The 72,089-nt window shown below is 34.9% G+C and overlaps 2 protein-coding genes and 1 pseudogene across 2 annotated transcripts; 1 reads left to right on the top strand and 2 right to left on the bottom strand.

The window, feature by feature from the left end:
• Positions 1-10,070: 10,070 nt before the first annotated feature.
• On the bottom strand, positions 10,071-12,291 carry LOC107768794 (uncharacterized). The gene is made up of 2 exons (XM_016587944.2): positions 11,366-12,291; positions 10,071-10,424 (listed from the first exon to the last, which is right to left on the bottom strand). Exons 1-2 carry the CDS (start codon positions 12,157-12,159, stop codon positions 10,382-10,384), a joined length of 837 nt encoding a protein of 278 aa, XP_016443430.1. The 5' UTR covers positions 12,160-12,291; the 3' UTR covers positions 10,071-10,381.
• Positions 12,292-24,585: 12,294 nt separating this feature from the next.
• Positions 24,586-34,885, top strand: LOC107769527 (putative LRR receptor-like serine/threonine-protein kinase At1g63430; annotated as a pseudogene).
• Positions 34,886-37,005: 2,120 nt separating this feature from the next.
• Positions 37,006-43,766, bottom strand: LOC142161927 (uncharacterized). The gene is made up of 14 exons (XM_075218096.1): positions 43,605-43,766; positions 43,091-43,183; positions 42,812-43,003; positions 42,046-42,201; positions 41,916-41,969; positions 41,690-41,830; positions 41,315-41,611; positions 38,639-38,731; positions 38,355-38,549; positions 38,181-38,234; positions 37,825-37,980; positions 37,619-37,672; positions 37,394-37,534; positions 37,006-37,272 (listed from the first exon to the last, which is right to left on the bottom strand). Exons 1-14 carry the CDS (start codon positions 43,764-43,766, stop codon positions 37,006-37,008), a joined length of 2,055 nt encoding a protein of 684 aa, XP_075074197.1.
• Between the last annotated feature and the right edge of the window lie 28,323 nt (positions 43,767-72,089).

Here is a 72,089-nt window from a genome sequence, read left to right on the forward strand (position 1 = left end):
ATAACTATAAGAAAAAAAAAAGAATTTGCATAAAAATAATGTGATGAATTAACTTTTAGATAAAAACAAAGTGATAGTAAGAAGTTTGTTAAAATAATATGATCTAATGTGCTCAAACAAGACAGATCGCAACATGATATGTTTAGTATTCTTTGATACTGACAGCAAAACGAAGTGCAAGTACTAAAATCAAGTAGTTAGGTTGCTACAAATAAAAAATAAAATAGGTTGTGCACTCCGAGATTTGAACAATAATTTCATATCTTACTTCATAATTAATATTTAATGTTATATAATTTTTATCTGAGAGGTTTATATTTTAAGGTTATTTGCACATGATTCAAATAACCAACATCACAGTTTAACATGATTTGTGTCCGCGCATCGCGCGGGTACTAATACTAGTTCTATTAGTAATCTGTGTTTAGATTGTCCTTTTGGATTTTACTTCTTTTTGGTCAATCAACATTTATTAGCATAAAATCTTCTTTAGATTCAGTTAATTCTGCTTATTTCAGAAGGTTACATTAATTTAGTATCATGTAAGAAAGCCAGTTTAAAACTCTTCTACCCCTCTATATAAAATCCTTTTCAAACTAGCAAAGGTGATAGGTGCTCAAAAACTTAAGCTTCATACATCTAGTAAATCAAGTAAGTTTATTACTTAGTGCTTTCTTGTTTTGTTAACTAATTTACATTAGCATGTTGTATTAATTAGTGATTTTGTTTGTTTAATAATATTGTATTTACATATATATCCTAACATTCATGCCTATAAAACTAAATTCATGTATTCAGGTAATCTTGATGGATCAATGAATTATTCGACAAACTTTCCTGGTACTATATCTTCTTTTGAGTTATGATGGGGTTCAAGGAAAAATCAAGCAATCCAAAGTAGAGGAGTTAGAGTTGGAAAAACAACTTAAACTTATCAACAAACCGTCGATCAAAATAATTAAGGTATATATTTTGGGCAAAAAGTCATTGTACTCATGCTTTTCTTTCTCTTCTCTTTTGTAATTTTTTTTTATGCACAACTGAAATTATATATTGGATAACAAGCTAGTGCAATCAAGATTACTTATTTCATGAAGTTTTGGTTCTCAGACTAAATATGGAGATACATATAATTGTGTGGAATTTTACAAACAACCAGCATTTGATCATCCAATGTTAAAATATCACGATTTTCATCCGCAGGCATGTTTCTCCTCTCTCTCTACTATCTCTCTCTATCTCTAATTTACTTTCAACTTTTATATTGTTGACATACTATTTAAGTTTTGGACAGAGAGATGAAACCTACTTTAGTTAGGTCAAAGCAGAACTCAAATGCCTCCGCAACTAATTGGTCATCGAGGATATGGTCAAAAGACGGTGGTTGTCCTTTTGGAACAGTTCCTATCAAAAAAATTACTAAAGAAGATCTTGTTAGAGAAATGAATATGCTACCACCAGAAGATGTCACATACGATACTGAGTTGACTACTGTAAGAACATGTTAAACCAATTCACTGCTTTGCCTTAGCTTGAAAAATAGATTCAGGATTTCATTTATTAAATCTAATATGTTATACATCATTAAACGTATAATAATGAAAAAGAGGTCACTTAAATAGATTTATATTTATCCGCCGTTGCAGCAAATCTCATACAAGTTATTACTTTTACACAGACTTTCAACAAAAGTGATTCAAAAAGAGGATACATATCTTCTTCAAAAGGATACAAGTTACATAAATATGAAAAAAAATTATTATTTTTAATTTTATCATTTCATTTTCTAGTTCTATGTTTTCTCTTTATGGCGGTTCAATATCAAGAAAAGGATCATGGTGCAAAAAATTTGTTTATAATTAATTTCTGTTGCTTGAACAAAAAATGCAAAAGGTTATCGTTATACCATGTACTCCAACACATTAAGAAGGCTCTTTTTATGTGTTGCTTATCAAATTGTGCTTCAATGGTCTCGACTTTTGCCTCTTTAAGCTTAGGTTATATTATATAGAATTACAAAATAGTAACCAATAATTAATAAACTTAAAATGATTTCCTCCTCTGTTTTCTAATCACATATGTCTTAAGAGAAAGTTATAGACTTTGCTATACCCTACCTTGAGTTAACAAATATTCCATTATTATATTCAGCTTGCAATAGTTCGAATTCTAAAAAATCCTAATGACAAGTTTGTGGGAGCTGGAATGACGCCTAGTATATGGAAACTTTATGCAGAAGGTCAGCAACATAGTGCATGTTGCTTGAAAATTCAGAAAGGATCAGACATTCTACAAGTTGGTTGGCGAGTAAGTTTAAAAATTTATTTATTTGCTAATTTAATTAGTTTACTTCTGATAGCTCTATATAATTCGTGACGACTCTCAATTAGCTCTCATTCAATTATCAATTATCATGATATTATGATATGTTGAAGTTTGGCAAAATGCCAAAGTCCCACATTGGTGAGTTAAGTTTGGAGGGGATTTTTCCCCTATAAAAGAAGGCCTAATGTTTAGGATTGAGACACACCTCTCATTTGCCTTCTCATCTGTTTAAGGCATTTGTATCTTCTCTCTTTAGTATTATTTCACTTGTATTTTTGGAGTGGAATAAAATATTGGTTGTGTCCGAGGAGTAGGCAAAATTAGCCGAACCTCGTAAATTCTGGTGTTTCCTTTATTGTTGTTTTATTGTCTTATTTATTATTTGGTGGCTGTCATAATTTTTGGTATAGTAGTTGTGACTTATTCACACTATATACATTTGGCTTCCGCAACAATTGGTATCAGAGCCAAGGTACTGTCTAAGTATGCTCTGTGGTTGCAGCATAGTCTGATCTTCCACATCAGAAAAGATTTATCTTGGTAACTGAGTCAAGGTTCTGTCTGAGTATGCTCTGTAGTTGCAGCTTAGTCTGATCTTCTACATCAGAAAGGAAATAATCTTGATTTGTGTCGTCAGCTATTAAATAATATTTGTGTCAAATATGGGAGACAATAAACAAGAAGAATCTACATCAAGTGTCAACAATACGTCATCATTGGCATCTTCGCTTATGACAAGAATTGTGTCAAATGCGAAATTTGCGGTAGAAATTTTTGACGGGTCCGGACATTTTGGGATGTGGCAAGGCGAGGTTCTAGATGTCCTTTTTCAACAAGGGCTAGATCTGGCCATTGAAGAAAAGAAACCAGATGTTATTGGAGAAGAAGATTGGAGAATTATCAACCGTGTTGCTTGCGGTACCATTCGATCCTACCTTGCTAGAGAGCAGAAATATCCATACACAAAGGAAACTTCTGCAAGTAAATTATGGAAAGCACTGGAGGATAAATTTTTGAAGAAAAACAGTCAAAATAAATTGTACATGAAGAAGAGACTGTTTCACTTCACCTATGTTCCTGGTACCACGATGAATGAACATATCACCAGTTTCAATAAGTTGGTCACAAATTTGCAAAATATGGATACAACTTATGATGATGGTGACTTGGCCTTAATGTTGTTGGCGTCACTTCCTGATGAGTACGAGCACCTTGAAACTACTCTACTCCATGGAAATGACGAAATTTCTCTCAGAGAAGTTTGTTCAGCTTTGTACAGCTATGAACAAAGAAAGCGAGAAAAACAGAAGGGCGGAGAAGGAGAAGCACTGTTTGTGAGGGGTCGTCCTCAAAATCAAACGAGGACAAAGAAGGGAAGATCCAAGTCAAGATCCAGACCCAGCAAAGATGAATGTGCCTTTTGTCGAGAAAAAGGGCACTGGAAGAAAGACTGTCCGAAGTTGAAGAATAAGGTCAAACATAACAATGGAAAGGCTATTATGGATTCAAATGTAGCCGATTGTGATGATTCAGACTTCTCATTAGTTACAACAGAGTCATCAACATCATCAGACATATGGTTGATGGACTCGGCTTGTAGCTATCATATGTGTCCCAACAGGGACTGGTTCGTGGAATTTCAAGAAGGAGAATATGGAGTCATCCACACAGCGGATAACAGCCCTCTTACCTCATATGGCATTGGTTCAATACGATTAAGGAACCATGATGGAATGATCAGAACATTGATAGATGTTCGATATGTACCGGATTTGAAGAAGAATCTCATCTCTGTGGGAGCCCTAGAATCAAAAGGATTCAAAATCATTGCAGAAAATGGAGTGATGAGAGTATGCTCCGGTGCACTAGTGGTAATGAAGGCTAATCGGAAGAATAATAATATGTACCGCTATCGTGGCAGTACAGTTATTGGGACAGCGACAGTAACATCCAGTGACGACAAAGAGGCAGAAGCAACCAAGCTATGGCACATGCGCTTGGGACATGCTGGAGGAAAATCCTTGAAAACTCTATCAGATCAAGGATTGTTAAAAGGAGTAAAGGCTTGCAACTTGGAGTTTTGTGAGCATTGTGTTAAAGGGAAACAGACAAGGGTTAAATTTGGTACAGCGATCCATAATACTAAAGGCATTTTGGATTATGTACACTCTGATGTTTGGGGTCCTTCCAAAACACCTTCATTGGGTGGGAAGCACTATTTTGTAACCTTTGTTGATGATTTTTCCCGAAGAGTATGGGTGTATACAATGAAGAGCAAAGATGAAGTGTTGGGAATTTTTCTCAAATGGAAGATGATGGTGGAGAATCAGACAGGCAGGAGAATCAAGTGTATTCGCACAGACAATGGAGGTGAATACAAAAATGATCATTTCAATAAGGTCTGTGAAAATGATGGCATCATCCGACACTTCACTGTTAGACATACACCACAACAGAATGGAGTGGCAGAACGTATGAACCGGACCTTGCTGGAGAAGGTACGGTGTATGTTGTCCAATGCTGGCTTGGGCAAAGAATTTTGGGCTGAGGCAATTACATATGCATGCCACCTCATTAATCGTCTACCATCTGCTGCTATTGATGGCAAAACACCATTTGAAAAATGGTACGGAAAACCTGTTGTAGATTATAACTCTTTGCACGTGTTTGGCTCAACTGCATATTATCATGTGACGGAGTCAAAATTGGATCCAAGGGCAAAGAAGGCTATTTTTATGGGAATTACTTCTGGAGTCAAAGGATATCGCTTATGGTGTCCTATGACAAAGAAAGTAATGTTCAGCAGAGATGTTACCTTTGATGAATTTGCTATGGTAAATAAGGTAACAGAAGATACCAAACAAAATGAAGGTGCTTCTAAGCAGGTGGAGTTTGAGGGAAAATTTATTTTTCCTACACAAGAAGCAGAGGAGGAAACAAATGAAAATTACCCTCTGGAAGGAGAGCCAGTAGAGGAGATTCCAACTCAGGAATCTCAACAACAACTTGAATCAATAGCAACCAGCAGGCCAAAAAGAACAATAACGAAACCTGTTCGTCTCATAGAGACGGTTGCTTGTGCAACCTCAATTGTAGCTGATGATGTTCCTACTACTTACAAAGACGCTGTCCAAAGTTCAGAAGAAGATAAGTGGAGGATTGCCATGAATGATGAAATACAGTCCCTTCATCAGAATCATACATGGAGATTGGCCAATCTCCCGAAGGGAAAGAAAGCAATTGGGTGCAAATGGGTATTTGCAAAGAAAGAAGGATTTCCTAACCAATTAGATGTTCGCTACAAAGCAAGATTGGTGGCCAAAGGATATGCTCAAAAGGAGGGAATTGATTACAATGAAGTGTTTTCTCCAGTTGTAAAACATTCCTCCATTAGAATTATGTTGGCTTTGGTAGCACAATTGGATTTGGAACTAGTTCAGATGGATGTAAAAACTGCGTTTTTACATGGAAACTTGGAGGAGGAAATCTACATGACTCAGCCAGAAGGATTCAAAGTTGCTGGAAAAGAAAATATGGTGTGCAAACTTGAAAAATCGTTGTACGGATTGAAACAATCTTCTAGACAATGGTACAAGCGATTTGACGAGTTTATGTTGCGGCAAGGGTACAAGAGAAGCAAATACGATCATTGTGTGTATTTGCACAAGCTTAAAGATGGTTCCTTTGTATATCTTCTCCTATATGTTGATGATATGTTGATAGCTTCCAAGAATTTGGAAGAAATTGATAAGTTGAAGATTCAACTGAAGAAGGAGTTCGAGATGAAGGATTTGGGTGAGGCAAAGAAAATTCTTGGCATGGAGATAATTAGAGATAGACGTTCAAAGAAACTCTGTTTATCTCAAAAGGAATATTTGAAGAGAGTACTTCAACGTTTTGGCATAGATGACAAGACTAAGCCAGTTAGTACTCCACTTGCTTCCCATTTTAAGCTAAGTACTACTATGTCGCCAATGGATGAAGCTGAACGAGAGTATATGTCAAAGGTACCATACGCAAATGTTGTTGGTAGCTTGATGTATGCAATGGTTTGCACAAGGCCTGACATTTCACAAGCTGTTGGAGTTATTAGCAGATATATGCACAATCCAGGGAAGGAGCATTGGCAAGTTGTGAAGTGGATTCTACGGTATATTCATAATACTGTAGATGTCGGGTTAGTTTTTGAGCAGGAAGACAATCAGTCTGTAGTTGGATATTGTGACTCAGATTTTGCGGGTGATATGGACAAACGAAGATCAACTACTGGTTATGTGTTTACTTTTGCAAAGGCACCAGTTAGTTGGAAGTCTACTTTGCAGTCAACAGTTGCTTTGTCTACAACAGAGGCAGAGTACATGGCTATTACAGATGCTGTGAAAGAGGCAATTTGGCTTCAAGGATTGCTAAAGGAGCTTGGTGTTGAACAAAAAGGTATCACAATTTTTTGTGATAGTCAAAGTGCTATTCAATTAGCGAAGAACCAAGTTTATCATGCAAGGACGAAGCACATTGATGTTCGGTATCATTTCGTACGAGAAATCATAGAAGAAGGTGGAGTCACGGTGAAGAAAATTCATACTACAGAGAATCCTGCTGATATGCTGACAAAGGTGGTGACTGCGGTCAAGTTTCAACATTGTTTGGATTTGATCAACATTGTTGAACACTGAAGATTGAAGATGAAGACACAACCAAAATTTGTTATTGAGAGAGAATTGAAAATGTGGAATTTTGCCAAGGTGGAGATTTGTTGAAGTTTGGCAAAATGCCAAAGTCCCACATTGGTTGGGAGTTAAGTTTGGAGGGATTTTTCCCCTATAAAAGAAGGCCTAATGTTTAGGATTGAGACACACCTCTCATTTGCCTTCTCATCTGTTTAAGACATTTGTATCTTCTCTCTTTAGTATTATTTCACTTGTATTTTTGGAGTGGAATAAAATATTGGTTGTGTCCGAGGAGTAGGCAAAATTAGCCGAACCTCGTAAATTCTGGTGTTTCCTTTATTGTTGTTTTATTGTCTTATTTATTATTTGGTGACTGTCATAATTTTTGGTATAGTAGTTGTGACTTATTCACACTATATACATTTGACTTCCGCAACATGATAAACATATTTCTTGTTTTAGGTAGATCCAACTCTATATGGGGATGGATAATAAGACTAGGTTTTTTGTGCATTTTCAAGTAAGTTATCTTATGTATTCTAATGATTTCATTTTACTTTTATTAGATTAACATTTTCTTCGGCCAGTTATTTACTTCAATTGAAAAGAGTTCATGTATAGTTTACGTTTTCTAGGCTGGTAATACACATTGTTTCAATATGCTATGCCCTGGATTTGTACAAGTAAGCAATGAGATACCTGCTGATATGACTTTCGATACGATTTTACACCGTACCGTGGAGATAAGTATTCATGGGAGTTCGCAATGAACATCCATCGGGTACATTTTATTTCTTTATGTTCTATTATTTTTTCAAGTTTTTGAAAGATACAAAGTATATATATATATATATATATAAGGATCAATCCAATGGAAACTGGTGGGTTTTAGTTGATGAAACTTATGAACAAGTTGGTTTTTGGCCTCAAAAGATTTTCACTAGCTTGGCAAGCTTTGCTGTTAACGTTGAGTGGGGAGGCGTCGCATATAGCTCACCAGGTGTGCGTGAACCTCCAATGGGCTCAAGTTATTTTCCCTTTGGATACTCCAATTATGATGCTTATTGTAGGAGACTTTACGTTTTAAACGATGAAGGCACGGCAATAAATGTAGATAAGACGAACATATGTCTCGATGATTATCGTTTGTATCGAGTTCTGGATTTGCCACATTTAGGACCTGGAGAGTTCAAACATTGTGTATTTTATGGGGGACCGGGAGAGAGTTTTCAAGTCTTAATCCAGTTACTTACTATCATGATAATATTTAGTTTCTACGTCAACAAAATATGAAGAATGTTTTTCCATGTCATATTTGGAAGAATGAACTTTGATTCCGATAAGTCTTTTTCCTTTTAATTGTTTTTGTCGATTTTCCTTGGTTACCAATTATTGACATATGGTCTACCTACAATTTCTAAAGTAGTACAATAATGTTGACAATTTCAAAGTTCAATTTTCTTCTAACAAATACCTATAAATTGAAAAAAAAGGAAAATCAAAAGAAAAAAAAAACAGTTTCACCGGATGAATCGCCGAGTAAATAAATCAGATCCGAACATAGTTTTTGCTCCGTGATGATACAAATTCGATTCGCTCCTTCCAACTCCAAAGTACCATAGCATATGTCACGAATAATGAGAGACGTACTTGTCACGACCCAAATCGATGGACCGCAACGGGTACCCGGTACCTTACTCAAACGAATACCAACATAACATATCTTTCATATCATACTATCATAGATAAATGAGCTGGAGAGGCTACCGTGAGATAAGTAGAATAAAACATGAGGAAATACTCGACATTGGATGACCCAACATGTAATCAAAACTTATACATATGACATACGGGTCAAAACTAAAATGTTTGTAGCCCAACCCATTAATCTCTGGGCGGGTTGGATGAGTTTGTAAACTCAAGGGAAAAATGACACTTTAGTGAACTCTTCCAACTTCCAAAATTAGAATTCTCTTTCTAAATCAACTTCGAACTTCCCGAAATTCAATTCTCACCATGCGTACAAGTCATAATACCTGAAGTAAAGCTACTCAAGGCCTCAAACCACCGAACGACGTGCTAGAGTTCAAAACGACCGGTCGGGTCGTTACACCAACCAACTGGAAAAAGGCTAATGCTAGGGGTGGCAATTTGAGCCCAAACTCATCCAACCCGCCCAGAGATTAATGGGTTGGACTACAAACATTTTAGTTCATGAGTCAATTTGTACTGAGCCCAAGTTAACCCATTATTTTTTATAGCTCATTCTGACCATTAAGCAACCCAAATACAACCCATGAAATCACCCAAAATAAAGGAATCTCAACCCAGCTTATCTAGAAATTTACTTAATTGACCCAATTTTATTTTCTTTTTTTTTTTGTATTTTTAATTTTTTGTTCTTTTGTTTCTCTGCACCACCCACCCCTACCTCCCCCCTCCTCGCGCAAACCCCCTCAAGATTTTTTTTTTGTTTTTCTGCACCACTCAGCCATCCAACCCCCGCGCAAAGCCCCTCAAAAAAAATTTTACTTTTTTTTATATTTTCAATTTTCTATTTTTTTGTTTTTCTGCACCACCCATCCTACCCCTACCCCCCCCCCTCCCACAATCTCCCCTCAAAAAAAGTTTTTTACTTTTTTTTTTGTATTTTCAATTTTCTATTTTTTTTTGTTTTTCTGCATCACTCAACCACTCCCCCCCCCCCCCCTCCCGCGCAAACCCCCTCAAAAAAAATTCTTTTTTTTTGTATTTTTAATTTTTAATTTTCTATTTTTTCGTTTTTCTACATCATCCACCCACCCCACCCGCAAAGTATTTTTCAACTTACACATTTTAAGGTAAAAGGTTTTTTTTATGCAAGATGAGCATGGTTCTAAAACATGGGTCAAGTTGGGCGGGTCGGGTTATGACCCATTGTTTAGCCCATCTTGACCCAACCCATTTTAGCCCAAGTACATTTTGGGCTGGATTGGGCAATGACTTATTTATTGATCTAACCCATCTTGACCCGCCCAAATTTAGCCCAACCCACCTATTTGCAACCCCTAGCTAGTGCTATCGATACTCTGCGAAATCAAAAGCAACTGAACTCAAGGATAACCACTGACGTTGATACATTAGAATTCTTTCAGAAGTAATCTATTGGAATATCCTATTCTTGTAGCAGCCGCGACCCTACTTGTGGGATTATACTGGGTCGTTGTTGTTGTTGTTGTTGTTGTAGCAGCCGCGAGCCAAGAATAATACAATGATACATTGCAAAACTCTTGTGCAGTAAAATAAGCATTATTATCAAAAATCTTTACAGGATTTTTATCTGGAAGTCTGCAAGTATAAATGATTTACAGGCCTCATTAACCAAAGAAGAGAGGCATATGTGGTTGTCTTCATTCTGCTGACCAGCAACTCGATAAAAATCCTTTCTTTTTCCTGCATTATAGGGCAACAACCATGTCATAGGATTAGACCAGCACTAAATTTTTAGCTTAAAACAACAGAATATGCTTAATTTTACATTGAATCAGAACCTAATTAAGTAATCTCTCTAATTTAATTCTTTCTGTAACTGCATTCTACAAACTCTTCTAGGCTTCCAACATTGGTGTTGTGAAATCTAGTTTATAAGTGATAAAAATTGAAATTTGAAGAATCTGATTAAGTAATCTCTTTTATTAAATTCTTTTCTATAGCTGCATTCTGCAAGCTTTTCTAGGATTCCAACTTTGGTCTGATGATATCTTATTCATAAATGAAAACATTACAAATGTTCAATACCTTTCCATTAAAAGCACCACTGATTTTATTGAATCCTAAAAAAGAAAATCTATTCTTTGTTCTGTTCCGTTTGTCCTAATATGCAAACAAAATTTGCCGAAGATCACACTAGTCAAAGTCAAAGTCAAGTTCAAATTTCCTTGCAAGACTACACAAAGTAGAAAACAACAAAGAGAAACAAAAAAATATTTATACATTGATAAATCTTGTTTGGATGGTTGTTACATGTTGTATTGTGTCGTGTTATTACTTTAAATATAATATTTATTTTGATTGTTACTAAAATTTTGTTATATCGTATCATTAAATCCGTCGTTACGTAACGACAATAAGTGCTACTTTATGGAATGATACAGTACAGTACAGTACAATACAAGCTGAATCAATCTTTGCTTTGATCATTCATAGATAGATTCCAAAACAAATCGGTTAAGGTACACCTTAAGTTGCGTTTTCTCAGAAAATTGCAGATTAGTGATCTTATCACATATAATGCCAAGTCATTCAAAATATGAAGAAACCTCAATATTTCTAAACTAAGTGACTAAGATCAAGAATATATTGAGTTGAGAAAGAAATTCAGAATTTGAAGATACCTGTTAGTATTTCTTCTGCTACTAGTATTGTTGTTACCACTGCTGCCACTGCTTTCACTGTTACTGCTGCTTGTTCTGCTACTATCGCTCTCACTTGAACAAGAAAATCTCCTCTTCCACCAATCTTTCTCCACACTTTTTGAAGATTTATCTAAACCTTCTGCTGGCTTAGGTGAAACTTTAGTAGTTGTTTTTGGTGAATACTTGTTCTGCTTCTTCTTTGACTCCAATGAAATTGGAAAAAACATCTTTAGAAAAAGTCTTTGATTTTCAAAGCTTTCATTTCTAATCATCTTCCCCTTCTTATTTTCATTACTATTACTCTCTTGTCTTTGTATGCTCTTCACCCTTTGTTGTACAACTACTTGTTCTGGACTAGTTGTACTAGTGAAATTTTCCTCCACTTTATTTATTAAGCATTCTTCTTGTTCAGATTCTAAGACTGTATTTTGCTCAACAAGATCCTTAAGAGACAACTCATAACAAGATTCAGGCATGTTTTTGACCATTTCCATAAGTTCAAATTGGCCTCTAGTTATAGCTAAAGCTCTAGAGCTATTTGAATGTGACCGATAATTTGTCGAAATTTGATGGCTATTTTTCCATAAGGGTGGTGAAGAAACACCAGATTCATCACCATAATTAACATGGTTTAAACTTTCTTGAACTCTAAATTGGACACGTTCAACATCATTTTTAGGCCAATTCCTAAGGTTATAACTGTAATCGGAGGTTGTAACAGGATCAAGAATTGAGATATGATCATTGGGTTTTTGGTTTCTTGGATTAAACATAGCTATTAGATGAAGGGAATATTTTTTGGGGGAGAGGAAAAGAGGGGAAGAATGAGGAAAAATTGTGGTATGATGTGTGTATGAAGAAGAGGAAGGAGAGACGGCATTGTCATAAATGTATTCAAAATAAATTAATAATAGAAAAGTTCTTTTTTAAGTGTGCCTTGCCTTTTGTATGTTAGGAAAGAAAAAAGACAAACAATAAATACCATATAGGATCTATCCGGATCCAAGTATAGGTGTTACTTTCCTCTATTTTTATTATGTCTGTCTTTTAAAGTACTATGCATTTCGTAAGAAAGATATTAAATTATCTTAATCATAAAAGTATTTGTTCAAACTATAATCTTTTAATATTTTATTTAATTAATATTTTACTAATTATAACAGTAAGAATAAATTGGAAAAAAATTAATAAATTATTTAATTTTTTTCTAAAACATTAATTATTAACAAATTTAGTAAGTCAAAATTACTTATATTTGGGAACAATAAAGCGTTGCGTACCATAAAAAATGGTAAGATAAAAATTAAGTCAAGGGTTTCTAGAAGGGTGAGCGTAGGGGGCGTATCTTTTTTCTATTCTCCTAATTTTTGTCTCACTTTTGGGCATTGATTTTTAGCATTTGGTCGCCTCATTTTTCTATTTAATCAAAGGACTCAGTTGTCCCTTTTCATACGTCGATTGACGATAGTCGATACATTAAATGGTCATTTGCACGGGCGGATCTAAAATTTGAAGGTGACGAATATCATAATTTCTTTTAATTTATATCTTGTAATGATTAATATAAAATTTGTTAGGTACGTTTTTTTTTTGGTTTTTTTAAGTTTATTCAGATCAACCTAATAGGTATTTTTTATTTGCAAATAGAAAATTGCATCGTAAATATCGAAAAATAAATGTAATTAGCATTTTAAATAAGAAATAATACATTTATTATAACAACACAAGTAAAATTAACATTTTTACTAGAAAATTACATCTTTTCCTGTATATTAAAAATAAATTTACACCAGTAAAATAAATCTTCAACAAAGGAATTACATCAATCAGAATAAGAAAATTTTAAAATAAATAACTTCAATAAATAAATTATTCCCCAGAAGTATAAATTTAAATAAATTACAAGTTCCAAAAATCTAAATCATAAGTCTCATATTTTTTAAGCAATGCTTACGAAATTTTTATCATAATTTAATAGTAAAAAATTTTAAATTATATTTAATAACGATATAATAACATAATTTTTTATGATATAATTAATAAAAGATGAAAAAAATTTGATCTCAATCCAAAATTCTCATTAAGAACCAAGTATTTTCGGATTTGAAAAAAAAACTCATAAATTTAAGATTAAGAGGAATGCTTATTTTATATAATTTTAAAGTTTTGAAGTCTCTTTTTTGAGTGTTCTTGCTAGATACCACATATAAAATAATAGAATAGAGAAAAAAATATTTTAAAAAAAATACTTAAACGACAAAAATAAAATTGGAAGGTAGCCGAAAGGGGAAATGACTACAAAAGAAAATAAAAAGCACAAAGAAAAGGGGAAGTCGGATAAGGTTCAAGATAAATCCCGCCTTGAATTTTACACATAAGAAAAACTCTCAAAAAGATCTACCAACCATGGCACCTTTATCTAGTTTACGATATGATCATTCATTTAACCTAGTTTAAGAAAATTTCAACATAGGTATATAAATTTTTTATCATGTTAGTGGGTGTATAAGACAATTATTTATGATATAAGAATCTGTGTGAGTTAATACATTGTTTCGTTATGGTTTAAAATGTAGGATAACTAATTCATATAATATTTTGTACACTAATTGTTATATTATCTTATTCACCACTAACATGGAATAACTAATCCATATATAAATTATACATGTATAAAATACCAAAAGTACAAATTATTTTTTGTCTTTCCCCAAGAAACCTATTAAGACCAAATATCGTAGGGTATATTGGTATAATTATACTTCATTATTTTTGAGTTTAATAAGTAAATAAATAATTTACATGATACATTATACTCCCAATTTTAAAACACCCAACAAGAAATATGTATTACTAATCTCTATATTATTAATTTCTACATTATTAATCTCTATATTACTAAGTTATACATTCACCTTGGTAAAGTTCATCGACTTTGAGTTTGGATTGTTACTCATATGATGCTAATAAGGAACAGAATTCTCTACCACTATGATGCTAATAATTGTTACTCAATTATGCTTGGATTGAGCTTGGTTTTGACATATGATGCTAATATGTCAAAACCTATGACTAAAATGTACATAACTCGATGTCTTAATTCCAATTGACATTTAGTCAAAATAAACCTAGATCACCAACATATTGCATGCATAATTGCTTTGGCTGTACATATAATCATATATCCTTCTTCTTTCTCAAGAAATTGGTTGATGTCATAAATATTCGAATATAGTTCATTTTTATAATCAATTTTGCAAATTTACATCAAAACAGTTACTACTATATAAACGTAAGCATGTTGTTAGTCCAAAATGAAGAAGAGGTCAAAAAAGGTACAAAAAGATTTACGTAAATAATACAATTAAATAAAATAAATAAAACCAATTTCAACTTGTTGATTTTCACTTCGCTAGAAAATTAATTAAGTAACCACCAAGAATTATGACGGGATAGCTAGGATCCTTCTATCTCTAATCAAATTATATGGTTAGAACTCTATGGATGAAAAACTTCTAGTAAAAAGCGCTTATTTGTGGTTTAATTAATCTTACGCAATATGAAATCAGATTAGTCAGTTGCAAAGTAGTACCGGGCCCGTGTGGGAAACAGAATAAAGTGCACGTGTTGGCCATGACTTTTGAAAAAATTGTCTTGGTTTATGTCATCACGAGTGAATATTATATTTCAACGAGAAAAAATGATCAAAAGTTTGTGGTATAGTGGATGGTACTGCTCTTCCCATAACCAGAGGTCTCAAGTTTGAGTCTTGGATATGAAAAAATTCTTGGTAGGGAGCACTTCGCTCGAATGAAAATATTTCAACGAAAAATAAAATACAGCTGCGATGGTGAGGATGGAGAGCAAATTAAATAATGGAATGGAGAGCCGCCTAAAAATTTGTTTTCTTTTTTTTCCGGGAGTGAGTGAGGGTAGCCGCTGATTTGCAACTTAGCCCACTAATAGCCTGTTTGGTCAAGTTTTTTTTTTGGGCTAAAAGTGCTTTTTTTGGCAAGAAGCACTTTTGGCAAAAAATTGAAGTGTTTGACCAAGGTTTTGGAAGGAAAAAAAAAAAGTGTTTTTCAAGAGAAGCAGAAGCAGTTTTGGAGAAGCATAAAAAAGTAGCTTCTCTCCAAAAATATTTTTCTGAGAAGCATTTTTGAGAAAAATACACTTAGAAGCAGTTTTCAAAAGCTTGGTCAAACACTAATTACTGCTCAAAAGTGCTTTTCGAATTAATTAGCCAAACACAAACAACTTCTCACCAAAAGCACTTTTGAGAAAAGCACTTCTCAAAATAAGCTAATTTTAAAAGCTTGGTCAAACGGGCTATAAGTATTGAGGAGTGGCGAATCTAACCTGCTAAAGAAATTATATATTCAGTGAAAGTAGTAGTATAAACCAAACAGCTAGTAGTGTAAAAATTGAAATCATAAGAATGATAAACAAAAATAGGTATCAACAATGTTTTAAAAGGCGTGGGCGTAAGGCGAGACGTTTTACATATGTCTCAACGGGGCGTAAGCCCCATAGGTATTTAGTTTTTAATATTTTATAAAATAATATAATGACAGTAAATATTTATAAACAGGTAAAATTACATAAAAATTGAAGAAAACTATATATATGTGATATATGTGTGTGTGTGTGCGCGCGCGCTTCATCCCCATAAAAAAACTAGTAAACAATCTATTATATGCTACTTAGAAGCACAAGTAACTTGAGTCGAAAAGAATAAAGTTGTCTACATGGAAAAACAAAAAAGATGACTAACCTGCAATTTGAACTGTGAACTTGCTGCTATGAAGGAGAATGTAGTTCTCTTTGTATTTGTAAAACAAAAATTGAATATTCGTTGCTTTTAGGAGATATTAGAGACTAGCGAACAAGATAAAGAATTGGGAAAGACCATGAATTAAGTCTTCAATCAATAAAAAGGGTCTTGACTTTTAAATTTAATACATTTCAATTCCTTTTAAAAAATTTGAGTAATTATCAAGCTGAATTTTGAAAATTTGGGTATTATATGAAGGCTTATTCGACAAATTTTGTTTTAATTTGAAAAAGTCACTGGGCTTACATCTCACTAAAAAAATGTGTCTCAAATGTCCGGGCGTACGCCTCTTGAGACTTTCGCTTCACACCATCGTCTCAGGACGTTTTGGGTGCCCCTCGCCCCAGGGCTTGCCCCGAATTAAAACACCGGGTATAAAACGTCAAAGAAATTCGCATACCAACCTCTATAACATTAACCTGCATTCCTTGGTTAAAGTAGAAAACTTACCATTCATTGGTTATTTACGTGTGTGAAATAAATTATTTGCAAGATTATTTAGTTAAATCAGGTACGCGCAATTTTGTCTGGACATATTAAAAGAGATTATTTAGTCAAATTAGCGATGATCTCTCAATTTTTAGACATTCCATTATTACGATGGTGGTTACCTATTACCTCGACACTTCTTTAGATAAGAGCTAAGCGCAAATATACAAAGAACTAATCAAGCTAGCATTTGGACAAAAATTTAAAAAAATAAAGCCAAATTCTGTGGGCAAAGAAGCTGATGACAACCAAGTACAAGTTCTTCTTTTTCTCTATTTTTTTATATTTCTTTTGCTAGCAGCTATTATTGGGAGGTGGAATGGTGTTGTTCTCGATTAGCAGTATCACTAAAAGAAAGTATTTGAACGGTTTAATATTCATTATTACAAAAAACTTAATTAAAAGAAATACACTAAGGATTGTTTAAGATAACTTCGGGAGAGGGACATTTAGAATCATAATTTGCTTTAAGTTATGAAATTCTCCAAAACTAGATGACCCCAAACATTATAATACTATATAACTTGGGACTGAGAGGGGTAATTTGATATCTCAGGCTGAATATATATACCACTTGTTCAAGAATCTCACCTTAAAATATATGTAATGCATATGTATACTAACATGAAAGTGATGCTTTGTTAGTAACCATAATGAGCAAACTGTTATGAATAGTTTGTACATTGGATATAACATTGGATGCTACATTGGATACTCATGTTGTGAATAACTTAAAGATTAAATCTCTTACTTTATGTCCATCATCCTTACTTTTTATGCATATAAAAGGCTATGTAATTGCAATGGAAAGACACACACAATTGAAGAAGAAATCTCTTCTTTCTCTCTATCTCCATTTCTTGTTCATGTTTTACTAAATTGCTTTTATTTTCTTGTTCCATATTGTTACTTTGAGTTATATTTCATAACACGTTATCAGCACGAAGTCTCTAACCTTAAGGTTGAATTCCACTTCTGGTAAGGTATATCTGGATGATCTATTGTCATAATATAAACTTGAGCATCTTGTTCATGAATATAGTATAGTTAAATTTTAGTGAACTAATAATAGGTGGCATGCGTTAGACTACATAATTTACAAAATTACAATTATACTTTATTATGTATGCTTATGGTTTTATCTTATAATATAATTTAGTATGCCTAGTATAATGATTATACATTAGTTTACTGTCACATATAATTAATATAATAATAATAATAATATTCGTAACTATTTTATTTTGATAAGATAAAATATTAGTATAAGAGGTATGTACTACACCAAATTTTTCATTAATGATAGTTCTTATCAAATTAACGTGTTCAATCATTTTTATATGAAAATATATGTCTTTATTTGCTACATCTCTTATCGGACAACGATAATATTCCAAGTAAGCCGTATTCTATCATTTCTACTCCATCTTGTGGTATGAAAATTCGATACAATTTTTTTTCTTTAACTAACTTTGGAGCTTAGTTCCATTAGAAACTGTGAAATAATTTATACTTTGGTACAATTCTCATGGCCTTTTAGTTTCACGGACAGATATATGTTTGATCGGAATAGTTATTAAACTAATCAATTCTTTCCTTGTTATTGTTTACTGCCTTCATTGAATTGTTCATCTAATTATATGAACTAATGACTTTAAAAGCAAAGTAACATGGTTTTGCTGGTACTTGGCAATAGTGATATCATTATGTTTTATAGCTAGCTAGCCTATTGGAATATGTAAACTGTCTAGCAAAATATTATTACTTTCTTATTAACTTTCTGAAAATTGAATTGTGATATATAATAAAGCAACAATACTAGTTATGTAGCATATCAAATCACTTAACCAAATTATTACTGGAATTGCTTGATAAAGACCTTAGTGCAATAAGGGTATTCATATTAACCAGTGTTGTTCCTACATGTATTTAGTACCTTTTAAGTCATGCGAATTAAGTTATATAATTTAATAATGTATACCATGCACTAACTAGACATACGGTTTAGACATATTTTGGTATTATCTAATTTACGATTTTTGTCAAATTATTATGATATTTTTATATCATATTTATGCACCACTTAATTCATTTTATTCAAATTAGCGGACGTGATATTTGCTTTGGGTTATTGAGATATCGATGTCCAATTTTTAATCAATACCACAACAATTAGTTATTTAGTGTAGAATAAATATTTTTATAGTGTTAGTTCATATGAACTTACAAATATGATATCACTAGAGCACTAATTGGTTTTATGCATGTAATCATTATAAATTGGCATTATTTTTAAAGCTTGGGGTAAGACATGGATTTGAATCCTGATAGAGTTTCAAGTCATTATGGTCAAACATGGCTTTCCCCTGCGTAATACATTGGATTCGAGTCCTAATGCACCATATTGATGATATAATGATGACTAAAGAAAAATAATATATTTTTTATTAAAGGCATGAAGATTGTCCCACTTGATTTGCTTTATTCTTGAAGTGAATATGGTAGCACTACATAATAAGTTTAAATGAAGACATGTGGTTGAACAATGAACGTGGGCGTTCCAAAGATCAAAATAATAATAATCATCACTATGATTTTAAAGGAAAACAATAAGGGTTCTCAAAATAGTCCTTCAAAATGTGAAGGCAATGTTTACCATAAAATTGGTATGAAAATAATAAAGCACGTCGCTGATTATGATCCATTCCTTGAAGAGAATGTGACTTGTGATAAGCATTGAGAATGCAAACTCATTCCTAAAGTTGAATGTGGCAATATGTGATAAAAGCAATGAATAAAGACATACAATTCATGATTATATGAATACCACACAACTCACCTCTAAGGGAGGTTTGAGTGAAATAAAGAGAATAAATATTATTGTGTGGTTACATAAATATGTCATTGGTCGCGTACATGTGATACGCCAAATATTATTTTGTCATGCCTTATAAAAGTTATTAAAGTCAAAATTAAAGCAATAAATGATTTTGCTTATGATGATTTTGACCATGACAATTTATTATAATATAAGTTTCTTCGTGAAGGAGACATTTACCATATGAATGGTTTGATAAAAGATCGTGTAGTACAAAAGTTGTTAAGAGCTCCGGATGAATAAAATTATTCATGACATTGATATTGTAAAGTATTAGAAGAAACTTTTTGAGTTTCAAATATACAAGTCAAAGTGATTATCATATTGAGACAATAAATGAAAGGAAGATTGAATATATTCATATTTCTATAAACATATCGGGTAAATATGAAAGGTTACCCAGTTTTATTCTATTTGTACTACACAAATATAAGCATGATGCTTGAATCATATGCCACAAGTAAACTAGAGGTTTACTAAAACAAATATTAGTTGGCATAACCGGTTGACCATCCCGGTTCAATTATGATGCGAAAAAAATAATAATTGAGAATTACATTGGCATATATTGAAGAATAGAAGATTCTTCAAGAATTCTCTTATGCTGCTTATTCTCATGATATACCAGTTAAGGTAGGGATTGCATCCCTTGATTTCTGGAAGAAATAAAAGGTGATAAATATATGGGCCCGGTCACCTGCCATGTGGACCGTTTACTATTATATGATTTTAATAGATGCATCTATTCTATGGTCACATGTGCATTTGTTATCAACTTGCAGTTTGGCTTTTGCAAGATTTCTTGCTCAAATTATTAGAGCACAATTCCAGAATATAAATTATGATAATTTATCTTAATAATACTGGTTTAAATCCAAGTTGGTTTAGCAGAGATTGTATGACTCCAGTTATAGCTAAATCATTGGTTATGAGAACAAAACTCTCAAAAACGAAATTTTGTATGAGATGTATTATTTAATAGACAGCAACACTTGTACGCATCTAGCCAAGTTATGAAAATTTCTTCCTATCACAATCGGTTCAGGGTCAGGAACCAAATAATTTCTATATAGAAATATGGATGTGTTATATGATTTAATTATTCCACCACAATGCACAAAGATGTGTTCCCAAAGAAGGTTGGGAAATGTGTTGGTGATCCCAACATTAGGGGGAGAAAATGGGCAGCTGAGAAAGTGATACGTGAAATGAATTATTATGAATACATATAGATCCTCGTACAAGAAAATATGAACTTGAAGTTCAAGTGATAATTCATTTACAAATTATTGCCAGACGCATTTGCTGACCCAAAGCTAAATGTCATATTTCAACTGCTAATGCTCCAAATAGAACAAAGTCCATGGGGGACAGAGTCTATGCCACGCATAAAGCGTAACAGACCAATCGGTTCCAAAGATAAAACTCCTTGAAGAAGGAGAGGGGCAAATATTCAAAATGGTCATAAAAAGGAGGCAAATTCTCTAGAATAGCACCACGACATAATATTTCACAAGACCTCATGGGAGAGGCTCAGGTACCTGAAATAATGAGATAAAGAGATCTTAATAAGTTATGTCTTTATTAGGTAATAATTAAACCGATATAAAATGATCGTCGATGATGTTGTTAACATAATGTAGCTCTCAATATTATTAATATTGACGAGGATCTTGATCTCAAATCTGTCATGAAATTTGGACAAATAAATAATTGGCCAAATGAAAAATACGCAATGAAAGTTGACTTCACTTGAAAAATATAAAGTTAGACGGAGTCCCAACACCTGAAAGTATAAATCCAGTAGAGGTAAATGTGTTCTTGTGCGAAAAAGGTCAAGTCGATAGACATAAAGATGACTTGTGTCACAAGAATATTTGTAAATATCCTGGCATTGATTATATAGAGACATGTTCTCTTGTGGTGGATGTAGTCATTTAAGATTTTAATCTGGCAATACATGAAAAACTTGATATGCGTATAATGGAAATCATTGAAGGATTTAAATTGTTCAGAAGCATATAAAAGTTTTCAAAAAACTTGTTCAATAAAGCTTCAGAAATCTTTATACAGATTGAAACAATCAGGTCGTATGTGGTACAATCGCCTGAGTGAATACCTGTTGAAAGAAGGGTACAAGAATGATCCAATTTGTCCTTGTGTCTTTATAAAAAGGTCTAGATCTGAATTTGTTATAATCGTCGTGTATGTTGATGATTTAAATATCATTGGAACTCCTGGGGAGATTTCAAAAATAGTAGACTGTCTGAAGAAAGAATTTGAAATGAAAGATCTTGGAAAGACAAAATTTTGTCTTGGTCTACAAATTGAATATATGAAAGATGGAATATTTGTCCATCAATCAACATATACCGAAAAGTTTTTAAAGCGATTCTATATGGATAAAGCACATCCATTGAGTACCCCGATGGTTGTGAGATCACTTGATATAAAGAAAGATCCATTCTGACCTCATGAAAATGATGAAGAGCTTCTTGGTGCCGAAGTACCATATCTTAGTGCAACTGGGGCATTAATGTATCTTGCCAATAATTCCTGACCAGATATAACTTTCTCAGTAAGCTTATTGGCAAGATTTAGTTCTTCGCCACGCAAAGACACTAGAATGGTATTAAACATATATTCAGATACCTCCAAGGGACCATTGATATGAGTTTATTTTATTCAAATGAATCCAAGCCATCATTTATTGGTTATGCAGATGCAGGATGTTTCTCTGATCCACACAAAGGTCGATCTCAGACAGGCTATTTATTTACAAATGGAGGTACAGCCATATCATGGCGTTCAACAAAACAAACTATAGTTGCTACTTCTTCAAATTATGTAGAGATAATAGCCATTCACGAAGCAAGTCAAGAATGTATTTGGTTGAGATCAATAACTCAACACATTCAGCAAATATGTGGTCTTTCTTCGAAAGAGAATATTCCAACAATATTGCATGAAGACAATGATGCATGCATAGCTCAATTGAAAGGAGGATATATCAAAGGAGATAGAACAAAGCACATTTCACCGAATTTTTTTTCACTCATGATCTTCAGAAGAATGGTGAAATAGATGTACAACAAGTTCGTTCAAGTGATAATTTGACTGATCTGTTCACTAAGGCATTACCAACCTCAATATTTAAAAAGCTGATATATATAAGATTGGAATGCATTGTCTTCGAGACATTAAGTGATTTTTCATCAGGGGGAATAACTACACGCTGAACTCTTTTCCTGAACCAAGGTTTTGTCCCACTGGGTTTTCCTGGTAAGGTTTTTAATGAGGCAGCAAGCAATACATATTATAAATAACTATGTACATCCCAATATTTTTTTGTAAGTTCTTAATGAGGCACATTATCTTACATGGACATCCAAGGGGGGTGTTGTGAATAGTTTGTACATTGGATACTACATTGGATGCTATATTGGATGTCCATGTTGTGAATAACTTAAAGATTAAATCTCTTACTTTATGTCCATCATCGTTACTTTTTATGCCTATAAAAGGCTATGTAATTGCAATGGAAAGACACACACAATTGAAGAAGAAATCTCTTCTTTCTCTCTATCTCCATTTCTTGTTCATGTTTTACTAAATTGCTTTTATTTTCTTGTTCCATATTGTTACTTTGAGTTATATTTCATAACACAAACAATATTCTCACCTATTGTTGTCAACATCTAATCTCTCGTGTTAATTTGTTACCCATCTCCTTTCACAATCCCATATCTTTAGGGGTTGTTTGATATGAGTTATAAGGTGGGATAAGACGTAGGATTAAATTTATACTTTGTTTGGTTGGAGGATAAATTTATACCTCCAATCAAACAGAGTATAAATTTAATCCTCGACTAAATCCAGGATATTCCATCTTATCCCATCAAATGTGGAATTATTTTATTCCATCTCTCATGTGGTATAAATTAATCATGGGATTATAATCCCAGAATGGAAATTTAGTCCGCGTACCAAATGACCCCGAGATTACACTAAATCATGGATATAAATAAAATTGAATTTAGGCAGAATACATCGACAACCCCTTAAAGTTGTCCACACTTTTCACGTAGATTCTCTATCTTAAGTGTGTTTCATTTGACCACTCCAACCATATCTCAAATGTGTCATTTAGACACAATGTGCTGACATGGCAAGGCAAGTTTTTCTCACATTTTTAGATGCTGAAAATCGTCTAAAAAGCAAACTCCACGTACTTCTTACCGAAAAACTAATAGCTTTTGCCGGAAAATTATCGATGAACTTTTCGTTTACTTTTTCAGATCCGTGACCCCCATATCTTCACCTTCTTCCTCAAACTTCTTCAATATTTCCACCATCCAAACGCTGACCAACCCAACCAAACTATCAATTGAAATTGTGGCCAACAAGTTTTGCCAAAACAAATCGACCAATCTAGATTGGAAATTAGCATCAAGATTTTGTTTGCAAGGGAAGGGGAGGTGAGGCGAGACTCGCAGGTCATCCCTAGGAGAGAAAGTTTTAAGTAGTTTGGGTCTATTATTCAGGGGGATGGGGAGATTGATGAAGATGTCACACATCGTATTGGGACGGATGAATGAAATTGAGACTCGCTTCCGGTGTTTTGTGTGACAATAAGGTGCTATCAAAACTTAAAGGTAAGTTCTACAGAGCGATGGTCAGACCAATATTGTTGTGTGGGGCTGAGTGTTGGCCAGTCAAGATCGCTCATGTTCAAAAAATGAAAGAAGTAAAGATGAGAATCTTGATATGGATGTGCAAATACACCAAATTAGATAGGATTAGAAATGAGATTATTCGTGATAAGGTGGGTGTGGCCCCTATTGAGGACAAGATGTGGGAAGCGCGGCTTAGGTGGTTTGCTCATGTAAGGAGGAGGAGCACAGACGTCCTGGTGAGGTGTGAGAGGTTGACATTGGAGGCATACAGAGAGGTAGAGATAGGCCAAAGAAGGGGTAGGGGAAGGTGATTAGGCAAGACATGGCGCAGCTTCAGGTGACCAAGGACATGAACCTTGATAGGAAGGTATAGAGGTCGAGGATTAGGATAGTAGAGTCGGTAATCTAGAGTTTTCATAACAGTAGTATTGGCACGCAATCTCGTTTTTTGTTGGTAGTAGATTTTTATGACTAACCGTTATTTTCTTTCATTGTTGATCACCTTACTATTTTGTTGTTTTTATTCTACTTTTATATGGCTTTTTGGTGATGTCCCTTCTTGTCTCTATTTTTATTAACGTGGTGCTTATGCTTTCCTAAGCCGAGGGTCTATTGGAAATAACTTTCTATCCTCACAAGGTAAGGTCTGCATATACACTATCTTTTCCAGACTCCACGGTGTGAGATAATACTGGGTATATTATTGTTCTTGTTGTATTTTGCTCGTAATTTGAAGGGGAAAAATGATTTAGGATAAATGGATGTGGATTTTCATTCAACCTTTGCAAAAGGTGATATTGAGAAGCCTTTCAGTAACTTTCCTACCTACGATATTATTATCGATGGCAAAACATGGACTTAATTCTTAGAATTCATAGGTGGGCACAAATTAAAATTCCTCAAATTTCTCATCTTCCCTCCACCTCTACGAACACTCTGTTCCTCACCATGTATCCTACTCACAAGCCCCCATTTTACGTTTATTGAATCCAATCAGAATAGGGGCGAACCTGAAAAAACAAACTCAACCCAAAAATATACTTTGAAAGAATAAATGGGAAAACAGAAGAAAAAAGTGTGCTAACTTATGTCCGAAATTGATTCTCTGTTTCTCTCCATGAATGATCATGATTAATTCTTTCAAGTTTTTTGCAACATAGGGTAACAATCATAAAAGTTTCTTTGTTGCCTACAGAATAGTGGCATCACGACAATATCTAAATAATTAATATAGCAAAAATAGTTCGGCAAGGGGGAAGAAACATATGCCTGGGAAGAAGAGAGAAATCATTTAGAAGAGGGGAGGGGAAGGGAGAGGGTTTTCTGTTTTTTTTTCTTTTCTTTTCTAATTACATTTGTCAATTTTTAAGAAAATTACACATGTCAGCCATTTAATTGTTCATTTGACACGTCATAAAAGCGTGTGAATTATATTCATCTTTGTATTTTGTCTGCCCATCAATTTTGTGTCTAAATAATACATTTAAGATGCGGTTGAAGTGTTTAAATAGAACAGACATATTCTAAGTGAAAAGTGTGGACAAATTTAAAGGTCTATCGATGTATTCTGCCTTGAATTAAAAGTCACGATTCAGAGCCACATAATTACATTCAATTGAAAGTCATGAGTCAGAGCCATAAGTAAATTTAGTTAAAGACAACAATTTGAGCAGTGATTCCTCACCGGAAAGTTGATCCTCGGCCATGTATCAGAGCTACAAATGATTCCTCTACATTGGCTCTAGAAAATCACTCCTCTTCCACCTCTAGCCAAACAACCTTGAACCAATTCTCTTTTTCTCATACGCCCTTCCTCAAGTGATAGTACGTGTCCCATCTGTCAATATGAGTTTGAACAAACGGAACATGTGCAGATGATTCTGTGCAGTCACGTGTTTTACCATGATCGCATTTCTATTTGGATGACTTGGGCGATAATCAAATGTTCGGCTTGTTACAAAGATATTGTCACATCGTGGATCATAATTTAGTTTTTGCTAAAGTTTAGTCTTGTAATGTTACATAGTTGAATACTCAAATATGTACTTGAATTTTATGTATTATATAAAAAAAGCTGTAGGAACCTGTTATTGAGAGTCATAGAACCAATATTACTTGTATGAGACCCTTTGAAAATGTGACAAGTGGAATAATGGGGTCCCACTTAAATTAGTTTTCGTGGAGAGCTAATATGGGCGGGATCCATCATTCCACTTGTCACATTTTTAGAGGACAAGTATTTGAATTTTCTCTGTGTTGTGTTTCTGCTGTGGCTACACAAATCTGTAGTAATGTGAATCTCTAATTCTACTTTAAGAGTGTAAGGAATTAAAATAATTCAGTCTATTTGTGTTGATTGCCAAAATTTGTCCCACATTGGTGGAGGACACAATAGTGTGAGAATTTTTCCCTATAAAAGGAGGCCTAATGTTTAGGATTTAAATACACCTCTCATTTGCCTTCTTATCTTCTTAAGGAATTTGTATTTTCTCTTTTTAGTATTATTTCACTTGTATTTTTGGAATGGAATAAGATATTGGTTGTGTCCGAGGAAGTAGGCAAAATTGGCCGAACCTCGTAAATTCTGGTGTTCATTTTATTGTTGCTTTATTGTCTTAATTAATATTTGGTGGCTGTCATAATTTTTGGTATAGTAGTTGTGACTCATTCACACTATATACATTTGGCTTTCGCGACAATTGGTATCAGAGCCAAGGTATTGTCTAAGTATGCTCTGTGGTTGCAGCATTGTCTGATCTTCCACATTAGAAAAAATTTATCTTGGTAACTGAGTCAAGGTTCTGTCTGAGTATGCTCTGTGGTTGCAGCTTAGTTTGATCTTCCACACCAGAAAGGAAATAATCTTGATTTGTGTCGTCAGATATTAAATAATATTTGTGTCAAAGATGGGAGACAGTAAACAAGAAGAATCTACATCAAGTGTCAACAATACGTCATCATTGGCATCTTCGCTTATGACAAGAACTGTGTCAAATGCGAATTTGCGGTAGAAATTTTTGACGGGTCAGGACATTTTGGGATATGGCAAGACGAGGTTCTAGATGTCCCTTTTCAACAAGGGCTAAATCTTGCCATTTAAGAAAAAAGACCATATGTTATTGGAGAAGAAGATTGGAGAATTATCAACCGTGTTGCTTGCGGTACCATTCGATCCTACCTTACTAGAGAGCAGAAATATCCATACACAAAAGAAACTTCTGCAAGTAAATTATAGAAAGCACTGGAGGATAAATTTTTGAAGAAAAACAGTCAAAATAAATTGTACATGAAGAAAAGACTGTTTCGCTTCACCTATGTTCCTGGTGCCACGATGAATGAACATATCACCAGTTTCAATAAGTTGGTCACAGATTTGCAAAATATAGATGCAACTTTTGATGATGGTGACTTGACCTTGATGTTGTTAGGGTCACTTCTTGATGAGTATGAGCACCTTGAAACTAATCTACTCCATGGAAATGACGAAATTTCTCTCAGAGAAGTTTGTTCGGCTTTGTACAGCTATGAACAAAGAAAGGGAGAAAAACAGAAGGGCAGAGAAGGAGAAGCACTGGTTGTGAGGGGTCGTCCTCAAAATCAAACGAGGACAAGGAGGGAAGATCCAAGTCAAGATCTAGACCCAGCAAAGATGAATGTGCCTTTTGTCGAGAAAAAGGGCACTGGAAGAAAGACTGTCCGAAGTTGAAGAATAAGGCCAAACATAATAATGAAAAGGCCATTATAGATTCAAATGTAGCTGATTGTGATGATTCATACTTCTCATTAGTTACAACAGAGTCATCAACATCATCAGACATATGGTTGATGGACTCGGCTTGTAGCTATCATATGTGTCCCAACAGTGACTATTTCGTGGATTTTCAAGAAAGAGAATATGGAGTCATCCACACAGCGAACAACAGCCCTCTTACCTCATATGGAATTGGTTCAATACGATTAAGCAACCATGATGGAATGATCAGAACATTAACAGATGTTTGATATGTATCAGATTTGAAGAAGAATCTCATCTCTGTGGGAGCCCTAAAATCAAAAGGTTTCAAAATCATTGCAGAAAATGGAGTGATGAGAGTATGATCTGGTGCACTAGTGGTAATGAAGTCTAATCGAAAGAAAATAATATGTACTGCTATCGTGGCAGTACAGTTATTGGGACAGCGATAGTGATATCTAGTGACAACAAAGAGGCAGAAGCAACCAAGCTACGACACATGCGCTTGGGACATGCTGGAGGAAAATCTTTGAAAACTCTATCAGATCAAGGATTTTTAAAGGGAGTAAAGGCTTGCAACTTGGAGTTTTGCGAGCATTGTGTCAAAGGGAAACAGACAAGGGTTAAATTTTGTACATCGATCAATAATACTAAAGGTATTTTGGATTATGTACACTCTGATGTTTGGGGTCCTTCCAAAACACCTTCATTGGGTGGGAAGCACTATTTTGTAACCTTTGTTGATGATTTTTCCCGAAGAGTGTGAGTGTATACAATGAAGAGCAAAGATGAAGTGTTGGGAATTTTTCTCAAATGGAAGACGATGGTGGAGAATCAAACAAGCAGGAGGATCAAGTGTATTCGCACAGACAATGGAGGTGAATACAAAAATAATCATTTCAATAAGGTCTGTGAAAATGATGGTATCGTCCGACACTTCACTGTCAGACATACACCACAACAGAATGGAGTGGCAGAACGTATGAACCGGACCTTGCTGGAGAAGGTACGGTGTATGTTGTCCAATGCTGGATTGGACAAAGAATTTTTGGCGGAGGCAATTACATATGCATGCCACCTCATTAATCGCTTACCATCTGCTGCTATTGATGGAAAGACACCATTTGAAAAATGGTATGGAAAGTCTGCTGTAGATTATGACTCTTTGCACGTGTTTGGCTCAACTGCATATTATCATGTGACAAAGTCAAAATTGGATCCAAGGGCAAAGAAGGCTATTTTTATGGGGATTACTTCTGGAGTCAAAGGATATCGCTTATAGTGTCCTATGACAAAGAAAGTAATATTCAGCAAGGATGTTACCTTTGATGAATCTGCTATGGTAAATAAGGTAACAGAAGATACCAAACAAAATGAGGGTGCTTCTAAGCAGGTGGAGTTTGAGGGAAAATTTATTTTTCCTACACAAGAAGCAAAGGAGGAAACAAATGAAGATTATCCTCTGGAAGAAGATCCAGTAGAAAGGGATATTCTAACTCAGAAACCTCAACAACAACTTGAATCAATTGCAACCAGCAGGCCAAAAAGGACAATAACAAAACCTGCTCATCTTATAGAGATAATTTCTAGTGCCGCCTCAATTGTAGCTGATGATGTTCCTACCACTTATAAAGACGCAGTCCAAAGTTCAGAAGAAGATAAGTGGAGGATTGCCATGAATGATGAAATACAGTCCCTTCATCAGAATCATGCATGGATATTGGCCAATCTCCCGAAGGGAAAGAAAGTAATTGGGTGCAAATGGGTATTTTCAAAGAAAGAAGGATTTCCTAACCAAGAAGATGTTCGCTACAAAGTAAGATTGGTGGCCAAAGGATATGCTCAAAAGGAGGGAATTGATTACAATGAAGTATTTTCTCCAGTTGTAAAACATTCCTCCATTAGAATTATGTTGGCTTTGGTAGCACAATTGGATTTGGAACTAGTTTAGATGGATGTAAAAACTGCATTTTTACATGGGAACTTGGAGGAGAAATCTACATGACTCAGCCAGAAGGATTCAAAGTTGATGGAAAAGAAAATATGGTATGCAAACTTGAAAAATCATTGTATGGATTGAAACAATCTTCTAGACAATGGTACACGCGATTTGACAAGTTTATGTTGTGGCAAGGGTACAAGAGAAGCAAATACGATCATTGTGTGTATTTGCGCAAGCTTGAAGATGGTTCCTTTGTATATCTTCTTCTATATGTTGATAGCTTCCAAGAACTCGGAATAAATTGATAAGTTGAAGATTCAACTAAAGAAGGAGTTCGAGATAAAGGATTTGGGTGAGGCAAAGAAAATTCTTGGCATGGAGATAATAAGAGATAGACGTTCAAAGAAACTCTGTTTATCTCAAAAGGAATATTTGAAGAGAGTACTACAACGTTTTGGCATATATGAGAAGACTAAGCCAGTTAGTACTCCACTTGCTCCCCATTTTAAGCTAAATACTACTATGTCCCCAAAAGATGAAGCTGAACATGAGTATATGTCAAGGGTACCATACACAAATGTTGTTGGTAGCTTGATGTATGCAATGGTCTGTACGAGACCTGACATTTCACAAGCTGTTGGAGTTATTAGTAGATATATGCATAATCCAGGAAAGGAGCATTGGCAAGCTGTGAAGTGGATTCTACGGTATATTCATAATATTGTAGATGTTGGGTTAGTTTTTGAGTAGGAAGACAATCAGTCTGTATTTGGATTTGTGACTCAGATTTTGCGGGTGATCTGGACAAACGAAGATCAACTACTGGTTATGTGTTTACTTTTGCAAATGCACCAGTTAGTTGGAAGTCTACTTTGCAGTCAACAGTTGCTTTGTCTACAACAGAGGCAGAGTACATGGCTATTACAGAGGCTGCAAAAGAGGCAATTTGGCTTCAGGGGTTGCTAAACGAGCTTAGTATTGGACACAAAAGTATCACAATTTTTTGTGATAATCAAAGTGCTATTCAATTAGCGAAGAACCAAGTTTATCATGCAAGGACGAAGCAAATTGATGTTCGATATTATTTCATACGAGAAATCATAGAAGAAGGTGGAGTCACGGTGAAGAAAATTCATACTAAAGAGAATCTTGCTGATATGCTAACAAAAGTTGTGACTGCGGTCAAGTTTCAACATTGTTTGGATTTTATCAACATTGTTGAACACTGAAGATTGAAGATAAAGACACAACCAAAATTTGTTATTAAGAGAAAATTGAAGATATGGAATTTTGCCAAGGTGGAGATTTGTTGATTGCCAAAATTTGTCCTACATCGGTGGAGGACACAATAGGGTGAGAATTTTTCCCTATAAAAGGAGGCCTAATGTTTACGATTTAAATACATCTCTCATTTGTCTTCTTATCTTCTTAAGGCATTTGTATCTTCTCTCTTTAGTATTATTTCACTTGTATTTTTGGAGTGGAATAAAATATTAGTTCTGTCCGAGGAAGTAGGCAAAATTGGCCGAACCTCGTAAATTCTGGTGTTCCTTTTATTGTTGCTTTATTGTCTTATTTATTATTTGGTGGCTGTCATAATTTTTGGTATAGTAGTTGTGACTCATTCACACTATATACATTTGGCTTTCACGACAATTTGTAGTTCTCTGTATTTTATGCCTTTTTCTTTTGGCTTCTTCAGTTCAGCGTATGATTTTAGATTCATTGAGCATACCTGATACCTAGAGGGTGTTTGACTAAGCTTATAAGCTGGTTAAACTGGCTTATAAGCACTTTTTGGTTTATCTACACGTTTGGTAAAATTAAAAGTGCTTATAAGTTAAGTGCTTATAAGCCAAAAATAAGCCAAAAGCCATAAGTTGGTCTTCCCCAACTTATCAAATTTCAGCTTATAAGCACTTTAGGTTTGACCAAAATATTTACTATTTTATCCCTAAAATATTTTTTTAAAACAAAACTCTTCGTATACCTAATTTTTCAGCTGCTTATTATTAATTTCAGCACTTTTATCCAAACACGTAACTACTTATTTTTTAAATCAGCTTCAACACTTGAAAGTATTTTTCAGCGCCTAATGCTTATTAGCTACTTAAATCAGCTAAGCCAAACGGGCTCCTAATTTAATCTTTTTGGCTTCATGTTAATCATGGGTCGTGTACATGGATGTATTTTATTTTTTTCAAACGCTTACGTGAAAACTCCACTACACACGCTGATATAGTCAATCTGTTTGACGAAATGCCTAAAACAACTGAGCAATATTTATTTGTTTTCTTAGTTTTTTTTGTTCCCATAGATGTTCTTTCTTCATGTCCATGTCTTTGAAAAAGCTTCTTCCATGTCTCGCCTCCAAACTCTCTTTTTCAAACAACAATGGAGGGTAAAAGCAATGTATTTGTATGAAGCTCTGTGTCTCTACTGTTGTCAGACACAAATCGACGGTGGGCGTCCGTTGGCTGAAGCTCGGTACTGCCACCTCTACTCTGTATTTTCTCTCTTTATCTTTTGTGTTGCTATATGTTACTTGCATGTTTGAGTAATAGCAATGTGATTTTCCCAATATCAGGCTAAGAATTACTATGAATTTCACAGGAAGACGTCCTTTAATTGAGACTCCACCTTTCTTGCCTTCTCTGGTGAGTGACAATTGTCTTTCTTCTTTTGCTTTACTGTCGTTGATTGGTCGTTGCATGTCTCTCATATTGTGCTTGATCTTTAATTTGATATGTTTTATATCTATTTGTGAAGTCATACATAAGTTTTTTGTTTTACATAATATTTGGCCACAAAATGAGCTACAAAGTGTCAATACTGATCAACAAAAGAAAACTTTAGAGTAAGTAGGAGAGCACCTGCAAAAGGGCATAACACTCCATAAGATTGGATGTTTATTACCTTAATTCTTAACTTATATATTGCATAACTGATCTAAATGAGTAAATTTTTTATGTTGCCTTGTATTCATCGCATGTATCTTTATTTAGCGCTGATTTCTTTTATTCTTTTTCTCCTGTTGCTTCTTTTTAGGCATGCTTCTGGTGCCAGCCCTACAGGATTTTGTCGTTCATCCCAACTTAAAGTTGCTGATTTCTCATTCAATTTTCTCATTGGAAGCATACCAAAGTGCTTTGGTTACCTTCCAAAGTCAGTTCTTAATTCTTCTCTTATGTTCTCGGTTTCTGAATGCTTGTTATTTTCAATGCTCTAGATCTAGATTCAATGAAATTGTCCCTAGAGCAAATATCTGAAGCATCGCTCTGATGCTCTATAAATGTTATTTTCTATTGCCTTTTATAATTTCTGAGTGCATGTTATATTGTGTTGAGATAGACCTAGCTTTCATGGAAATTGCCTTCAGCACAAAGATCCAAAGCAGCGCTCTGCTTCTCTATGTGGTAAGTAATGCTGCTCGAGCATTTCTCCCTTAAGCCAGTAAACAATCTCTGGGTACTATTTTCCACAGAATTAATTGTTTGTGCAGCATGTTTACTTTTCTTTTTTCCTTTACAGTTACAGTCAAGTAGATTTATTATTATAATAAGACTGAACAAGTTGTTTTAATATCGCTTTATAGGTGGAACTCCATCTCTAGCCATGCATCAACAGTCAATAATAAGCACCGGTCTGTTGAAGGACTGATACATCAGGCTTCTTCTTCCAAGCCCACTTGGCTTTTGGCTTTAGAAGTGGTAACATGAGTTATGGTTGGTTCTCTTCATAGTGGCTGTTGTGACTGACCTTCACAAGTGTAAGAGCAAATCCTCAATCATATCTTGGAAAAAATCAGGAAGCAGGAACGATCATATGACAATTTACGTAGGTCAGTTCCATGCACTTGAACTTGGCTACTTCGTAAAAAGTATCTTTCTCATATGGGACTCTTTACTGTTCATGATTTCTATTTATGGCTCATGTTCATTTGTAGATACTGGTTTGCTGAAAGATGCCGTAAGAAACACTAGACAAGAACTTAAGATAGCTTGTGAAGATTTCAGCAACATCATTGGATCCTCAGCACTCACCATACAGCTTAGCTTACAAAGGAACAATGAAAGGTGGACCTGAGATAGCTGTAATATCGCTTTGTGTCAAAGAAGAGCGTTGGGCAGCCTATCTAGAGCTTTATTTTCAGAAAGAGGCGACACTCATTCTTTCTTCATGATATGTAGCTACTGTTTGCATTGTAAGGTGGACCCGAGATAGCTGTAATTGGAACAACTCGTTGATTTTGAAAGTTGGAAATTGATAATTTCCAGATCAGAAAAAAACTCGGGTGCTATCAGTAGTGAAGGAGCAATATGTGTCCTTCCAAATACTCTAGAGAACCGTCATCTCGACGTCCAGGGTAACACTTATGCATTTGGAGTACTGCTACAGGAAATAATCAGTGGGAGACCTCCATATTGAAAAGACAAAGGGTGCTTAGTAGATTGGGTAATCATTTCTTTTCGCACCAAAGATTTTTATATGCGATAGACTTTTCAGGCAGGGGACCTGAATTCGACTTTTTATGTGGCAGGCTAAGGAATTTCTTGAAGTTCCTAAGGTATTATCCTATGTTGTGGATCCCAAGTTGAAACATTTTAAATAAGAAGACCTCAGAGTGATTTGTGATGTGATTAACCTTTGCATCCACCTGAGTTCGAGCAGGAGGACTTCCATGAAGGACTTGTGTGCTATGTTGGAGAGCAACATTGATACTTCCATCACTGCAGAGCTCAAGGCATCTTCTTTGGCGTGGGCCGAGCTTGCGCTTTCATCCTAACTGATAGAAGGCTAACAGTATATGTACATCGGAAAATTGTAATTGCATGTCTACCACTTTCTCCTTTCCTTTTTCTTAACTGTTTCTTTTTGATCTCTCGATCTCGTTCCCAATGTTCTGGAGTCATGGTTGAGTTCATATAAATTTTGAGTCTAGTAGAGTTGAAGAGATGCTATTTTTGATTCTTTGTAAACAACTGGTTTTTTAGTCTTTACTAAAAGGTAGAATAGTCTCTTGGAAATTTATACTTGTTTTGGTTTGTCATACCAGTCTATATACTCTACAAAGTTTCATCCAGACACTTTAACTTGATCAAAGTTTATATTTTAAATCCCTCTGACCGTTGACCAAGCACATGTGACAAAATAATGGTTGAGCTGGACAAAGTGAGTGTAATTCACGCGGATAATGAGCATAAATATGAATATTTAGAACCAGAAATAATTAAAATAAGAAGAAAAAAATCATTAAAATAAGAATAAAAAATAAAATAAGTAAAAAAAGAAAGAAAAACTATGCATCCCCTAACCTCAGTAAATTAGAATAAACGAAACTCTTCATTGCTAATGGCGGCTATTCCTCTGTTCCCATTTGGGTGTCTCCCATGTTGTTCAATTTCCAACCTTGAAACCAAAATTTCCCCTTTCCCCAAACACCCCCTCTTTTCGTTCCCATGTACGCTTTTCTTCTTCTTCTTCCCCCCTCCCCCAACAACACTCCCTCCCTTTTTTGTTCCCACCCCTCCTGTATGCCTTCTTCTTCTCCCCCCTCCCCCCTAACCCCACAACAACATCCCCCTCCCTTTTCGTTCCCCCCTGTACGCTTCTTCTTCTTCTTCTTCTTCTTCTTCTCTTCTTCTCCTCCACAACCCAAAAAAAAAAAGAAATAAAAACAACTCAATCCCTAAAAATCCCTTACTAAAAGTGGCTATTTCTGCTATCAAATACTAATTTTCTTCTGTTTTCATTTAAATTTGGCCTTTCCTAGTCGTGGAACCCCCACGCCTAAGTCTAACGCTGCAAGCGGACAATATCCGACTCCGGCAACGCCTTGATTGTCATTGCTAAGAACAATGTGGCGTTAATCTGCCTAATTGAAAATACCTAAATGACTATTCATCTACGGAATAGTGAGACAGAGAAGGGAGATGAGAATGGAGAAGGGATATGAGATGGACAAGGAAGAAAGAAATATGTGAATTTGAGGGAAGAGAGATGAGATTGAGGCTTGATTTTCTTTTTCTTTTTCTTTAAGGAAATAGAATATAATAAGTTTAGTATATAAAATATAAAAAATGGCATGGAATATGATATGTCATTCACGTCAAACAAGTGAGATACACACATGATTATAGGGGTTTAAAATATAAATTTTTCACAAGTTAAAGTGTCTGGATGAAAAAGAGTGAAGTAGGAGACCAGCATAACAAAGTAGCACTAGTATAGGTGTCATTTAGGTCATTCTGCCTGACTAAAATGATGAGTGTTGATAGTGAATGAAAGGCATGTTGGCTAGATTTTACTTATCTACTTTAAAGCTAAGTTGCCCCGACATGGCAGTTTAGGTGCCGCACTCGTGTCGACACGACACTGATATGGACGTGGGTAAGGGATTCATATCGGATTTGGTGAAATAATTTTGGGTACTTTGAGCACGACGGACGAAAAAATTCGAGACAAGATATAATTTGATTTACCAAATTAGAGCCAAAACTAGAGTAAATTTGAAGAAAATAGCGTACCTTATCTAGGAAATCAATCATTTACTTATCTACAACTTGAGAACAAAAAGAAATATACATTTTACAAGCTATACGTAAGTATGCCATAAAATTTCTCATAATTTTGAGATATTTGTATACTTCTATTTATTTTTGAATTATTTTTAACCGGATCCTCGTACCCGTATCCATATTAGAATCCGTATCCTCAAATCTTAGAATTTACATCTCAAAAAATCCGACCTCTAAATCCGCACCCGTGTCGGACACCTACACCCGTATCCGAACAACTTAGCTTCAAAGTGTTGCTTCTTCAGCTTTCTATATTATTGAGCAATAAGTTCATTGTAATATATAAAACACCATAACTTTGATCTAGATATTTGATAAAGTTCATAATGTAGAACAAGACATCATATTTTCTTGAAAATGGAAAGTAAATATCGTCATAGTATTAATTAACATGATGTGTCGACCTCACCATGTCCTCCATACAATACAAAATGCTCCTTTCCACTTCTAAAATATGGTATATCCAAAACATCATACAAATTAGAATCACTAAGTTGGACATTCATTGGGTATCGTCTTACCTTTATCGTTTAAAACATTAGGTCTCCGACAATAAGCATCATACCTAGGATCTACAGCAAGCGAACAACCGGCGCCCATTGGAGGTTCAGGCACACCTGGTGGACTATATGCAACTCCTCCCATCTCAACGTTAGTAGCAAAGCTTGCCAAGTCAGTGAAAATCGCTTGAGGCCAAAAACCAACTTGTTCGTGGTTTTCACCAATCAAAAGCCACCAGTTTCCATTAGCGAGATCCTACAGAAGAAAATATTTGTATTATTATTTTGTACCTTTTTAAGTTCTAATCCATGCAATTGTATTATTGGAAAACCAACTCAAGAACTTGATTTTTTTTTAAAGATAGAAAAAAATGTACCCGGTCGATAAACATTGTGATCTCTGCCATTTGTTGATCTCCACGGTGTGAAATCTCATCAAAGACCATATCAACAGGTAATCCAGTATTTACTAGGACAAATCCAGGACATAGTGCATTGAAGCAATGTGTATTACCAGCCTAATAAACATGAAATTTGTTGTAATCTTTCCAATTGAGGTAAATAGCTAACTATAATATATACAAAATCATTGAATTACATACCTGAAAATGTACAAAAAGCCTAGTCTTATTGTCCTTGTATAATGTTGGATCCACCTACAACATGAAATTGGGTTATCTTAAATTTCCTCTTCCTTTCTCTCTCCCCTACCTTACCTCATAAAAATAATTAAAAAGCAAAAAAGCTGCCACGAAATAAATTAAAAAAATAATTCGAGTACCGAAGTAGAACGAGCTATTAAACTTACTCTCCAACCAACTTGTAAAATATCTGATCCTTTTTGAATTTTTAGTCGGCATGCACTGTTTTGTTGACCTTCAACATGAGGATTCCATAAACTAGATGTCATTCCGGCTCCCGAAAACTTATTATTTGGATTATTCTGAACTTGGGCTGATGCAAGCTGAATATAGTAAATAAATATTTTTGTTAACCAATGACAAGGTATACCAAAATTAGCATATATTAAAAAGATCATCCGAAGCACATTTTGGATTCAACACTCTAAAATTACAAAGATTACTTTGCTTGGTTATTAGATTGCCATAAAGGAAAATACAAAATTGCAAAATGAAAAGACGATAAATATTCATATTTATGTACCTTGTATCCCTGCGAGGATATGTAACTTCTTTTTGGGTCACTATTGTTGTTAATCTGTGCAATAACAACAAAATACATGAAATTTGTCCCAAAGCGAATACCACACATCGAGTGAAAAAAAAAACAAAAAAGAAAAAATTGTTCTTATCAATGATTTGGATAACATTATCTCACATTAATAAATTGAACTTCAGATGATATAGCTTCTGGTGACGGAATACGTCTGTGTCTAATAAGGTCATCTTTAGTAACTCTTTTAATAGGAACTGTTCCGAAAGTACAACCTCTTTCCTTTAACCATATGCTAGATGACCAATTAGTTGCTGAGGTATTTGAATTTTGCCGCGTCCTAGCTAAAGTAGGTTTCATCTGTCCATTAGAAACAAAAATTATTCATGCTAACAATCACAAAATCATTATTACAAAATAGAAAGTAAAACGAAAAAACGGAGACATACCTTGGGATGAAAATTTTGATTTTTTAATAACGGATGATCGAACGCAGGTTGTTTATAGAAATCAACACAATCGTATATATCCCCATATTTCGTCTGTGACACAAAATGTTGCAATCGTATTATAAATAATGTTGGTGACACTAATTGAATGTCTTGTTATCACTATGATGTGACTTTTGAATACGTAAAAATTTCACCATATATAAAATGAAGTTAGAAACTAGAAAGTACTAGGAAATACAAAAATCATAATTTTCAATTACAATATCACTTTATAAAAAATCGAATATAGAATAATATTAATTTTAAACCGTTAGTATGGCTGTTTCGAAATCTTCAAGTACAAATATGGAATGGAATTATATTGTTCTTTTTTTCGTATAAAAGTGCTATTAACACAACAATCACTTGAGAAACTTATGAACACAATAATTTTCTGCTCCGGATATATACCTTAATTATTTTGATCGCTGGCTTGTTCAAAAGTTTAAATTGCTTCTTCAACTCTAAATCCTCTACTTTGGATAATTTTATTTCTCCTTGAACTCCCTCATAACTCAGAAGAACATATAGCACAATCAAAATTTGTAGAACAACCTTTCGCCGCATCAACATGGTCTGAATCTATTAAAATTATTTTAACGACCTGAATGCGAAACATTTATATACACCATAAAAAAATATTTAAAGAAAAAATTAATTAACAAAATATTGAAACACTAAACAGTGAACTTACTTGATTTACTAGCATGAGGTTGAAGTTCTTGAGCACCTACAATTTTTTCTTTTATGAGGAAGAAGTAATATATGGGGATATAAGAGATTTAAAATGGCTATTATAGGAAAAGGTTATATATAGGGATACAAGAGATTTAAATGGCAGATATTTAAAATGGCTATTATTAGTTATATATTTTCCAAATCATGAGTAGTAGAATCCAGGGAAGATTGTCTGGTGAGGAATGTCAATTATTCTCTTCTATGTATATTCCAAGAAGATAATCTGACCATAGATTACTCGAAACATTAAAATTATGGGGTACAAAGAAAACTGATAAATCGTACCAAACTAATAATACGAACCAAACTGAGAAAAAAATTCAACTATTGGTTTGATGTTGGAAAAAAAAATTCGACTATAATTGTTTTAGTTTCGTTTTAACTAAAAAAAAAATCAAACCGAATCAAACTGAGAAAAAAACCCAACTATTGGTTTGATGTTGGAAAAAAATCCGACTATAATTGCTTTGGTTTTGTTTTAACTAAAAAAAATCAAACCGAAACCAAACCAACCCGACATTACATATAAAAATATTTATTATAGTGCAGTTTATAAATATTTCTTAAACATTTTTATAATTTTATCTTTTAACGTATTATTTTAAGTTTGGAATTATAATTCTTGAATGCTACAATAAGTTTTATAGTCACTATTAACACTAATAAAAGACATTCAATTAAAATTGTACTTGGAATAACAATAGTGTTGAATATCTATTTTTTTAGTTTTTTCATGGTTTAAATAATATGTACAACTTTTTTTTTAATAGTGCTTAGTCATGTAAAAATAGTACTACTTGTTAGTCGTACTTATTTTAGCAACTTAATAATTTTAGATAATGTTTTTTTTTATTATGACTTATTAATAATATTTATTTTATGCGATTTTATTATCTTTATTGCATAGCTCATCTCATATTTTATATTGATCTTGAAAAGACCTTATATAGTTATGTCGTACTAGGATCAAAGAAATTTTGGAGCACAAATTCTATATTTTGTGCTATGAAGACTTTATATAAAAAAACGAAATAACCCGAAAATTCAAAAAACCTGAGAAAACCCGAGATTAAAAAATTTGACTTTTATTGGTTTGGTTTTGTCATTAGATTTAATAATCTGACACGATTGGTTTGGTTTGGTAATTAAAAAACCAGAATCAACCCGACTTATGTACACCTCTAATTAAAATAATCTACAGGTTTCCTATTAATCTATTATACGTGATAGGAATGTTCAAAGAAAACCGACAAATTGCACCGTCCGACAGATTGAGTCAACCCGAAAAAGCTAATTAATGGTTTAGTATTTAAGAAAAGTCGGGCCATAATTAGTTTGGTTTGATTTGATATAAAAGTCAAACAAAAGCTAAATCGAACCGACTTTGTATGTATATAATTCTTTAAAATATTTTACACTTAACAACATTTATTATTTTGTAATATGTAAATATTTCTTAAAATTTTATTTTAGTTTTCGTTTCTCAACATATTATTTTAGGTTTGAACATATAATTTTAAATAGTACAATAAGTCTGTTGTAAGATTATAGCTCATAGATGTTTAATAACCCATCCAAATCAAATTATGTTCATCATTTCATGATCTCTTATCAACAGTACTTGTCGTCTTGGTTTTCAAATTAAGTTTTATAGGCTAGATGTCATATACTTTTTTCTGGTGAGAATAAGAGAGTTTTGTGAGAAGAACTATTTAAGTCGAGCAACTTGCGAAATTTATGACAAAAAGCAAAGAAAGAAAAATCATATTTATTTGAAACATAGGAAAGTAAACATGGTCATATCAGTAATTAACACCATGTGTCGATATCACCGCGTCCTCCATAAAATATAAAATGCTGAAACTTTCCATGTCCCCAATGTGGTACATCCCTAACCTCATATAAATTAGGATCCTCAGCTTGTGCAATCGTTGTGTCTACAGGTACCGTCTCATTATTGTTATCGATTAAAACGTGAAGTCTCCTGCAATAAGCATCATACAATGGATCTGCAATAGGAAAACAACTAGAGCCCATCGGAGGTTTAGGCCCACCTGGTGGAATATATACGACTCCTCCAAACTCAACATGAGTAGCCAAGCTTGCCAAGTCAGTAAAAATTCTTTGAGGCCAAAAACCAACCTCGTCGTAGTTTTCACCAATCAAAAGCCACCAGAGTCCATTGGCTGGATCCTTTTTCATAGGAAAATATATGTATTACAATTTTGTACATTTCAATTCTAATCCTTGCAATTGTATTATAAAACGTACCCGTTGGATGAACATTGTGATCTCCACTACGACTTTAGCTCCACGATGTGAAATCTCATCAAATACCATATCAACAGGTAACTCAGTATTTACGAGGACAAATCCAGAACATAGTGTATTGAAGCAATGCATATTACCAACCTAGTAAACATAAATTATATATGCATCATATCTTTCCATTTGAGGTAAATAGCTAAGACGATTTAAATTAGATAAGACGATTTACCTGCGTATGTATATAAAGTCTAGTATTAGTATCGTTATATAGTGTTGGATCCACCTGAAATGTGAAATAGGATTATCATGATTATTAAATGGGAGCAACCAACTATTCATGAATAACAGGTTAAACTTACTCTCCATCCAACTTGTAAAACGTCATATCCTTTGAAGATTTTCAATCGAACTGCACTGTGTTGTTGACCTTCAACATGGGGATTATATATGTTAGCTGTCATTCCAGCTCCGGCAAACTTATTATTTGGATTATTTGGAATTTGAGCTATTGCACGCTGAACATAGAAAACGAATATTTTTGTTAACAAATGACTTGGTATATCAAATTTAGCTTATTTATATTCGCCTAAAATCCTAATTTAGTTGTGCAACATTCTCACTCTAATTTATGACTTAACTATAATAAATTAGTATAATTTATGTATATCCCGATCGAGCGTAAATCTTTACTCAATATGATATTGTAAAAAGTGCCTTATTGTGTCAGACTATAAATCTTAATGCATTTTTTTTTGTTATTAGAAAAGATAACCATGTTAAAAGCTAGTCCTTTGATTTGTCATTAGAATGTCATAAAGGAAAATACAAAATTGCAAAACTAAGAGATGATAAATATTCATATTTATATACGTACCTTGTATCCGTGCGAGGATATGTAACTTCTTTTAGGCTCACTATTATTGTTAATCTGTTGAAAAATAATATATGAGTTGCCGCAATGATGGAAGCCAAACATTATTTTTAATTTTTTAATGTACTTTTTTTTCTTGTTATAATTCTATTATTAATGCTTAAACTATTAGATTCTAAGAATGAAGCCAATACTTCTTTTTTTTAAAATAAATTATTCAAGATAAGCAATGATTAAGGATAACATTATCTTACATTAGTCAATTGAGCTTCAATGATATTTTCTGGCGGCGGAATATGTTTGTGTCTAATAAGGTCGTTTTTGGTAACTCTTCTGATGGGAACTGTTCCAAAAGGGCAGCCTTTTTTCTTTAACCATATGCTCGATAACTTATTAGCTGCTGAGATATCTGAATTGTGCAGTGTCCGAGTTAAAGTAGGTTTCATCTGTTCATCAAAAATCAAATTCTGCATGTTAACAATTCTAAATTATTATTAAAAAGTTGAAGGTAAATAAAAGGAGTAGATACATGCCTGTGGATGGAAATTGTGATTCTTTAACAACGGATGATCAAATGCAGATTGTTTGTAAAAATCCACACAATCATAAGTATCTCCATATTTAGTCTGTCATCCAAAAACATTACGTAATCTTGGTTACACTAATTGAATGTTTAATTTCACTATTCCATCTTTGGATTAATTAATCAATGTTGAGTTTCAAGGGTTAAAATATGCTTATATCAAAGCCATTTTCATTCCTTTCGTAATTTTCAAGATAAAAACAAAAATCATAATTTTCCAATAAAATATCAGTTTATAAGAAAAGAATATAGGATAAAATCAATTTAAAACAATTTAGTGTTATTTCGAAATCTTCAGGTATAAAAGTTATACAATTGAAGTGTATTTTATTTTTTCTATAAAAGTAGTATTAGCACGATTATAAAATAATCACTCCAGACACTTACTAGTCCCTTCGGGGACATCCAATAAAAAAAACTCGAGAGACTTATGAATATGATTTTTTTTTTCTCAGAATATATACCTTAATTGTTTTGGTCGCTGGCTTGTTCAACAATTTAAGTTGTTTCTCCAACTCTAAATCCTCTAATTCGGATAGCTTTATTTCTCCTTGAACTCCGTCATAGCTCAGAAGAAAAAATAACACTAATAAAGTTTGTCGAACAATTTGCTGACGAATCGGCATAATCTGAATCCATTAAATTATCTTTACAGCTATATATATATATATATATATATATATATATATATATATATATATATATATATATATATATATATATATATATATATATATATATATATATATAAACTTTAAAGCAATTTAACAAAATATTGAATTACTAAACAGTGAACTTACTTGATTTACTAGATGTATGAGAGTTGAATTTTTGAGCACCTATTTTTTTTCCTACTATGGGGAAGATGTTATATAGAGGAGCAAGGGAAAATGGCTATTATACATATATATTAAATAAGTGTAATTTATTAAAGCATGATTAACATAATCCAGGGAAGATTTTCTGGTAATGAATGCTGATTGTTCTCTTCTATGTATAATCCAAAAAGATAATCTGATCATAGATTATCAGTAAAATTAGTAGAATCGACAGGTGTCGAAGTTTATTAAGCATTTAAGCTTGATAGTTGATTGTTCACCTCTAAGTGATTTAAAAAGACAAATCTGACCACAGATTGTCAACCTGTTTTTAAAAATTTGGGTAAATTCACTTTGCCCCTTAAACTTCGCCCAATTAACTGCATTTCCCTCCTAACTATTTTTGGGATCAATAATACTTACCCCCGACATTATATAATTGATGCAAAAATACCCCTCTTGGGCACTCCACTGTGACAACAATATCCACATGGTATGATATTTTGCTGAGATGGACGCCACGTATAATATCACCTCATCACCGCCTCCAATTCAATTTTACCCCATTGTTATTTCAACCCACTATCTAAGATAAATCTGACGAATTTGATTTTTAAAATATCTTTATCAGAATCATATCCAACCTTCAATGATTTAAACCGTAAAATCGTTAACGGTAACCGCATCAAATCATGAGAAGTCAAGTAAATTTTTGACATAAAGTTATCAAGTTTCACTGAGGCATATTCACAAACACCTTGACTGTGTCCTCGCTAATTGAATTACGGTTGAATGAATTGTGACGTTGGGGCTCCAACAACCCATCTTACACTTCTAGGAGAAGCCCGTAAGCATCAATAAAAGAAGGAGCGGGGGAGAGGTAGAATAAAATTTGAAGTGGTGATGAGGTGGCATGCCACGTGGTGCTCATCTCAGCAAAATATCAGGTCGTGTGGATGTTGTTGACCACAGGGGAGTGCTCTAATGGAGGAAAGGTGTTTTGCACCAATTTTGTAATTCGAAAGTAATAATGGACCGAAATTATAACAGATGGCATAAATGATCTTTTCGCATAAACTTTTTCCAATTTTATTTTCAGGTGACTTTCTCTAGATAAGAAATAAGATGAACATGGTAGGCAGGACTACTCAATTTCATATTAGTACACGTGAGCTTCCCTTTTCAGTTTTTCCATTTGTGTCGGAAAATATAATATCAATATTTTCTTTTGATGATATATCATGGTGGAGTAAAGAAAGAAGAGAAAAGAAATAAGATGGGAATTGATTTGAAGGTATTTTTGGAATTATATAAACTTATAAGGGATATAATAATAAAATGCTTAGTCAAACATGGATAACTTTTAAACTAGAAAGCATGTAATGATTCGACCGGTCGTTTTGAGTTTTTGCACTTCACTCGTCAGTTCTCGGGCATGACTGGCCCTGTGTAATGTGTTATGAGTTATGCAAATCGTCAGTTTTGGTTTTCAGGGTAATTAGAATGAATTTGGAAGGACAGTTCTCCGTTTGAAACTTAAAGTTTGAAAGATTTGACCAAGTTTTGACTTGTTGGTATATGATCTCGGATTGGAATTTTTATGATTTGGTTAGCCCTGTTAGATGATGTGGGACTTAGGAGCGCGATTGGAATGTGTTTGGAGGTCCGGAGTATAATTAGGCTTGTATTGGCGAAATTGAGATTTTGGCGATTTCCGGTTGATAGGTGAGATTTTGATATGGGGGTCAGAATGGAATTCCGAAGTTGGAATAGGTCTGTTGTGTCGTTTGTGACGTGTGTGCAAAATTTCAGGTCATTTGGACGTGGTTTGATAGACTTTTTGATCAAAAGCAGATGTATTTTGGTTGATTGATGTTGTTTGAGGTATTTTGAAGATTAGTATAAGTTTGAATAGTGGTATATGGCTTGTTTGTACTTCTGGTTGAGGTCCCGGGGGCCTCGAGGTGATTTCGGATGGTTGACGGAAGATTTGAGTTTGTTTTTTGGCAGCTGAAGATTTCCCAATTTGCTGTCATAACCGCACTTGCGGCTAGGGGACCGCAGGTGCGAACTCGCAGAAGAGGATTTTGGAGCCGCATAAGCGGCTAGGAGAGAGGCAGGCTGGAACTGTAGAAGCGAGGTCCTGGTCGCACATGCGATTGCGCAGGTACAGATTTCTTTGCGCAGATGCGACCGTGGAGTTTTAAGTGAATTTCACAGGTACGGGTCCGCAGGTGCGACCATTTAACCGCAGGTGCAGTTTTGCTGGGTTAGAAACTATAAATTTCACCCTTCGCGATTTTTGGCCATTTTTCTCAATATTTCATTCGAGAAGAAGCTTTTGGGAGCAATTTCAAGGGAGATTTTCAGAAGGATTCATTGAGGTAAGGTCCTTGGTTCCTAAGCTCGTTTATATGAAGATTTTTAAGGTTGTAAGCTTGAATTATATGGGAAAATCAGTAGCAAAATTGGGAGTTAGGGCTTGGAAATTAGAGACCTAAATCTAGGGATTTGAGGGGTCATTTGTGGTCGAATTTTGATGCATTTGATATGTATAAACTCGTGAGAGAGTAAGGATTCTACGTTTGTAGCTTTTATCGGAATCCAAGACTTGGGCTCGGGGGTCGGGTTTGGTCAATTTCAGGATTTTTGATGTAAATTGGTTATTTTCGAGTGGGCTTTGTTCCCTTAGCATATTTTGATGGTATAAATATGTATTTGGTTAGATTTGGAGCATTTGGAGACCGAGGGCATCACATGCTAGAGTTTGGACCGGATAGTGGTAAGTAATGATTGTAAATGTTGTCCTGAGGGTATGAAACCCGAATTTCACATCGTTGTGCTACTTTAAGGTGACGCACACACTAGATGACGAGCGTGGAGTCGTGCACCGTTGGGGATTGTGACTTGGTTCGTCCCGTACGACTGTTAAGTCGCGTATTTGATTGACAATTGTTTGAAATCATTGTGTTTTTGAAAAGTATTGCTATGTTTTGGGCGGAATTCCATATTTGGGTCTCGCGCCAATTGTTTTGGACTCTTATGGGACTTTTACTACTTTTCCTCATTGTTTTAACTTAATAATTGTACTCAGTCATACTGTATTTAAATCTGGTTTTATCACTTTACTTCTTAAAAATGAGAAAATTGTTTGGGCTGAGCTCCCTGATTTACTGATGGCCTGAGTGATTGTGAGGTTGATGATTGAGATAGACCGATGGTCTGATTGTGAGGTTGATAACTGAGATAGACCGAGAGTCTGATTGTGAGGTTAATAATTGAGAGAGGCCGAGGGCCTGCTTGTGAGGATTATATATTTATGGATCGGGCTGCACACCGCAGCTATATATATCGGGCTGCACGCCGCAGTGATATAGCGCTTGGGCTGTAGGAGCCCCTCCGGAGTCTACATACCCCCAATGAGCGCCATCGACGATATAAATGGATCGGGTTGCACGCCGCAACAATATCTGGATCGGGATGCGTGCCGCAGCATAGTGAGAGAGAATGCCAGACAGTGAGATTGAGTACTCTGAGAGTATGAGTACATATATATATATATATATATACACACACACACACACACACATATATACGAGTGATGCTTCGCCTGAAAGGCCTGTTTCTGAACTTACTGTTTTCACTCCTCCTTAAAGTGAGTCTCTATTGAATATGTTGATTTATAAGTTACAAAAAATGAGCATAGTAACCTGTTTAATAACCTTACTGTATATGCTATTTTTGCTTTGTTATACTCTTTCTATCCTTTTACATCTTTTGACTTCACTGTTAGCCTGATAATCATGCTTTTGTTTTATGTTTTCACCATAAAACAGTTTGCATACGATTAATTATGTATATATTATTTATAGATATGTTATGTTAGTGAGAAATATATAGGCATAAAGCTGATGAAGAAAGATATGAGCATATGTTACCTTTGCTATTGCAGTAAACAAAAAGGGTATGGCTCGTTCCTCTAGACGTGTTTAAGAAGTGCAAACTTTCTTGTTTAATGCGCTTTGTGACAACCACTTTGCAATGTTTGGTTGTGATTGTATTGTGAAGTTGTCTTATGAAATAAATCTCTGAAAACATTCTTCTTAATTCTATTATTTGGAGTAATGACGTGTCAGAGTTGAAAAAGAAGCATGATGCTGATGCTTTGCAGGCTCAATCGACATTAATGCCGAATGCTAATGCACTAACTGAAACAGGATCTTTTCCTATTAGTTTGAGCATTCCTGCTGTTAATACAGGAGGTCGTGATGGTCGTAATGCAACAACTCTAAGATCTCCAGTTGTTCCAGGATCTTCTGCATTGGATCTTGTGAAAGAGAAGTTAATAGATGTTGGTGCTATGACTGTTGTTTCTTCTCCAGTCACAGCCTCTTCAGGAGTAATATCATCTGAACTAAATGGATCAGAGGCACTTGAATCTACAGTCAGAGCTCCAAAAAAAGAAAATAGCAAAGAGAAGTCAAAAGAAGCTAATGACAATAGCAATATGTCTGAGTCCTCTTCAGATTCAGAAATGGTAAGAGCGTACCAACCAAAGAGGACTGTATAATCCAATTCAAGGTATATTTTTCCTTCTCTCTTTGGATATTTTGCTACTTTATAGCAATTCTAGTTTGTTGTTTTCATGACTTTATGCCTTATGTAAATTTTATGCATATACAAGTACATTCATCTATATACTTTTGTTCTACTTATCTATCTAGTTTCTGTTGACATTTTTCCCAAAACATTTAGTTTTATGCTAACATGTTCTAGATACTAGTTTTGACTTAATTTGTTGTTAGGAACATCGAGGTCTATCGGAAACAGCCTCTCTACTCCTTCGGAGTAGGGGTAAGGTGTACACACTACCCTTTCCAGACCCCACTTGTGAGATTTTACTGGGTTGTTGTTATCGTTGTAAAGAGATTGGATGAATAAGCTACAATAGAAATTGGAGCGGTACCTTTTGTTGCTACAAATTTTCTTTTATCTATGAAGAAAAGAAAAACCTACTCTGCCTAAAGTATTTCCTGTTCCAGTTCAATCCCTATTGCAGCCACCAACTACAAATTGTTATCTCTATTTTTTCCTTTTTGCTATTTTATTTCCATATTTATTTCTTTATATTTCTTATTTCTATATCTGAAAATCGTTTGTTTTTCAGTATTAAGTTTTTTGAGTTAGAGAGAAGAAAATTTAGCATTTTACTGCTTACTTATTGGTTGTATTTGATGGAAAAATTTTGCCATGTGTTAATACTTTGTAGAAAATTTATCTAGTTATCCACCAGTCTGCGAGTGGAGCTAATAGGCGTCTAATGTTTGTAAGGAAAGATGAGCGAGATAAAGTGATGCCAGAACTAGTTATTGCCTAAGGGTGTTATGTTATAATAGAAGAATAGAAAAGAAAAAAAAAAGAATGCTAAGCTACGTATTCTTGCAACTGGATATTGGTTATTATTGAAGTCGGAGAAAACTCTATGTCTTTCATGATCATTTTTCTTCCTTCAAATTATGTTCTTTAAGTAATGGTCAGAAAATGTGGTTTTTGAACTAATTTTTATTTCAATTAAACTATTAGTTAGCTCTATATCTGTTCTTTTACACCAGTTTTACATATGCATCAGTAAGACTACAAAACATCCGTAAGCATTGAAGCAAATTGTTAATTTGAATTGCAGGATCTATGATGGAGTTCTTGTCAGCTAATTATTTGTTTTTGATTCTGCAGATGTAGAGCCATGAATGGTGGGAAAATTTCACCTACTTAGTAGACAATGGTAAAAGTTGGTTGCTCCTATCACACTATCAAGAATATTGTTCAACTACAGTACAATTTAATTTTCTCTTTTCTTAGGAGTTGCAAAAAATAAGTCATGCATATTGAATGGATTTATTTTTTGTAATGTGATGTTTTAGTTCTTTGTAATTAACAATGATGTTTTATATGAGTACTGACAATTATTTATGTATCTACATTTGAAATTATGATTACCATTTGGTAACAGCAGGGAACAAATATAAATATTATCTAATTATATTTATTAAAATCTAGGATTTGGCGAAGGAAAATTTGGTCATTGAAGTATTGTTATTGAAAGAAGCATACAATTAGTGAAAGGAATTTCGGTTGCTAAAAGCATTTTATAATGCCTGACAATGATAATTAGCGAAGGGAAATTTGGTCGCTAAAAGAAGGTATAACGACCGGATTTCTTGTTGTAGCTAAAGGGTCATTAAAGACCGAACTAGAATCTGATCGTTTACTTTTAACGTCGGAGCCTTTAACGACCGGTGACGACCGGATTTTTTTTATCGTAATTGACTAATAATGACCGGATTTAGTCTTTTAACGACCGGATATCCCTTCGTTAAAGACCTTTTTTCTTGTAGTGGGAATTGTTGACTCCGAACTGTTATTGTTGAAAGATGTGTCATTCGATTGTTGCTGAGCTTATCCGTGTTCTGGAGTGTTCTATGAGTTACCTTTACGTGTTGTGATGCGTTAGGATTTGTTAGTTCTAAGCACATGTGGTGCAGTTTTGATTGGGGTCTCTCAGTGGAAATTTGAGCGGGAAGAGTATTGGGTATTGTTCGACGGATGGTGTATCGGTTGTGTCCTTTCGGGTCAATTACTTCGCCGTGGTCATGATAATTTTCTTTGGTTATAGACATCAAATTGCGTGTGATTGTCGATTTTGAGCATAGTGACTTGAGGTGTTCCATGTGGACCAGTGTTTGGATAGAGTCGCGTATTGCAGTGAAGTTAAGTGGAGGTAGGATCCTTCGGGTTAGATTCATGTGTTCTATTTCTACAATGTGTGACGGGTTCTCGGCATTGTGTGTGGTGGTATTGGTGAGCTTGCAGTACAACCCTCTCATTTGAGTCATTTTTCATGGTTTGAGTACGTTCGGATTGCTGCTTATTGGTGTGCGGATTGCACGAGTTGTGGATTTAGATTGTATTGATGTGTCATGTCACCAGAGTAGTTGTGTTGGATTAGATGAGATCGGTTGGATCTAGAATGAATACAAACGGATTCGGTTTCAGCGTGTTGGAAGGATAATATCAATGTTTGGCCCAGAAATTTGCTATGGTCCTTGCCAAAGGAGAAGTGGCTTCACAAATGGTTGATCTGGGGAATGGTTATGACTTTCTACATGTTTCATTTATCATTGGCAGTATACGGAAGTATTGGAATGAGGCTTTATTGTATAAGAGGCTTATTATCGATACTCGGTTATTTTGAGCAACTGTTGTGATAAGAAGTTATCGCTACGAGTGTTTGAGTTATGTGGTATATCATGTAATTACATCTGAGGTTGCAGGTATGGTTTGTTACAGCTTGTTCAGGCTTATTCAGAGTATAAATGTGAGATTCTGGTCTTATGGATAATTTCAGAAGTGGAAATGTGGCCCTAAGGTTTATGGGCTAGGTTGGATTGTGAAATTTCATTTACATTGTGTTATTGGACCTATATGAGATAATGTGACGTGGGATCACCCCCGGGTATGTATGTGGTAAGGTTACACAGCGATTTGATGGGTTTCGGAGAAACTCTGGGCACGTTCGAGGACGAACGTGTGTTTAAGTGAGGGAGAATATAACGATCCGACCGGTCGTTTTGAGCTTTTGCACTTCGCTCGCCAATTCTCGGGTATGACTAGCCCCGTGTAATGTGTTATGACTTATGCAAATCGTCAGTTTTAGTTTTCAGGGTAATCGTAATGGATTTGGAAGGACAGTTCTCCGATTGAAGCTTAAAGTTTGAAAGATTTGACCAAGTTTTGACTTGTTGGTATATGATCTCGGATTGAAATTTTTATGATTTGGTTAGCTCTGTTAGATGATTTGGCACTTAGAAGCGTGATTGGAATGTGTTTGGAGGTACGGAGTAGAGTTAGGCTTGAATTGGCGAAATTGAAATTCTGGCGATTTTCGATTGATAGGTGAGATTTTGATATGGGGGTCGAAATGGAATTTCGGAAGTTGGAGTAGATCCGTTGTGTCGTTTGTGACGTGTGTGCAAAATTTCAGGTCATTCGGACGTGGTTTGATAGACTTTTTGATCAAAAGCGGAATTCAAAAGATTTTTAGAACCTTAGGCTTGAATCCGATGTGTTTTGGTTGATTTGATGTTGTTTGAGGTGTTTTGAAGATTGGTATAAGTTTGAATAGTGGTATATGGCTTGTTTGTACTTTTGGTTGAGGTTCCGGGGGCCTCGGGGTGATTTCGGATGGTTGACGGAAGATTTGAGTTTGGTTTTTGGCAGCTGAAGATTTCCCAATTTGCTATCATAACCGCACATGCGGCTAGGGGACCGCAGGTGCGGGCTTGCATAAGCGAGCCTCAGAAGCGGCCAGGAGAGGGGCAGGCTAGGACCGTAGAAGCGAGGTCCTGGTCGCACCTGCGATTGCGCAAGTACGGATTTCTTTGCGCAGATGCGGCCGTGGAGTTTTAAGTGAATTTCTCAGGTGCGCACCTGAGGCTGCAAGTGCGGGTCCGCAGGTGCGGTTTTGCTGAGTCAGAAACTATAAATTCCACCCTTCGCAATTTTTGGCCATTTTTCTCAATATTTCATTCGGGAAGAAGCTTTTGGGAGCAATTTCAAGGGAGATTTTCAGAAGGATTCATTGAGGTAAGATTCTAGGTTCCTAAGCTTGTTTTTATGATGATTTTTAAGGTTGTAAGCTTGAATTATATGGGAAAATCAGTAGCAAAATTGGGAATTAGGGCTTGAAAATTGGAGACCTAAATCTAGGGATTTGAGGGGTCATTTGTGGTCGGATTTTGATGCATTTGATATGTATGAACTCGTTAGAGTGTAAGTATTCAAGTTTTGTGATTTTTATCGGAATCCGAGACGTGGGCCTGGTGGTCGGGTTTGGTCAATTTCAGGATTTTTGATGTAAATTGGTTATTTTCGAGTGGGCTTTGTTCCCTTAACATATTTTGATGGTATAAAGCTGTATTTGGTTAGATTTAGAGCATTTGGAGACCAAATCGAGAGGCAAGGGCATCGCGGGATAGAATTTAGACTGGATAGAGGTAAGTAGTGATTGTAAATGCTGTTCTGAGGGTACGAAACCCCGGATTTCACATCGTTGTGCTAATTTAAGGTGACACACACGCTAGATGACGAGCGTGGAGTCGTGAACCATTGGGGATTGTGACTTGGTTCATCCCGTACGACTGTTAAGTCGCGTATTTGATTGAAAACTGTTTGAAATCATTGTGTTTTTGAAAAGTATTGCTATGTTTTGGGCGGAATGCCATATTTGGGCCTCGTGCCAACTGTTTTGGACCCTTATGAGGCTATTACTACTTTTCCTCACTATTTTAACTTAATAATTGTACTCAGTCATGCTGTATTTTAGTGATTTCCTAACTCAGCCTTATTTACTCAATTTTGATACTATAAATGATATTTTGAGCTGAATGCCCTGTTTTTACTGATAGTCCGAGTGGCTTGTGAGGTTGATGGCTGAGAAGGACTGAGGGTCTGATTGTGAGGCTAATGGCTGATAGAGGTCGAGTGCCTGGTTGTGAGGATTATATATTTCAGGATTTTTGATGTAAATTGGTTATTTTCGAGTGGGCTTTGTTCCCTTAACATATTTTGATGGTATAAAGCTGTATTTGGTTAGATTTAGAGCATTTGGAGACCAAATCGAGAGGCAAGGGCATCGCGGGATAGAATTTAGACTGGATAGAGGTAAGTAGTGATTGTAAATGCTGTTCTGAGGGTACGAAACCCCGGATTTCACATCGTTGTGCTAATTTAAGGTGACACACACGCTAGATGACGAGCGTGGAGTCGTGAACCATTGGGGATTGTGACTTGGTTCATCCCGTACGACTGTTAAGTCGCGTATTTGATTGAAAACTGTTTGAAATCATTGTGTTTTTGAAAAGTATTGCTATGTTTTGGGCGGAATGCCATATTTGGGCCTCGTGCCAACTGTTTTGGACCCTTATGAGGCTATTACTACTTTTCCTCACTATTTTAACTTAATAATTGTACTCAGTCATGCTGTATTTTAGTGATTTCCTAACTCAGCCTTATTTACTCAATTTTGATACTATAAATGATATTTTGAGCTGAATGCCCTGTTTTTACTGATAGTCCGAGTGGCTTGTGAGGTTGATGGCTGAGAAGGACTGAGGGTCTGATTGTGAGGCTAATGGCTGATAGAGGTCGAGTGCCTGGTTGTGAGGATTATATATTTATGGATCGGGCTGCACGTGTATATATATATATATATATATATATATATATATATATATATATATATGATGAATGAGAGAGGCCGAGGACCTGATTGTGAGCTTGATGACTGAAAGAAGCCGAGGGCCTGGCTGTGAGGATTATATATTTATGGATCAGCTAAACGCCGAAGCGATATAGCGCTTGGGCTATAGGAGCCCTTCTGGAGTCTGCACACCTCCAGTGAGCACAGTCGACTATATATATGGATCGAGCTGCACGCCGCATAGGTATATCGATCGGGATGCACGCCGCAACGATTATTATAAGGTACTTATTGAGGAATTGAGCCATGAGTGACTGAGTGGCTTGCTCGAGGGGCTATATATATATATATATATACATATATACGAGTGATGCTTCGCCTGAAGGGTCTGTTTATGAACTTATTGTTTTCACTCCTCCTTAAAGTGAGTCTCTATTGAATATGTTGAGTAAATTACTGCTTTCACTTATCTTTAGACCGAGCCTCTATTGAAAATGTTAATAAATGTTTTAAACAACTTTCATTTAAACTGATGTTTTTACGAGGTGTTTGAAATTTAGTCACTGATTTGGCTTTGTTACTTCCATTGAGACTTTTAAGTTATGAGATAGCTATGAACTTCTGTTTGCCCGAGGGGCTGTACACAAACTATGTTTTGGCCGAGGAGCCGGTTATGATTTTCATCACTTTTACTATAAATTACATCGAACTTCTACTGATACAGTTAGAAAGACATTTTTCAAAGGATTTTCCCCGAAATGGGAGTTGAACGAGATGATTTGATTTGTATCTTGTTTTGAAAACATGTTGTACCCACTGTGGTGCTATGATGTGGTTTACATGATTTCTTATTGCTCAGTCTTTATTTATTTTTATTACTTACTGAGTTGGAGTACTTACATTACTCCCTGCACCTTGTGTGCAAATTCAGGTATTTCTGAACTCGGTAGCAGGTGTTGATTGCTCAGTGGCAGAGTTAGTGGAGTTAGCAAGGTAGCTGCCCGGCATTCGCAACACTGCTTTTCTCCCTCTTGTTTCCATTAGACTGTATTTAGTACATTTTCATACTTTTCGTTGTATTCAGACCTAAGTAGATGCTAGTGACTTGTGATACCCCGATGTCGGACTTGTGTATTTATTCCGCACTGTTCATTTAGACTTTCATTATGGGATATCTGATTAGTTAAAAGCTTAAAAATATTTTTTTTTATTGATTAAATAGTTAATTCGGGAGTTGTGTCGACTGGCCTAGTTTCACGATAGGCGCCATCACGATCGGGTCGATTTTAGGATCGTGACAAAGCAACAAGTTGGGACTGCTCAGCTTATAGCTTTTGGCTTATTTTAAGTACTGTTAACTTATTTTAGCAACTTTCTCAATAGTGGAGCTCGATGAATTTTGTGGCCTAAAACTAAATTTTATGAAGGGCCTTGACTTTTTTGAAACAAAAAAAATATTATTTTTCAATTTGAAGTCTATTTTTCTAGCCTTTTTTAGATGCAAAGTTAATAAATTTCTTATCTCCTAATAAGTCTTTCTCAATTGATTATATAGCTAATCCATTTAACCTCTCTTGAGAGGTTGTTGATCTTAGGTAAGATTTTATCAGTTTCAATTTTGAAAAACTTCTTTCCACTGAAGTAACAATAACAAGAGTTATAAACTTTAATTTATAAGCAATATATGCATTTGAAAAGGAAGCAAATCTTTTTATTTGATTGAGTATATCAATTAAACTGTTATATTCTAATTGTAATATTTTTCTTAACAGTTAATTCAGAAAATAAATCTAAACCATCAATATCGGATTGATTATTATGCTTTAAGGAATATGAAAGATTAAGACAATTTTTTTTTCAAATTTCCATCTTCTGGTAATTTTAATTTTTTATCGCTAAATAGAAAATCAAAAATATTTTTATATGCTTCGAATTATTCAAATCTATTTTAAAGTGAAAAAATAGATTTATCTACAATGTATGAAAAGTAATAAATTCTAAAAGATTTTTCAAGAGATTATGAGATTTCATTATTAACATTCTCATCAAATTGATCATTCATATATATCACACGTTTCTTACCAAATTCTGGTTCAATATTCATTTCAAATGCAATTCCCTTGGCAGAAATCATACCAGTTGCAAATCTTTCTTTTATATATTTATTAAAGAATGAAATCAAACATTTTCACTTCACATAACTTTTTTTTAAAACTTATATATAACCTACTAGTTAATTTGTCTGCTCTTCACGCGGTCTTGAAAAAACGAAATACGAATGAAAATTTATTATTAAAATTTTTATAATTAAAAAAATAACTTTTACTCTTTGATCAATTTTTATATTCTCTATATTCTTCAACCATAGCATCATCAATTATGATGTAACGCATTTCTAAAGTTGGTTGCTTCTTTCTAAAATATTGAAGACTCACTTTTGCTCCTTTGCAAGAACTTCATCGGGCTAATTCGAAGGTCTAAATTGCAGGATCTTCTTTTATTGGTGCTAATAAAATTGGATAATTCAATAAGGTAATATACTTGAATGAACATCGTTATTGTGCTATTTATGATATTTTGATGATATTTTACATTATGCCCACAAAATGAAGCCATTGCTAATGAGCAATTTAATTTTTAAAACAAAAGATCTAAAAAAGAGATATTATATAAACCAAAAATAAAAATTCAACACAACAAATAGTTCTTAAGGCTAAGTTTTGTATTTTTAGAATATCAGTGCATTATCCTTCATTTTCATTCTTTTTATCTACTTTTGTATTTGAAGTATTTTTGGATTTCCAAAATAAGGTATTACTTTAAAAACACTTAATGAAATTTGAGAAAATGTCATTATTACAATGTTTAATAAAAATTCAACAGAGGAAAAGTAGAAGGAGCAAAAAGAGAAGAGGAAGTGGAGAAGTCATTAACCATTTCATTTATGGTTTTACTGCTACTCTACCCCAGACCTAACAAATCCCATTTCATTTATGGTTTTACCGTTACTTTTCCCCAGACCTAACAAAACTTCTTTAAATTTACAATTCCCTTTCCCCTATTCAAATTTCCCGGCCCTCTATTCTCTCACTTGACCCAATGACATGTTCCTCCTCCATTCAAATTGTAGATTAAAAATAAGAATTTAACGGTTGCTTTATCTTGGGCTTCCAAGCAACGTTTAGAGTCTCCAGTAAAAGACCCCAAAAACGTTTCAAATAACGGTTGTTCTTATTTAATACTTATAGAATTTTAAGTTTATATAAAGTAATTAATTAAATGAGAAGGTAAAAGTAAAAATACCAAAAAAAGGAGATAAAAGATAAATACAATTGCTGGACATATAAGGATGCCACATCACATTATCGAATATAGCTTTTATATATATATATATATATATATATATATATATATTGATTAAGTACGAGAAACTAAAGAAAACAACAAATGTGAAGCCTAAAGCAATTGCTTTATCTGCTTTAGGGAATGACCGCCCCGTTTCTTAACATGCCAAAATATTTTAAAAAAAATAAAAAGAACTTATAAGTTAGTTTGATCAACTTAAAAAGTCAAATCAAACACCCTCATATTCTAGTTTTTAGAGTGCCATGGTCAACAAAGAAAATGCGAATTTTACTGAACAATTATTGAAATACGATCCACTTTTTATTTTGTTGAAAAACTTTTCCTGCTGAAGTGGGAAATCCAAAGTTAAAGAGGCTAAGTAAATATCTCCAAAATTTTGACAAAGAGAGTGACAATCCCTGGTCAAAAGTTCTTATCTGGATATTATGTCGATCAATCAATATTCATTAACAACTAACTTGTGTAGATTCAGTTAATCTGCTGAAATCTATGTTCCTATTGTTATTTTGGATAGGCAGAATAGCCAAATAAACACTTTTACTTATCTCGTTTTGTCATCTCGGTCCCGATATTTTACAAAGTTTTATCCAGATATTTGTAGTTTTGAAAACACATTATTTTAAACTTCTCTGACCGTTGACCAAGCATATATGACAACTTCATGACTGAGTTGGACAAAATGCGTGAAATATGTCTGACCGTTGACCAAGCATATGTGACAACTTCATGACTGAGTTGGACAGAGTAATTATTAAAAAGTTAAACTAAAAGTGATTAAAATAAAAGGAAAAAATGAAAAGAATGAGTAAAAGTAAAAGAATAATATAAGAAAAAATAAAAATCTTTGTTCTTTCTTCTTTCCCCATCCCCTCCCCCACTTCTTTTTCTCTTTCTTCCCTTCCCCTTCCCCTTTCCCGTTCTTTCCCACCCCTCCATTTTTCTGTTCTCTTTCTTATCCTTTCGTGTTATTTCCCCCTTTCATTTTTCTTTTCTCTTTCTCCCGTTATTCCCGGACTTCCCATTTTCACAAACCTTCAATAAATATTTAAGAAATAAGTAGTAAATCTTTTTTGAAAAGCAACCACAATTAATATTTTTGAGATAAAGTAGATCTATGTGTATTGAATGTTTTTGAGGTGTAGAATGTAGAATGTGGGCATATGGATTCCTTTTTATCGGCTACATCACGCCTCTTGAATGTCTATTACGAAGTCACCTGCATTTTTTCGACCACTGTTTCTGAAAAAATTTGGACTGAAATCTGTCCAATGATGAGGAGTTTCAGTGGTAAAATTTTCTGAAAGGGAGATGGACAATGGAAAGTTGGAAAATGGTGGGTTTTAGTTGTCCATCGCGGTGCTGCCACCGGTAAAGGCGGTAAATCGTGGTGTTATTTCTGCTCTAAAAAATAGAGATAGGTGGTCAAAGGTGGGGAGGAGTGAAAAAAGGAAAAAATTAAATTTTTGAAATTAAATTAAAAAATAATGATGTGGCATTTAAAATCTGATGTGGACTATGATGTGTTAATGTGTTTTGAAAACTACAAGTGTCTGATGAAATTTTCTAGAGTTAATCATGTTTTGAACCGAGATGAAATTTTGTTAATCATGTTTCACAAGATTACATAAATTTAATATCATGGTATAATTGTCAAATTAATGCTCTTCTATACCTCTATATAACGTCATCCTCATAGAAGCAAAAGTCTCATGTACCTAGCAAATTAAACCAAATATACTTTTTAGAGATTTTATATTGTATAAATTAATTCGATTTTTTAAAAATATTCTAACATTCCCACCGACAAAAAATGAAAGAATTCAGGATGCATCAAAGAATTGTTCGACAAACTTTGCTGGTGCTATATTTTCTTTTGAGTTATAATGGTGTTCAAGGAGAAAATTTTTTATCTGAACTAGAAGATGCAGAGTTGGAAAAGCAACTAAAACTTTTGAATAAACCTGCAGTCAAAACAGTTAAGGTATTTGTTTTGGATTTAAAATGATCACTGTATTAGTAATCTCTTGAGCCAATATTGTTTCTAATTGATAATCCAACTTTTATAGAAAAAAATGCGATTCTCTGTCGAATGATCTTTTGCCCAGGAAGAGTTTCCAAATCAAACTATCTGGGCATTTGGCCATAAGTTTTGAATTTTTTTCAAAAAATATATTCAAATATGTGTTTGTTTATAGAATTAATTTAGGACCCGCTTGGTCATAAATTTTAACAAAATATATTTGGGTTTTATTTGGCAAACATATGTTTGTTCATAAATTTTATCTACATTTTGGCAATTCCCAAAACACAAAACCTAAATCCCAAAATATCACTATTATATTTTTTAAAAATTGCCCTAAACTTTTGTATTTTATAAAAGAGACAACCATTTATTATTTTGTAATAATGCTGCTTCGTCTTCTCGGTCATCTGATAGTGTATTATGTAGTTCATTATAAAAATGATAATATTATACCAAATTTATTTATGTTCGGAACTATGGTTTGCGATAATATAATGAATGTTATTGATAAAAGGTATTGTTAGGTATTTGTGATAGTTTTAAGAACTCGTTGGTATAAGTTATGTTTCATTTTTCAAAAAAAAAAATATGTTTTGAAAACTTATGTCCAAACATATTTTCATCTTCAAACCAAACTTGACCCAAACCAAATTTTTCAAAATAAATTTGGGAATATATGGCCAAACGCTAGCTTAGTTTTTGGGAAATTCTAAAAACCAAAAGTTCAAATCCCAAATATAGCTTAAGACCTTTTTTGAGCCAAATCATGGCCATATGAAATTTTTTGGCTGAAAAAAGGACTTTGCAACATGTCAAAACTTGCTCCAAAATTCATGTCCAAACACATTTTCAATTTCAAGTTATGCTGGGATTAGTTATGCTGGGATTAGTTATGCTGAGATTAATTATCCTAATATTGCATTTTATCCACTGTTTGGTATGTTGTATTAAAAATAATAATTACATAATTTCTAAGAAGAAAGTATAAGTTATCCCGGCACTAACTACCCCAAACCCTACAAGGTATAACTTATCTCGGTACTAATTTTAATCCCGGAGTAATTAACTTATACCAAGTTTGCTAACCAAACAAAGCATTAAGGTAGTATTAAATTTTTATACTAGAACTATATCTACTTATACCTCATACCAAACGACCCATTATTAGTCTGTTTACATTTAGTGGGCGTTTGGACATAAGAATTGTAAAATTCTAAAAAAATAATAATAAATTCAAGTGAAAATGGTATTTGAAGATTAGAGTTGTATTTGTACATGAATATAATTTTGAGTTATTTTTGAATTTTGTGAGTGATCTGAGTTTTTTGAAGTTTTTCAAAATTCATCTTCAAGTGAAAATTAAAAATTTTATGGTCAAACATTGATTTCGAAAAAAAGTGAAAATATTTCGGAAAAAAGTGAAAATTCTTATGTCAAAACGAGGTCTTAGAGGGTGTTTGGCTAAGCTTATAAGCTGGTCAAACTGGCTTATAAGCACTTTTTGGCTTATCTACGCGTTTGGGAAAATTAAAAGTACTTATAAGTTAAGTGCTTATATGCCAAAAATAAGCCAAAAGCCATAAGTTGTTCTCCCCCAACTTATCAAATTTTAGCTTATAAGCACTTTAAGTTTGACCAAAATATTTACTATTCTATTTCTAAAATACTTCTTTTTTAAAAAAAAAAAACCTTTCGTATACCTAGTTCTTCAGTTGCATATCACTAATTTCAGCACTTTTATCCAACTGCTTATTTTTTAAATCAGCTTCAGCACTTAAAAGTGCTTTTCAGCACCTAATGCTTATCAGCTACTCTAAATCAGCTAAGCCAAACGGGCTCTTAATCTTGCAAATTTGCAGACAAAATGCATAAGAATTACAAAGACGTATCCCATCGCCAGAAGATGTTACATTCGACTATAGGTGTTAAACAGACCGGGTTGACTCAGTTCCGGACCGGCCTAGACCGGTTAAACCCGGAACCTGACCGGACCGGTTAAAGGGGGCTGAGCTGGGCTGGGTAGGAGGGGTAGAGAGGGTTGGTCCGTTTAGAATTTTAAAACGGGTAACCGGACCGGTTGAACCCGGTCCAATGAACAGTTACCCTTACCGGGTTAACCGGCCCGGCCCGGTACAACTAATATAAATTTTTTTTTTAAATTTTCGAAATAGGTGGGCCCCACTGACCGTTGGCAACGGTCAGACCTTGAATTGGTCTGTTGGCCAACGGAAAAATTGCACAAATAGCCTTTTTTTAAAAATTTTAACCCTTTTTCAATTTACAAAACTAACCTTCTCTAAAACTATAAATACCCCCTCTTCTTCATTTCTTCACTCAATACTCATTTCTCAATCTCAATTTCTCTCATTCTCCCATTTGCAAGAGTTCAAGTCTTCAATTCATCTTCTAATTTTATTTGGCTCTCTTTTCTTTAATTTAATTTATCATGTTTTATCATTCGGAATTTGAAGTTTGAACAAATGAAGTTCAAAATTGAAATACTTGCTTGACGTTTGTTCGTGGTAACATCGGAATTGCGTAATCAAGTGCTCAATTTATTGTCGAATTCGGTGCACTCCCTCCAACTCTTTCTCTTATTTACTATTTTATTTTAGCTTATACTTTAATTTTTACAATATGTTTAATGATGCTAAAAGAGCGTGTAAAAGAGTTACTGGTAGGGGAAATAAAAAAAGAGGTAGTCCTTCAGTATCTGATAGTAATAGTAATAACCCATTATCATTTTCACATGTTTCCGAAACATCGCCTAATGATAATATAGATATAAATTATGAACAATTACAAGAAGATTTTGGAATAGAAGATAATGAAATAGGAATGGAAGATGAGATACCAGATACATCTACTAGTCCTGGAGCTGGTAGTGTTGGAGTTGCTACAAGGGGTGGTGGTCGTGGCACTAGTAGTAGACCACCTGTGGCTCCGACTACTAATCGTAGAAAAAGAAGTAAGGTTTGAAATTTGAAATAATAGAAGGTACTGATAAAGTTAAATGCAAAATTTGTAAATGTGATTTTAAACATTTGACTGGAGGAAATTTAGGGGGCACTGGGACGCTTAGTAGACATATGAGAACTAAGTATCCCATAGAATAGGGCGCTGATGGTGATGGAAATCAAACAACTATTAACCCTACTACTGGAGGTCTAGTGAAATATGATAAAATGAAGGATCGTGAGGAGTTAGCAAAAATGATTGTTTTGGGTTGTCTACCTTTTTGTTTTGTTTCTTCATCATATCTTATTATGTATATTCAAAGGATTTACAATCCTTTATTTAAAGGTATCCCTAGAAGTACTTGTAGAGCTGATATCTTTAGACTTCATGGACAATATCAAACATACATACGTTATTTGTTTATCCACCTTCCTTGTAAAGTTTCTCAAACTTCTGATATTGGCCATGCTGTTAATGGAAATGATTATTTGACAATTACATGTCATTGGATAGATGATACTACTTGTATGCAAAAATGTATTATCGCTTTTAGATATGATGAAGATCAGAGTCATACTGCTGCGTTTATAAGTAGTATTATTTGTGAAGTTATTGAATTTTATAATCTAAAGCAAAAAGTATTGTGTATGTCTTTTGATAATGCTTCTAACAATAATGCCGCAATTTCAATATTAAAACTGCATTTGCAACCACCTCTTGATGAAATTTTTCATGTTAGGTGTGCATGTCATGTTTATAATTTAATTGTTAAAAGTGACCTTGATTTATTTTCAACTGAGATTACTCATGTTAGAAGAGCAGTTGGTGTTTTTCAAGGAAATAATAGACAATCTAGAATAAATGAATTTAAGAATAAGTGTGTCTAGTATTACCTTAAACCCAGATTCATGCCAGACGAAATTGTTACTAGATGGAATTATACATATATATTTTTAAAATGTTGCTACAAATATAGATTCCCAATAACTAAAGTTGCTAATGCGCATTATACTGATCCAAATCGTATGTTAACAACTAGTACTTGGGAGGTCATTAGTGATGTTGTTAAATTTTTACATAAATTTTATACAGCTACTGTTGAGTTTTCTGGAGCATATTACCCTACTGTTACTATGACTTTAGTACATATAGCTGAAATTTCTTTTCTACTCTCTGAATTTAAGAAGAAAGAAAAATATAAGGATGATGTTGAAAAAATGCAAGCAAAATTCAAAAAATATTTCTTTCTAATTCCTCCGATTTACTTAATTGGTGCAGTTTTAAATCCTTCTATTAATATGTCTGATTGTCACCAATTAATGAATGCTTTATATACTTATATGGAGATTGGACTAACTGAAACCCCATATTTATATGTCTCCATGAACAAGCTAAATGATTATTTAAAACAATTATATAATTATTATGCAAATGTAATTGATGATGCTGCTCGTGTTGTAGGCAATGTTAATCCCACTATGTACTGTACCACTTCTGCTACTATGGATGATGAAGAAGGCCTTGATAGTTTTAATATTTTTTCTACATTTTCTAACACTCAAACCAGTAGTAGGAACATTGATGAACTTCAATTCTACTTGCATAAGCAAAAAGAGCCTCGCACAAAGGAATTTTCACCGTTGGGATGGTGGCATGAGAATGGAAAGCAATTTCCTATTCTTTTCGCTATGGCTCGGGACGTGATGAATGTGCCAATTTCTACTATTGCATCGGAGAGTGCATTTAGCCAAGTAAGACAACAACTTGGAGACACCCGTCACTCATTGGGAAGCAATGCTTTGGAAGTTTTAGTATGTTTCAGAGATTGGATTAGATCGGAACGAAGAATCAAGGACGTGAAGATGTTGCTAGCCCAGAAGACGAGGAACTTGGAGATATATTAACACATTGTAACCCATCCGAATTTAACACTCTAGAAGAAGGTCAATCAGTTCATATTGATTATGAAGAACTTACTAAGGCAATGCAAAACCTTTGAATTTTCTTGTTGTTAAAAATGTAAATCTTTCAATTTGTAAGTTTGAATTATGAAATAAATGTAGCACTTGCAACAAGTGCATTTTTTTCCCATCTTCCTTGTATTCTTTACGTTAATACTTTGTACTAATATAACCTACAATAGTTATACAAAATTTCAAAAAAATAAAAATAAAATACACTAAACTCGGCCCAGCCCGGCCCCTTCACCCGTAACCCTTACGGTTTAATTTTTACCCGGATGAACCCGAATCCGTTAAACCTGTTAAGAACCAACCCGGAACCGGCCCGGACCGTAACCCGTACGGGTCCAAAAAATATTGGCTCGGCCTGGCCTGGCCCACCCGTTTAACACCTTTACATTCGACCCTCAATTGGCTGATGTAAGATAGTTTATGTCAATTTAATCAAAACATATTTTGACTCTAAAGTTTAATAATATCAATAAATTAAAAAAAATAAATAGAGGAGTAGTCATCATCTACAAAGCATGTTTGAGTGAAATTGTTTTGTATCTAAGTTACATATTGAATAGCCAGAAGTGTAATTACTGTTTAGCTTGAGTTACTTATTATTATACGATTTTTTTTTCCCAGACTAAGAAAGGGGAATTATACAATTGTATAGATTTCTACAAACAACCTGCATTTGGCCACCCATTGTTGAAGGAACATAATTTTCATCCTAAGGCATATCTCTTCTCTATCTCCATTCTACTTTCAATTTTTTTACAATGATATGATACCGTCGACATGAAATTGAACATTTGGTTGAATAGATGAAACCTACACTATCTAGGATAAAGCAAAACACAGGTTCTTCAACAGCCATTACGTCAACGATGATATGGTCAAAAGATGGAGGTTGCCCTTTTGGAATTGTTCCTATTAAGAGAATTATGAAGGATGATCTTATTAGACGAAGACGTATGCCAACGCCAGAAGATGTTGATCCATATCAAAATATGGGACCTGGGAGTATACCCGGAATCAGAATCGGAGGTCCCTAGCCCGAGTTATGAATTTTTATTGAAAATTGAAAGTCTAAAAATTTAATGGTTTTTAAGAATTTATTAATGTTTGATCTTGTTGGTATCGGGTCCATGTTTTATTTTCGGAGCCTGGTACAGGTTCATTATAATACTTAAGACTTGTATGTGAAATTTGATGAGAAACGAAGTTAGTTTGACGTGATTCGGACGTCCGGTTGTGAAAATAGAAACTTTAAAGTGTTCTTGAGAATTTTATTTGATTTGGTGCTAAAGTCATAGTTCTAGGTATTATTTTGGCGATTTGATCGCGCGAGCAAGTTCGTATGATGTTGTAAGACTTGTGTGCATGTTTGGTTTGGAGTCCCGAGGGCTTGGATGAGTTTCGGATAGGCTACGGAGTGGATTGAACTTAGGAAATTCTTGCTGGTGTGCTTCAAGTCTGCAGACTTTGCATTTGTGAGGTCTGGCTTGCAAATGCAAGCCTCGCAATTGCAAAGAACTCTTCGCAGTTGCGAGCAGTTGGGTTGGGGGGTGGACTTCGCATTGGCGATCATCTCAGGCCGCATTTGTGAACAAATGTTCGCATTTGCGAAGACGGTAGAGCTGAGGGAAACTTTGCATTTGCGAAGGTTTTCTCGCAATTATGAACCCATGGTCGCATTTGCGACAACTGCAGCTGTGTAAAAGAGACTTAGACAGGATTTTTGACTCATTCTTGAAATTTTCAAACCCTAAATCACAAGAGGCGATTTTCCAAAGACTTTATCTTCCCCAAATAAATCGTAAGTGATTCTAAACTAGTTTCTTTCAATATTTCACTTTATTTTACAAGATTTCAACCTAGAATTTAAGATTTTTTCATGGTGGAATTGGGAATTGTTGGGTAGAAACTAGGGATTTGATAAATTGGGGATTTAGACCTCAAATTGAGGTCGAATTCCAAAACCAATTGTAAATCTGCGCTCGGGAGTGAATGGGTAATCGAGTTTTGGTTTGAATTTTGGGTTTGGACCAAGCGGGCCCGGGTGTTGACTTTTTAAAAAATGACCTAAATTGAATTCCTTGCAATCGTGGGTAGTTCCTAAGGCTTAATTTGATTCATTTGGTTGGTAATTTGCTAGATTCTATTAGTCTGGAGGCTTGTGTGAAGGGAAAAGTGGTGATTAAGCTTTGGGTTTGGGCGTTGGAGCGAGGTAAGTGTCGTGGTTAACCTTGGGTTGAGGGATTAGATATTGTTTGCTTATTTGCTACGTGTTTGGATGTTGAGTACAACGTATATGTGAGGTGACGAGTACCTATGTGTTGTTGTCGAGTCATAGAATGCGAGTGGTAGTCTTATTTTTGTAATCGTTGTATTCTTTGATCATATTGTTCATGCTTAGATTAGTTATTCTTTATGTTGAGCAACTCTTATCATGTGTTGCAGAATTTGATATTGATTGAGTTTTGACTCAAAGTTGAGGTTTACATTGTGGAACTAAATGTTGAAGTGAGACTTGTTATTGATAATTCTATCTCCCTGTTGTTATTATTCTTTGTTTTGGTGAGGGAGAGTGTTAATTCACGAAGGATGATGTCGTGCCGTTTCTATTAATTTTATAGTTAGGATGAGAGTTAATGCATGAAGGGTAATGTCGTGCCATATTTTGTGAGAGTAAAAGCATGAAGGGTGATGTCGTGCTGTTTCTTTTATTTATTATGGTAAGGATGAGAGTAAAAGCATGAAGGATGATGTCGTGCTGTTTCTTTTATTTATTATGGTAAGGATGAGAGTAAAAACACGAAGGGTGATGCCGTGCACTTATCTTTCCTATGTTTAATACTTCCATTGGTTCAAAGCATGTTGTTTGTTGTGTTTTCTTTACTGTTACCATTTTCATTATCTTGTACTCCCCTCAGCATGTCTCTCGTCCCGTTATTACCGGTTCAGCTTTTATTAGTTGTTACTATGCTCGTATATTGTTTAACTGCAGAGGTTTATGTACGTGTCTTGTCTTAGCCTCGTCACTACTTCGACGAGGTTAGGCTCGACACTTACCAGTACATGGGGTCGGTTTTACTCATACTACACTGCACTTCTGTGCAGATTTTGGTACTGGACCGACTTGACGCTGAGTTTCGCCGCTGGCATCATCTGACTGGAGACCCAAGTTAGTTCTGTTGGTGTCCGCAAGCCCTGGCATCCCCTTCCATATATCTCTTTTTACTGTTTTCTCTTGTTTTAAAAACAGTTGTATTTCTTTCAGACATTTACTTGTAGCTAAATCCTAGAATGTTCGTGAATTGTGACTCAAGATTTTGGGTAGTTGTGTATAAATATCAAGACTATTATGAATTTTCGTGTTCCTCTTTATCTTGTTATAGTTTATTTACTGTTAATCACTTAAATACTCAAGAGTTGGTCTAATTATTCTCTAACATTGGCTTGCCTAGCAAGTGAAATATTAGGTGCTATCACGGTCCCGACAGTGGGAATTTCGGGTCATGACAAGTTGGTATCAAAGCACTAGGTTGCCTAGGTCTCACGATTCACACAGAAGCTTAGTAGATTCTGGAGGATCGGTACGGAGGCGTCTGTACTTATCTTCCAGAGGCTATGAAGTTTAGGAATAAATTTCACTTCTATTCTTTTCCGTCGTGCTATATTGTTCTCTCATTGTTGATTGAACTCTTCTACTCTTGTTCTCTCACAGATGGCGAGAACACACACCACATCTTTAGCTGAGCGGCAGCTAGAGCCCTCAGCGGCAACTCCTACGAGGGGCAAAGGTCGAGGTAGAGGTCGTGCCAGAGGCCGAGGCGGGGGCAGGGCTCAGCCCCGAGCTAGAGTAGTAGCACCAGCAGTGGAGCCTTGGGTAGAGTTTGATGAGGAGGCTCCAGCCCAGACTACTCCTGCCGAACTAGCTCAGGTTTCGGAGGGTTCATTGCCACTCCAATGCTTAAGGATACTTTAGTCCGTCTAGTGGGCCTTATGGAGAGTGTGGCACAGACCAAAACATTTCCTGTGGCACCAGCCATCTCTCAGGCTGGGGGAGGAGTCCAGACTCCTCCCACTCACACTATGGAGCAGATGGCTCCTCAATTTCAGACCCCAGCAGCCCAGCCAGTTGGGGCAGTTTAGCCGGGTGTTGTGGCACAGGTCGGTGATGGATCAGCTATGTCTGCTGAGGCTTGTGGAGGTTGGACATGTTTACCAAGCTTTTTTCAGTTCATTTCAGCGATGCATTTTCAGAGGATCCCCAGGACTATCTAGACAGTTGTCATGAGGTATTATGAAACATGGGCATAGTGGAGACCAATGGGGTCGATTTTGCTGCATTTTATTTGACAGGTTCCGCCAAGAGATGGTGGAGGGATTATATGTTGACCAGACCAGCTGGATCGCCTACTCTTACTTGGGACCGGTTCTCTCAGCTATTCCTTGAGAAGTTCCTTTCTATCACTCAAAGAGAGGACTATCAAGGCAGTTCGATCGTCTTTAGCAGGGCTTTATGATTGTCATTCAGTACGAGACTCAATTTGTGGACCTAGACCGTCATGTTATTCTTTTACTTCCCACCGAGAGAGAGAGAAGGTGAGAAGGTTTATTGAGGGACTTGCTTAGTCTATCAAGTTGCAGATGGCTAAGGAGACAGGGAGTGAGATTTCTTTTCAAACAACTGCCAATGTTGCTAAGCGAGTCAAGATGGTTTTAGCTCAGGGGACTGGTCAGGGATCTGACAAGAGACCTCGTCATTCTGATGGTTTAGTGGTGCCTCATCTAGAGGCTAGGGTACTTTTAGTAGAGGCCATCCTCCCAGGCCGTTTCATTTAGTACTCCAGACTTTTCACTGTGCTCTAGGTGGTTGTGGCCCCCATATGCATTATTCTGATCAGTTAGCTTACAGCGCACCACTAGCTCTTATCAGTGAACCTCCGCTCTAGAGTTTTCAGGGTGGTTATTCAGGCCGACAGGGTCTTTCAGGGTCAGGAGTCTCAGCAGCCGAGATCTTGTTATACTTATTGTGATCCGAGGCACATTGCTAAGTTTTCCCCTCGAGCATCGAGCAGTTCTCAGTATCAGGGTTCTCGTGCCCCAAAACTAGCCAATAATTATGTAAACCCATTAATATATGTTCAACTACTCACAATAATCCAATTTATAATAATTTCTAACCCCGATCGAAAAGTTGACAAAATCGCCCTTAGGACCACGTGCCTGGATTCCGAAATATTTCAAAGATAAAGTTTGCCCACAACCTCACAAACTCAAATACATAATTTACTCTCAATTTCATGTCCAAAATCGTGGTCAAAATCCAAGAATATCAATTTTTCTAAGTTTCCCTCAAACCCCAAATTTCTATAAATTTCCATGCTTTAATCCATATATGAATCATGTATTTAACTTGTAATGAGTGGGAACAACTTACCTTGTAATACTTGAAGAATTTCTCCTCTTGAAGCTCTCCAAAATCGCCCACACCAAATGAAAAATGGGAGAAAATGGCCAATTCCCGACTTTTAAAAGAACTCTTCTGCACAAACAACTTCCGCACCTGCGGTCCTTTAGCCGCTTCTGCGGCGGCTTCTGCACACCTACGCCCTTCTTCGCTTCTGCGCCCTTCACCTCGCACCTGCGCTAAAGCAGGTGCACCCAAATGACCACTCTTACGACTCCCCTGCTCCAGTCCCTTTTTCGCTTTTGCGGCTTCCTTCCCGCTTCTGCGGGCTTGCACCTACGGTGCCCACTCCGCAGGTGTGATTACACTAGCAGTCCTCCAACTTCAGCAGCTCCTCAACTCTAAACCTTGATTCGTTAACCACCCAGAATCCACCCGAGGCCCCGAGACCCTGTCCAATCATACCAACCAATCCCAAAACATAATGCGGACCTGATCAAGGCCTCAAACCACATCAAACAACGCTTAAACCATGAATCGCCCTTCAATCCAAGCTTAATGAACTTTAGAACTTTAAACTTCAACATTTGATGCCGAAACCTATCAAATCACGTCCGATTGACCTCAAATTTTGCAAAAAAATCCTATTCGACATTACAGACCTACTCCAACTTCCGGAATCGGAATCCGACCCTAATAGCAAAAAGTCCACTTACGATCAAACTTCTCAAAAAAATTTAAATTTCTAACTTTAGCCAAATGACTCCTAAATGACCTACGGGCCTCCAAATTCACTTTCGATCGCGCTCCCAATACCAGAATCACCATACAAAGCTATTCCCAGACTTCGAATCCCAAACGGACATCGATTACACTAAAGTGCACTTCAACCCAAACTTATGAAATTTCTTCCAAAAGGCTAACTTCCACGATAGGAGCCGAAACGCTCCTGGGTCATCCAAAACCCGATTCGGACATACGCCCAAGTCCAAAATCATCATACGAACCTGTTGGAACCTTTCAAATCCTGATTTCAACTTAAAGCTTCCGAAATGAGAATTTCCTTTCTCAATGAACTCCGAGCTTCCCGAAATTCAATTCCGACCATGCGTGCAAGTCATAATGCCTGAAGTGAAGCTAATCATGGCCTCAAACTGTCAAACGATGCGTTAGAGCTCAAAACGACCGGTCAGATCGTTACAATATACAGTGTAATTTTTCGGCGAAGGGGGTTCGGATGAACACCCTTCCGCCCCCTAAATCCGCTCTTCCCACAACTTGATTCTAGAGCAATATTTCAAATTTCATTGTATTGTATCAATTAGAAATAAATATTGGGTGATTAGTAAGAAAGATAGAAGTTGAATTTCAAAATATTTGGAAGAGGAAAAAAAATCTGCAATTTTTGGGGGGGTAACTTTGGGTAACAAAGATTTTGGTAAGCGAGATTTCTTACTATGGGTAAGAATAATTTTAGGTAATTGTTAAGAAAGAGAAAGGATGTTTTTGTAATCCTTTGGAAAAGAAAAGAATCTTAAATATAGGAGGAGTTATTAAAAATGGGGGTTGAGTGTCATGTAACTAATAGGCTAGATTTAAGGGATCTTGAATTTCTTCTTTTTAATGGTTTTGTATATAACTAGTAAATATAGATATACAAAGTAATTAATAAGGAACCTAAAGAAAGGTGGTAAATAGGTTTCTATTATAGTATAGCTAGGTAAAAACCCCATGAAATTTTTACCTATTCAGTTAAACTAGAGGAATAAACAAATCTGAAATTCTGCTTCTTTGATTTGCACTTCCTTTTTCCTTGTTTTGAGTCTTAAACTCAAACTTTTCATATTATTAATAGTTGTCAAGTAGGGTTATCAAATGGGCATGTTGGATCGAATATCGACGAGTCGAGAACGAAATGTAAAAATGGATAAACTATCCAACCTGGCCCATATTTAATACAAATAAAATGAGTTAACAACGGATACTTTAACGACTCGATCGGTCGTTTCATGAGTTACCGCTCCGTTTTCTCCATTTTTGTTTCTTATTGTCTTGTTCAGATGTATTATGTATTATCAGGGTGGTTGGTTCAGGTTCGGAGAGGTTTTGGAAAGGAATGAGGCACTTAGTCTCTTTTGAGTAAGCTTAAGTTGGA

Source organism: Nicotiana tabacum, chromosome 1 (genome assembly GCF_000715075.1).
Source record: "Nicotiana tabacum cultivar K326 chromosome 1, ASM71507v2, whole genome shotgun sequence".
In the NCBI taxonomy this organism is placed as follows: Eukaryota; Viridiplantae; Streptophyta; class Magnoliopsida; order Solanales; family Solanaceae; genus Nicotiana; species Nicotiana tabacum.

Coding starts and splice junctions, on each gene's coding strand:
- LOC107768794 (XM_016587944.2), bottom strand. CDS start 12,159: ATGTTTAATCCAAGAAACCAAAAACCCAATGATCATATCTCAATTCTT. Junction 10,425..11,365: donor AGCAGAAGAAATACTAACAG/GTATCTTCAAAT, acceptor CCTATAATGCAG/GAAAAAGAAAGGATTTTTAT.
- LOC142161927 (XM_075218096.1), bottom strand. CDS start 43,766: ATGCCGATTCGTCAGCAAATTGTTCGACAAACTTTATTAGTGTTATTT. Junction 41,970..42,045: donor TTTTACAAGTTGGATGGAGA/GTAAGTTTAACC, acceptor TTCACATTTCAG/GTGGATCCAACACTATATAA. Junction 37,981..38,180: donor TATCCTCGCAGGGATACAAG/GTACATAAATAT, acceptor TACTATATTCAG/CTTGCATCAGCCCAAGTTCA.